Source organism: Myotis daubentonii, chromosome 14 (genome assembly GCF_963259705.1).
Source record: "Myotis daubentonii chromosome 14, mMyoDau2.1, whole genome shotgun sequence".
NCBI lineage: Eukaryota > Metazoa > Chordata > Mammalia > Chiroptera > Vespertilionidae > Myotis > Myotis daubentonii.
Window position 1 is genome coordinate 8,425,882 of NC_081853.1, and position 72,089 is coordinate 8,497,970.

The window sequence follows — 72,089 nt, forward strand, 5'->3', positions numbered from 1 at the left end:
CAAACAAAGACTCTAAAGCAGCCATTTATAAATATGTTCAAAGAAATAAAGAAGAGCATGTCTAGAGAATTAAACAGAGACATGAGGACAATGTCTCTCCCAATAAAGAATATTGATAAAGAAACAGGAATTATAAAAATGAGCAAATAGAAATTCTGGAGTTGAAAATTCTAATAACAGAAATAAAAAATCCACTAGAGGAGTTTAAACGGAGATTTTATCTGGCAGAGCAAAAAGATCAACAAAATTGAAGATAATCAACAAAGATCACTCAATCTGGAAAAAATAACAGCAAAAATAATAAAGAAAAATGAACAAAGCATCTGAGAAATGTAAGCCATCATTTATCACATCAACATGTATAATGGAAGTACTAGAAGAAAAAGAGGCAGCAGAACATTCTTAAAATAGCTAAAATTCTCTCAAATTTAATGAAAAGTTAATCTACCCATTTAATAAGTTCAATAAATAGGATAAACACAAATAGACCATATTCAGATACATAATAGTAAACCATTTGAAAGTTGAATATGAAGAGAACATCTTAAAGGCAACAAAGGACAAATAACTCATCACATACAAGGAAACTCCAACAAATTGTCAGCCAAGAATCAGCAAAACTCTTTTAAAGATGAAAACAAGCAAATATATTCCCAGATAAATAAAAACTGAGAGAATGTGTTGATAGTAGACCTTCCTATCACTTAATAATAAGAAATTCTAAAAGAAGTTCTTTAGGCTGAAAAGAAGGGGTATCAGACAGTAATCTTAATTTATACACACACAAAAACAAGGAGCAACAGTAACGGTAATTGTAAAAAGACAACAGAGTGGTGTCTGTGAAGATAATGGACTAGGAGACTCCAGGAACCAGTGCTACCACTGGGAAAAAACTATTATTGGAAAGGCACTAGTAGTCAGAACCAGCTGTTTGGGAAATCTGGAGTCATCATGATGTAAGAGGCCGATAAAATTTGGTGGATTTTACATTTTACAGAGAAGTTACCATTTTCCATTCCCCAGCCCTGCAGCAGGTAGATGTGGGGATGGCCGCCTACATTCCTGCTGCACCGTGAAGCTGCCAGGTTGAGCAATGAGCACCTTGTCCTCTGAGGATCAGGGATCTATGTCGATCTGCCTGAAAGATTGCTTTGGGAGTTGGCCATCGTTTCAGCCCTCTCAGACGTATGCAGTATACTTACCTGACAGTGTCTGTCAGGGGAACTGAGAAAAACAGAATGTCTTCTTTTTCTTTCTTTATTGGATCCATATATTCAAGAAATTCTCCGTTACACCATTAGTTGACTGTTGAGATAATAAAACAGACACTCCAGTGAGTGACCACACATGACAAGAAATGTAGTTCTCCCAAAAATAGTTTAAAGAAGTCACTAAAACATCAGCAATTCCTGGAGAAGGATAATATGACTCCTAGAGTCACCACATTATGATATTAGAAATGCCCAGGTACAAAGCAAACAACAGCAACAAAATCAGGAATGTATGGCCTGCTCATAGGGGAAAATAGTCAACAGACACTGAACATACCTGACAAGAGTTTAAATTAGCTGTGTTAATGCATGTGAAGAGCTGAAAGAGACCATGCATAAAGCCTTAAATAAAATTGGGAAAATCATGTATGAATAAGTAAGAAATGTCAATAAAAAGATGAAATTTTTAAAAGGAAACAAATAGAAATGCCAAAAATAAAAAAGTTGAAATAAAAAATAACTAAAAGATTTTAATGGTAGTGTTAAGCCACCAAATGAATCTGTAATCTTGAAGATAAGGCAATTGAAAATACCAAGTCTGAAGAGAAAAAAGAAAGAAAGTTAAGAAAAATGAATAGGGCTGAAGGCAGCTATGGGACACCATCAAGATCCTAGAAGGAGAAAAAACGTATTTGAAGAAATAACAAAATAAAACTTCTAAATTTGATGAAATATATAAATATACACATCTAATAAATTCAAAACTCTATGTATAATAAACACAATGAAATCCACACCAAGAAACACTCTAATGAAACTGTCGTAAGCCAAGACAAAGAATCTTGAAAGTAGCAAGAGAGAAGTGACTCATCACATACAAAATCTTTCCAATAATATTAACAGCCAATTTCTCCTCTGAAATCACGGAGGCCAGGGACAGTGATATGATATATTGATAATGTTGAAAGAAAAAAAAAATGTCAACTAAGAGCTCCAAATCTGACAAAACTATCTTTTAAAAATGAAGGAAAAATGAAGGCATTCCAAGATAAATTAAAGCTAAGGAAATTCATCACTCTTAGGTTTGCCCTATAAGAAATACCAAAGGGAATAATATAGGTAACAGTCCTATCACAGTAAAAGTGGTTACATGAAAGCTAGTATTGTGTTTTGGGTTTGTTATTCCTCTTTTGTTTCCTATATGATTTAATAGACAAATGCATAAGACAATTATATAAATCTATGCTAATAGGCACATAATATGCAAAGATGTAATTTATGACAATAACATAAGGTAAAGTAAATAATTGGATAGGACCAGGGTTCATGTATGCTATTAAAGTTTTGTTGGTATCAATAGGAAGTAGAATGATATAAATTTAGGGTATTAACTACAATCCCCATGATAACTACTAAGAAAATGACTAAAAATTATACAGGAAAATAAAGAGGAAATCAAAATGGTACACTAGAAATAATTGATCGGACATAAATGAAGGCAGTTTAAGAGGAGCTGAGGAGCAGTAATATGATATTAGCAGACATTTAGAAAATCAGTAGCTACGTGTCAGAACCAAGTACTTCATTATCAGTACTAATTTTTAGTCTAAATGGATTTAACTCACCAATTAAAAGACAGTTATTGATAGAATTGATAGACTGGGTCTTTAAAAATGTTCCAACTACATGCTGTGTAGAGAGACACTTTAGATTCAAAGATACAAAGGATTTGGAAGCAAAAGGATGGGGAAAGATACACCATGCAAATAACAATGTAAGTAACACGAAGTAGCTATGCTGATATCAGACAAAATAGACTTTAAAACCAAAGCTGGAAAAGGGTGAGGCCACACAAAGAAAAAGAAGGGCTAGAGAAGAATAGAAGATTTTGAATGAAATTCTGGAAATTCTAAAATTTAGAGGTAGGAAATAGGGGAAGGATCTTGAAAGGGAAACCCCCCAACTACAGAAACCTCCCAAACTACAAATTTTCTAGGCTTTTACAGATCATGCTGTGGTATAAGCACACATGCTAGAACCCTTCAGCATCAACCCTAAGAATGCATGCAATTGAATTTATCCACTCACTCTTTACCCACCCCTTTTGACAAGTGACCAAATGAACAGTGACTTATCCAAAGTCAGAGAAATATAAAACACACATACACACCACCACCACCACCCCCACCATCACAACTGACAACAACAGCAATATTATAGATCAGAGGTTCTCAACCTGTGGGTCGCGACCCCTTTGGGGGTCGAATGACCCTTTCACAGGGGTTTCCTAAGACCATCGGAAAACACATATATAATTACATACTGTTTTTGTGATTAATCACTATGCTTTAATTATGTTAAATTTGTAACAATGAAAATACATCATGCATATCAGATATTTACATTATGATTCATAACAGTAGCAAAATTACAGTTATGAAGTAACAACAAAAATAATTTTATGATTGGGGGTCACCACAACATGAGGAACTGTATTAACGGATGCGGCATTAGGAAGGTTGAAAACCACTATTATAGATGCATTGTCTTTCTTCTCCCATACTTCCTGTATTTATTGTGTTTTGAGATCCTCCAAGGTAGACTTGTAGGGGTACAGTCTACTTGGAACCCTGGTAGATTTTGAATCAATGGAATAAATTGGGGTTGACTATATATATATATATATATGAACTAGAGGCCCAGTGCATGAAAATTTGTGCACTTTGAAGGAGTCCCTCAGCTCAGCCTGTGCCCGGGAGCCCTTGGAGGATATCCATCTGCCAGCTTAGGCCTGCTCCCTGGGACCAGGCCTAAGCTGCAGTTTGACATCCTTAGTGCTGCCAAGGATGGTGGTCAGTGCACATCATAGCAACCGGTTGTTCCACCGTTAGGGTCAATTTGCATATTACCCTTTTATTGTATAGCATATGTTGTGTCATTGTAAATGACTGGTTAACATCCCTGATTCTTAGTTTCCTCATCCGTGAAATGGAGAGACCCACATTTGAAGGGAAGTATAATAATAAGAAATCAGTGAGGAGCACAGAATTCCTTAAAGCAGTGATGGCAAACCTATGACATGTGTATCAGAGGTGACATGTGAACTCATTTTTTTTTTGGTTGATTTTTCTTTGTTAAATGGCATTTAAACATATAAAATAAATATCAAAAATAAAAGTCTTTGTTTTACTATGGTTGCAAATATCAAAAAATTTCTATATGTGACACGGCACCAGAGTTAAGTTAGGGTTTTTCAAAATGCTGACACGCTGAGCTCAAAAGGTTCGCTATCACTGTCTTAGAGCTTAGCCTATACAGCCTTAGCTCATCAGATTGATTTGAAAACCACAATCACACTATCTTGCCCCTTGAGGGCACCATGAAACATTCATGATATAATGCCTCTGCAGTGAGAACTTACCTCTACAGATACAAAGAAGTGGCTTTGGAGAGTTCAATGAAGATACCATGCTATTCTGGTATTTCCAGTGTCAAAGAAGAACTACCACAAAATCTCCAAAGTTTCCAGCAGTGATCCTAATCGCACTACAGGTTTCATTAACATTTAGCATTGAACTAAGGTACAACCGCAATCTTGATATGAAAATGCCAGTGATTCTGTACAACCCGGGAAACTAAAGTGCTTGTCAGCACTTAAGCATTTCATGACCTAAATGGCTAAAGACATTTAATATAGTTCCCTGTTTATTTTTTATTTGAGAAAACCATCTACAGTCAGATCCTCTCATCCTCAGGAAGTCAATGAGAGTTTATTTAGAGATTAGCCTCATTATATCCTTTATAACTATTTTCACGCTTCCTCCCTTGGTGTCCACTATGATGAGAATCTGACCCAAGTGCTACCCCATATTCAACCACAGTAGAATCAGGCTGATATTTTTTTTTTTTTTAAAAAAGAACTATCATATACAGTAATCATTTTTATTTTATTTTTATTATATTTTTATTGATTTCAGAGAGGAAGGGAGATAGAAACATTAATGAGAGAGAATCATTGATCAGCTGCCTCCTGCACGCCCCCTACTGGGGATAGAGGCCACAACCCAGGCATGTGTCCTTGACCAGAATCAAACCTGGGACCCTTCAGTCCCCAGGCTGACACTCTATCCACTGAGCCAAACCAGCTAGGGCTACAGTAATCATTTTTAGAAAAACGAATCAATTTTACAATAAACACACATTGAGCCAACTCTGCTCATAACATAAGCTATGATATGAAAGATTAAGTATTTTGAAACCACGGGACCCTAACTGGGGATATACCATAGAGTCCCACACAACTTACAAATGCAAAGTGACTGCAATTTGGGCCATTTTTCAGCTTTACCTAAGAGGTTATTAGCAGGTACTTCTGATTGCTGATTCCATGGGAGATTGAGATAAACATTTTGTTACTGTCAACTAGTTTGCTATGGCATTGCACTGGGCTCCTGAGTTGACCCATAGGGTTCAAATCTGGACAACCAGAAATAGTTACTATGCCCAGTGGAAGCCCAAGATTTGGGTCATGCTAGGTTAATTTTTTTAACTGTTGACAATAGAAGAAAGAAAATTACAGATGGAGTAGAAATTTCTGCTTTTATGCCAAAGAGATGAAATGTTAAGATATGGATAAGTCTAGAATAGTTAGGTGCTACTTAAAGTGATTTTGACTCATTATTTGACAGTATTCTCCAAAGAACTCTGTAAGTGAAGTAAAGTGAAGTTCTTAATTCGTTTCCTTGAAGGAAATTTTCTTTGACTCTAAGTTGCCTAATGAGGAGTAAGGAACTTCATTACAGGTGTATCTTGTTCAATGGCACTTTGCTTTATTGTGCTTCATAGATACTGTGCTTTTTTACAAGTTGAAAGGTTGTGGCCACCCTGCATCAGGAAAGTTTATCACTGTAATTTTTCCAACAGTATTTGCTCACTCCGTGATAATTCTTGCAATGTTGCAAACTTTTTCATTGTTGTTATGTATATACTAGAGGCCCGATGCATGAAATTCATGGGAAAAGGTCAAAATATCTGCATTAACAGGAATTGAGAAGAAATTTATTCCAATCTTTATAAGTGACTTTGAGGAGTTAAAGACTTGAGTGGAGGAAGTGACTGCAGATATGGTGGAAATAGCAAGAAAACTAGAATTGTTTCAATCTCACAATAAAACTTTAATAGATCAGGAGTTGCTTCTTATCGATGAGCAAAGAAAGTGTGTGTTTTTTAGATTGAATCTGCTCCTGGTGAACATGCTGTGAGGATTGTTGAAATGACAACAAAGAATTTAGAATCTATACTAATAAAAGAGAAACATGCAAATTGGTGTCACTCCACTATGCCCACCAGCCAATCAGGATGAGTATGCAAATTAAACCAACAAAGATGGTGGTTAATTTGCATGTGCAGGCACAGAGCAAAGACTGAAGGCTCCAGACCGAGCGAAGATTGAAGACGACTAAAGACGACTGAAGACTGAAGATGACTGAAGACTGAAGAAGACTGAAGATGACTGAAGAGACTTGCCTTCTCTGCTGTGGCTGGAGTGAAGGCCTGGGTCCTGGGTGCTGGAGAAAAACCAGTGCCAGCAGCCAGGAAAGCCATTGCATGAATCTCTTCATGCAATAGGGCCTCTAGTATTACATAAACTTAGTTGATAAAGCAGCTGCAGGGTTTGAGAAAATTGACTCCAACTTCTAAAGAAGTTTTGCTGTGGGTAAACCAGCTATCACACAGAATCACTTGCTACAGAGAAATCGTTCATGAAAAGGAAAGTTCACTGATGAGGCAAAATTCATTGTTGTCTTGTTTTAGCCACCCTAACCATCAGCAACCACCCCCCAATCAGTGAGCGGCCAGTGACATCTGGTCAAGAGCCTCCACCAGCAACAAGAGTATGACTCACTAAGCGCTCAGATGCTGGTTAGCATGTTTTTTGTAATAAACGTTTTTAAATCGAGTTATGTACGTATTTCAGACATAGTGCTATTGCACACTTACTAGTAATAGTACAGTATAAACATAACTTTTATATGCACTGAGAAACCAAACGATTCATATGACTTACTCTATTGCAATATTTGCTTTATTATGGTGGTCTTGAACTGAACTTGCGGTATCTCTGAGGTATGCCTCTACTACTTGGAGAAGTAGAGAAAATGAAAGAAAGGGAGAATAGAAAGAAAAGGTAATCATAATAAAATTCAGTGCCATTATTCATAACATCACCACTTTAGGTTTTTTCTATAATGCTAATCAACTGCTTAAATCTGGCAGGTGCACCTGGCCAGCATGGCTCAGTGGTTGAGCGTTGACCTATGAACCAGGAGGTCATGGTTCAATTCCCGATCAGGGCACATGCTGGGGTTTCAGGCTTGATCCCCAGTGGGGAGCGTTCAGGAGGCAGCCAATTAATAAGTCTTTCTCATCATTGATATTTCTATCTCTCTCTTCCTCTCTAAAATCAATAAAAAATATTTTTTAAACAATCTGACAGGTACTATTCAAAACGATAGCATACATAAATTTACTAACATTTATAGGCAAAATATTTTCTCACAAACAATATCTATTCTTGCCTATTAGTACATCTAGTTTCTTCTTGTAAGTTGGTATTTTCAGTTTATGAATATTATATTAAAGTATAATACCATTCTTTTTTTCAATGATATGAATCAGCTTCCCACAATCCATTGGCATAAACAAAGGGAAACAGAGTTGACTTTTAAAAATCAATCTAAAAGCACAATTTATTTTGATTAGAGCCTAATCTTATCTTGAGTTTTCCTTATTGCACTCTAAGTCCTTTATCCCTCAGATCTCTATTCATTAATACATGGGGCCAAAAACCAGTAATCAAGTCCTGCCTCATTAGAAAGTGCCAGAACTAGCTTTCCATTCTGCAGGTTACACTGACAATAGCTTCTGGGGAACGGTACCATTTTCTTCAACTGCTTGTTTTTTTCTGCTCAGCATCTTATCATTAACAAGTCCCCAAACTGGAGTGACTCCTGAGTGTGCCCATTCCAGAAAATATCTCATTGCATATTGTTTTGAACAATTGCCTTAGAGCAAAAGCATATCATCTTTCCCCCCACCATTAACTATTTATCCTTTCCAATAACCTTATGGCACAGGCCATTGTAAAGAAAGCAGACATAGAAAAAAATTCTGAAGAAAAGGTTTGCAGTGGTAGCACGTCGCCAATGCCATGTTCTAATGGGAACAGATGCTTCCAATGATTCATCTCTTTTGATGGTCTGTTACACCCCAGTGTGGCTGATCAGATCGATAGTGCTCCTTAAATTGCTGGGGAATCTGAGGCTGAGTTGAAAGTTAGGAAAAAAATTCTTTCCTTCTCATATCAGTCAACCCAATCAGCCACAGGCCTCCTACCAGGTGATGAAATTGGCAGGGCGGTGGTGTCAGAGTCCCACTTGTTCTTCCAGGAACGGAAATCATCCTTAGGTCTCGGAATCACACCTCTTATAACTTAAAAGGAACACAGCTCACAGGTTCTTAACCTCGTCTTGGATCACAACTATGTATGGCATCTCTCTCCAAAACAAAGAAACAAAAAACTTCTTCCAATTAGAGCCCATTGATAAAACTTACCCCTGTCTTTTCAGGTGAGGAGACATAGACCCAAGAAGGTGAAGTTAAATGCACAAGTTCACGTAACTCCTAACCTGGTCCTCTTCAAATTATTCATTGTTGACCTTGAGAGATCGAAGTAACTTCAGGCCTCCTTCCCCTGCACTAGGAAATAACAGTACTTTGGTTCTAAACATCCAGCAATATTTGTTGAGTCCTTCCATGTGCCAGACACTGTGTTATTCATGCTTCTTTCCCATAGCACAGGTGTCAAAACTGAAGAAGAATCAAATGGCAGTCTTACCTGTTGCTCTTACCTGTTGAGAATATTGTTTTGCCTTTTCTTTTCATCAGATTAAGGGAACAGACCTCTAAAGCCCTTCTGATTCCACTCAAAAAACGCTCATGTTCCTCTGGTGCTCTGTAGACCCCGTCCAGTTCCCATGTTGAAGGCCCATGCATACATGGGAACTTATGTCCAGACTTACCTTTCCAGACCCCTTTACTCAAAACAAACTATTCTGCCCATTCTGCACCAAATCATTCTAAAAAACACCGAACAGCACCATTGTTCATTCAAGCAATTCTCACCTAGAAATGTACTGTAGTTCTATCCATCCTTTAAAGCCTGGGTTGTATCACCTTTCCTCCCTGAGTCCTATCCCAATTACCTAACTTAAAATGCCCCTTTCTCTTCTAAATTCCTACAGCTCATATGGCTATGCCCAATTGGGGGCTAATAGTTGATGGTCTTCTTTCATCTCTTCATGTGTATATGACTTAGATTGCTAATATACTTAAATTTTTTGAGGACAGCTAGCGTGCCTATAGTTTATTATGTACCCTGCCTCACTTGATAGACTTGTTCAAATGAGGGCTGGTAGAAATGGCCTCCCTTCAAAGAAATCCCAAATTATTTCTATTTTTAGTAGTTGCCTATTAACAGAAAGCCCAGTCTATCCACATATTGAAATCCTTGAATCTGCCTTGATTGGGGATCTTTTCGCCAAGAATACTCTCGTTTTTATTTTCTTCCAGAGTCCAGAAAACCTTGGAAGGCTGCCTTATGGGGTGATGGAATTAAAAACCAGACCAAACCAACCAGACATGGGTTCCTTCTATAAATGAACATTCCACAGCCCACGACGGAGCATCTTTCCATTTCACTGCTCAGCCCCTAAGTGCCTCCTGGTTATAATTAAGTACTTCAAAGTCTTCCAAACACCCTTTTAGAAATGACTGCCCCAAATACAAAATGATGTCCAGTTAGATGTAAATCATCTCATAGCAGGGAGGGAGAGGCACAGAAAGCGGTCATCAGCACTTGAGCTGATCAGAAAGTCTAGTCTCTTGATGAGGATTTTCATTTTCTCATTTGTCATTCTAGACACTGAATTCTCAAGTGGCCAATTTGCTCCCTATTAGTAATCAACTAGTTACTTTTACTCTCATCCCCCTCTCGGGACTGTCAGACTCTTTGGAGCAATCCATCACCCACATGGGCCTAACCCTTCTGTGGTGGGAAGTGGGGGAGAGAAGCTGTTACCCAGGAAAAGATAAGTAGAAAACTATTTCACCATGTATGTTTGATTTTTAAACAATGGTTTCCCTGATGATGTCAGTAAAATAATGACACCGCTGGGTAAGAGTGAAACAATGAAAGCTTGAGGGGGAAGAGAATTAGGCAATGGAAATGGTCTCCTGCTGTGAAGTTTGTTCCTCTGAAATGACTTGTTCTTCCATTGTCTTTACAACTCCCCCAAGGAGCATCATCTTATATTCATTATTTAAGTTTGCAAAGGAAACTGCCTCTATGAACATTATAAACCCAGAAAGGAGAGTTTTAAATGTGTATAACGCATTGGTGGTAATTCTAAGCAATTGCACCCACCGAAGCAAAGGAAGGCGGCCTTTGAAGACTGTTTTGTTTGAGGCAGAAAAGTAGATGGTTCTTCCACTTGTTCCTGCCAGGCCTCCTGCCTTTTGGACTCTCACCCTGGTTTGCCTATTGTTCTGTCCTCCTCCCTCCAAGTTGCCATCTCTGTCTCCAGGGGAATCATTTCCTAACATGGTGGTGGTGGTGGTGGGGGGATTTCCATTTTTCTGAGTTCACCTCAGATGCCATGGGAAGGTTGACCCCATCACTCGGTGCAAATAAAACTGGTGTCACTGCATTTTCTAATTAGTGAGTGTCTAGTTTGAGCTTCTCTCGGGTTTCCCTCAGTCCCTCTGAAGAACCTAATATCAACCTTGAAGGCTGTCTGTGCTCACCACAGCCAGAAGTTTGTTTCCAATGTCCAAGTTCAACCTTAAGAAAGACATCAGTGAGACACACGTTGGCACTTCCTTTGCTCATAGCAAACTCTTTATTCCTTGGAAGGAAGCTGAGAGTTGAATTGCCCTTGTCACTGTGACCTTGGAGACTCTGAATTGGGGCAGCAACATGGTCTGAATCTTGAAATGTTTCTCTTCCTCCAGCGTTTTTCATCCTTTATGCTTCATATAAACATCCACATATGTAACTTCACTATTAGGTGTGTCTATGTCTAAGGAGAATTGAAAGAGACTGAGAAAGCACATTTACACACCCCATATTGAGTTTGCTTGGTTTTCATCTGCTAATTCCCTCCACGCATGGCTGTTTTCACAACGGGTGATATCACCCAGCAGCTGTCTGGAACTAGGAACTAAAATGCTTGTAGAATTGCAGTCTCTTGTCTTACCTACTTAAATCTGTCTCTCTTCCAAAATACCAAAACAATGAAAGAATGGTTGGCTTGCTTCGGGGAGAAATTATTCCTGTAACTTTAAATAAATTGTTTTACAACTTATTCTTCTAATGTTTTGTTGTAATTGTCCCTAATTCTAAATTTGCTTTCAAGAATCATTAACTGTGATTATGTCAACATGAGCTCTTATATTTGGTATTTGGTGAAAAAGGAATATTGAGTTTGTAAAAATCAACTTCCATCTACAATTTGTGAGTGGGAAAGGCGTGGAAGGATTATGCGTTACCTGCCCAGTGTGCCTGGGTTGACCTGAATGAGAACTTAACACAATGAGCAGAGACTTCTATGTCTCCTTCTACATAACTAATCTGGTTACTTACTGATGTTCCTGTTACAGGGATACAGTTTGTGTGCCCCGTGCTTCAAAAGAAAGGCCAATATTCAATAGATCAGAGGTTTGGAGCAAGGAAAGGTTTATTGATCAAGAAGGCCTAATTTGAGAAGCTGGGAGAACTAATTCTCAAGGGGATACCATTGTAATTAGCTAATCCTATATAATAAAAGGGTCATATGCAAATCGACCAAACATTGGAATAACCAGTCACTATAACACACACTGACCACTAGGGGGCAGATTCTCAATGCCCTGGGGGGAGCGGGCCTAAGCCATCAGTCGGACATCCCCCGAGGGCTCCTGGACTGCGAAAGGGCTCAGGCCAGACTGAGGGAACCTTCTCTCCCCCCGGGGCATGAATGTCATGCACTGGGCCTCTAGTTATTAATAATAGGAAAGGAGCAAAGGGAAGACCAGATATTATAGGCATGTTCCCTGCCAAATAGTGGGGGGTGGGGACTGGACAAAGAGAAGATAGACATGCCCAGTAAGGTTGCGATGACTAGGGAAAGTGATTGCTGTCAATCAGGCTTAGGGACAGAGATGGTTGGCCAGAATGGGCATGGCCACTGTAAGTCTCTGAAGATTTGGGATACTTAATTCTCTTGTTAACGTTAAAAACATACAAACCTGTAAAGAATTTTTATGAGTTTATTTGAGCCAAACTGTCAACAATTGCCAGGAAACAGAATCTCAACATATTGAAATAGTGCTCTGGACTGGTGGTCTTTTTTATCTTGTTTTATATATTACAATCAAAGGAGGAGACATAAATGGGTTACATGAAATCTACTGATGATAGATTAGAGAGGTGGGAGAAAGTAAAAAGGAGGAGACCTCTGGGATTGGATAAAAGGTAAAATAATAGACATACTTCTTTTAGGTTGGTACAGGACAGTTAAGAGACAACAATTGACATGATAATAATAACAATAAAAGAATTTGTGGTCTCTGTCCTGGCACCTGGCATTTGGTTGTGCCCTGAGGATTTAGGAAAAAGGGAAGTTCAAGTTACTCTGACATTCAACAGGTATGTTATCCTAGATGCCACAAGACAATAGGCTCAGGAAAGTTCAAAGTTGATCTTTATCAGGGAAGATACTGGCCTAGGACATGATTACCCACTGTAAACTTCTTTTTAATGAAAGGTTTAATTTCAGACTATTCTTTACTTTAGGTCTCTGAGTTTTCGAGGCTGCCACACAAGCCTTCCCTGAGTTAGTCAGATTAGCATGTGGCCCTTTTTCCTCCACACCCTGAACAAAGAAGTTTGCTCTCTTGTGCTCTTAGTTCCTCTTGGCACACTTGGCTCATGGCTAATGCTTGGCTTCCTGGCATTCTTCTGTGTGGCCCACGGCCATGCAGACCTCCTGCCCTCCCCCACCCAACTCCACCCCCCAACATGCACACAATGGACTAATGGACTGCAACTAGCTTGACGCTGTACTGGACTGTCTCCAACATGGAAAGGAAACTCTGGGCACTGGCTCTGCTTCTAGCTCTACTGAAACCCCAGCTATACTTCTTCTATGATTGGACTAAAGAAAATGAGATTTTGGAAACTCAGGGATTTAATTCCATGCAAATAAAAATCACTCATTCTTCTGTGTGAATCTCAGAAAATTCCTTTTCTCGGAATATTTCACAGTAGCACTCAGTGGGGAAGAGGAGGCCCCACTTCTTCTGATATCAAAGGTAGGATGGGTGAGGCAAATAGGTGGGTTGGGATTGTAGATAGCCTGGCAATTGAAAGAGGGGGTCCTAGAAAAAGAGATAAATTTCTAAACCTCTTTGTTCCTGGTCAACCCCCATTAATCTGAGCAGGTTCTGGAATCACTACATGGTGCATATTTTCTCACCTCTTCCCTGATAAAGGGGCTGCTCCAGACTCAAGCAGAATTCCTCCAGTTAATCAGCATATCTATAGCAGGAGCTATTAGCCTGAAGGCCACCAGAAAGAGGAAGTATTTCACGGTTACATCCCTTAATGCTACTTTTAGGAAAACAGCAGGTTCCTCTCATCATCACCAACAATTTCTACATCACTAAAATTTTGATTTCTGAGAGAAATTTACTTTCCTACATGTTCTTCCATCCTTTTCTCTTAAGTCTATATCATCATCACAATATCCTGTTTCTCTGTCTTTTCCCCTATTTTGAGCATTGTGTTAACTATTTATTCCCAAAGAAGAGTACCCTTGGAAGAGCTAGACAGCCTCCAGCCAAAGTGTTCCTAAAATCCACAGACCACCACTGGCTCACAATGGGGATGTAGGTGATGTGTAGACATTCATACTGCTCAACAGGTTTTCAAAAACACATCTAGATCAAGAAGAAGCAGTTATAAACTCTATAGCCTCTGGACAGAATCTATATATATATAAAGCTAATATGCTAAGTGTCCGTCCTAGTGGTAGCTATGACGTGCACTGACCACCAGGGGGCAGATGCTCAATGCAGGAGCTGCTGAACTGCAGTGACTTGGCAGCAGCGATTCTTGGGTGACACACCCTGAAACCAGATAGAAGGGAGCCTGATTCCTTGCAGGTCTGTATGATTCCACCTTCGGCTGTGGGTTATGTTGTTGCTGGGCACATTCAACCCCAAACTGCACACTTGTGTTTACGTTCCACACCCTGTACAACAGCAACTTTGCAGAGTGCCCTCTCGCACTCCAGGACCCCTCAGGGGATGTCAGAGAGCCAGTTTCAGCCCGATCCCCGCAGGCCAGGCCAAGGGACTCCACCTGCTGGAGGGACCCTGCTCACTCCACAGACACCCTTCGAGCCACGTCACCATACCAGGTGTGGTTGGCTGGGGAGGGACTGCAGGAGGTTGGCTCTAGGTTGTGTCCGGGCCATCTCACTTAGTCCCACCCCACTGGCCACCTTCTAATTAATTTCCTTTCAATGTGCATGAATCTGTGCACTGGGTCACTAGTAATGTAATAAAAAACTGGGGCTTGTATTTTGCCTGTCTCTTTATTCCATTTTTAGTCCATTTGTTTTTATTATATTTTTAAAACTATATTGACAGGTGAATAATTAGAATTAAAGCAATAAAACTGGTCCTTCACTTCTGATCATTTGAGAAGTACCAATCTAGATGACCTAAGACCCTTATCAGGCTTTGTGCCTGACTATTTGTAGCTGCTGACTTGGCATTCCTGTGAGAACTGATCCTCCATGTGAGGCCCAGGTCTCCCTAAACAGGTAGGAAAACACCCCTACCTGAGCTCGCTCACCAGAGGTTGTCTCCCACTCCCAAAGCACCTTTCCTTAGGGTTAGAGCTAACACAGTGTATCTCTTTGGGGTCCCTGTCTTGCAAATGTCCGCGAGGCGTGATGTAATAGGAAAAGCTTCCCTGTTGGAGCCCAACATCTCGTGTGAAGAATACAGCAGGCTCTACATACACCATAGAAATTATTTCCTGCTTCTAATATAGAAGCTGACATGCAGAACTGGACTTTTCCTCCTCTCATGCCAAGATCATCTGCGGATGTCAAACTTTCCTGTTGTGAATGGGTACAAGCTGTGATGTTGCCTTTCAAGGACTTCCAGTGGCCAGAAGAGGAAAATCCTGAACCAAGTCCCCTCAGAGAGGAAGTGCCTATTCACACAGCGGTAGGTCTTGAGCATGGTAGCTGCCTCCTTCCTCCCAGGAACAGCCTGGTCTCTTGCTTACTATGTGAGTTAGGATGTATGAATTAGCATGACAGGAAGGGGCTTGGCAGAAGCAGCATTTGGCATATTCACACTTATCCCATGAGCACTTGCGGAAAGAATTAGCTATGTGCATTTTCCTGGAAGACAGCATTTCCCTGGTTCATTGGTTGTAGCTTTAATTTACAACAAATGCCTTGAAAATGGGATATGTGTGACATTGTAAGCCTTCTATAAATTCTAATAACAAATGACCCAAGGCTCATTCTCAATTTTTTTCCATTGCTTCAGAAATTGGAATGGAAGACGTAATACACAGAACCATACAGCTGGAAGGGCCCTTACCGATCAGCCAGCAAACCCCGCTCCCGTTTTATAAATGCTAAAACTGAAGTCCAGAGGAGGCATGTGATTGCCAAAGATGAGATTCAAAAAACACAGATTGGATTTGGGGGTTTTATGTTTTAATTTTTTTTAAACTATCGAAGGAAAGTAGAATATACGTACAAAGAAGTTAAAAATCATAACTGTAAAACTCAACAAATTTTTATAAACTAACCATTCGCCATAACTGAGCAAGCTGAACATGTCTAGCACTCCTCAAAGTCTCCACAATGCACCCTGTGTATTCCTCCCGGCCAGGAGTAGTGGGTATCCTGCCTTCTAGTGTTGTATGTTCTCTGTGCCTGTCATTGAATGTCATAGAAATGGAATTATGCAGGAGGTGATTCTTGTACCAGGCTTCCTTCATTCAACACTATATTGGAGAGCTTCATCAACATTGTTGCATATGGTTTTAATACATTGATTTTCATTGGCATACAGTATTCTTTTGTGTGAGTATAGTACATTTAGGTGGTTTCCATTTGGGGGCTGCTCTTGATCGTGATGCTAAGACCATTCCCGTATATGTTTTTTGGTGAATATGCATATAATTGATGGGGATTTACTCATATTTTGTGCCTAATGATGCTCCCAAGGAATATTAATGGAAGGAATGAACAACCTCTGTGCAAGTCTGTGCTGTGCGAGGTTGTCACTGCACCCCTGTCTGTGCCAACCATCCAAAGGGAACCCTTTAGGGATTACAGTAGCCATAGCAGTGATTTATGGCTGGGACTGTTCGCAAGGACTGCCAGAAGCCAAAGTAAATAGTCACTTGCTGCTTTATTAATATAAAAATGTGTATTTAATTTGCTTTTATTTTTACTTATTTTTACTTACACAAATTACATATGAGTACATTCTTATTCTATAAACATACATAACAAAACAATCATGGTTGCAAGGACATATGTCTGCTTTCTTGATTACAAAGCAGCATCAGTGCCTGGCACAGAATGTTCTAGACAGTACTTGCTGAGTGAATGAATGTTGGGTGGTACACATGACCACTGTGTCATCCCTGGAGCTTCCCCAGAGCTAATCTCACCTCTGAGTTTGTGTTTTTCCATTTATTTCTATACATGTGTGTATGCATGGGGGTGTGTTAATAGCATTGGATGACACCATGTTGTGTGGGTTTTTAACTGAAGAATTTTTATTATCAGGACATAGAGACCTACCTTTTTATGAGCTGCCGGTGTAACATTGCGTGGTATCTCTAGTTTTTTTGACAGCACAAATGATGGTGCAATGCACATTCTTATGAATATGTATAAACATTTCTTAATGGTAGATACCAAAAAAGAATTGCTGGCTCACAGGGGGTGAACATTTTTAATACTTCCAAAATGACTGTTTCAATACATATTTTCATCAGCAGAAAGTACCCGTTTCTCCTTATTGTTGCTATGATTGATATTATCCAAGTTAGAAATTTTCGACAAATTAATATGTGAAAAATGTCATTTAATTTGCATTTCCATCCCTATTCCTGGAGTTGGGCATCTTTTCATATATCTGTTGATTAGGTTTGGGTTTGAGTCAAGCCTGCTGCGAAGAGCATGTGTATAGTCATAAATCACTTAGTGGGTGGCTGAGGCCTGCCAACCCCCATCAGAGCTTCTTCTTACTGCTGTGTTGCTTTTTATGCTAATCTTCAAAGCTGTCCGAATCCTAGACGATCCCTGGTGTATCTTCACCCAAATGCTAAGAGTGCAAAAAAAGTGATTTAAATAAGTCTTCAGCATCCCATGGGATGAGGAGGAATGTTGGCCAGTCCAGTGTACTGGTATGAGGTACAAAGACTTGGAGACTTGATTTTCCAGTTAATTATCTTAGTGCTTTCTCTTTATATGAGAGCTAGGAGGGGAAAAAATCAAGTTTTTCTATGAGGCTTATATATCTTTGACACCAAAATGGAGTCTGAGTTCTGAAAAGTGCTGTACAGGGTGCGATATTTCAACTACCCCTGCAGTGAGCTTCTTTATATTCCTGCATGTGGGCTCATTACCCAGTCAGTTCCCGACAAGCATTAAGAGCAGATGTTCTGGAGGCAAATTGTCCAAATGCTGGTCTTTGCTGGCCAAAAGCTGGTGCAGCCCTGGCTGAGTGCCTCATTTGGTTGGAGCATTGTCCCATTCACCAAAAGGTTGTGGGTTCAATTCCTCGTCAGGGTGCCCATGGGAGGCAACCAATCGATGGTTCTCTGTCACATAAATGTTTCTCTCTTTCTCTCTCCCTCCCTCTCTCTCTAAAATCAATAAAACATATCCTCAGGTGAGGATTATTACTTTTTAAGCTGGTGCATGTTTCTGAAGCTCCGTTTCTCTGTTTTATTTTCAACTATGAAATAGAGAAAATAATAAAATCCATTTTGTGTAATTATCAAGAGGATTCATTGATCAGTAAATGTAAGGTACCTAGCACAGAGCCTGGCATATAGTAAGTATTCATTAAAGGCTCTTGCTGTTATTATCATCAATAGGGTTAGTTTTGACTGGTTCATATATAGAGCAAGGTCTAAGTTAGAACTTAGAACATGTCCCAGTTCTTTTCTGCTCTTATGCTGGGGAAGATCACTCTAGTGTGCCCCGCAACCCATTTACTGCTAACCCTCACATAGGGTAGAAGTCACATGGGCCTCTGATGTTGACTTTATACCCAGCTCCTTGCAAGATTTAGTCCAGCACTTGCAAATGAGGAGCATTTCACAAATGGGCGCACCAGACCACTAAATTCCAAGTGAATTCTTACCCAAAGCATAAATTGATTCAAGTTTGCTCAGACCTTGGCCTCACGAGCCCTTGGCTGACATTTCTGTTTGAAACCTGACACCTTGCCAGAAAGTTTCTTCAGTTTGAATAAAATGAAAAGAAGGACTTAATTCCAATAACAGATGGACCCAGCAGGGCCAGCAGTTGATTGGGATTATTTTTGTCCTACAAGAACTCGGCCTTTCAGGCTGTGACTCAAGACCACTTTTCGTAGGCCTTGCATTCAGGAGAGAATAACCAGAGGCTCACAGGAGATTTGGATGAAGTGAAATCACATCCCAGACACTTTTTTTCTCAGCTTCCTCAAAGTTCCCATTATTTGAGGTCCAGCCACTCTTGGTTTTGGTGATGAGACTGATTGAATGTCAAGGCATATGATGGAGTACTATTTGAGAAACGCTGGAAAGATGCACTTTTCACACTTACTCCAGACCGGGCCTTCCATGTGGAACTCCTTCCATGTGAATTCTAATGAGGTAAGAATCTTCTTTGATTAGAATCTTCTTTCAAAACGCAGTGTTCCTAGGGAAAAAGACATTAGGCTATTGTTACTCCATCAATCCTTCATTTCCACATATTTGCCAGTGCTTACCAGGTGCCTGGGACTGTGCTGTGAACCAAGGGGATAGTGGTTAGCAAGGCAAGCATTGTCCTCCTGGTCCTTAGGCTGTACATAGCTCAGTCAAGGGGAGACGGATATTGGACAGACAAATACATCACAGTGTGACGAATGCAAAGGACTCACCAGGAAGAGCCTTGGGGGATGAGGGCTTGGCCTTGACTCTACATGACCTGGATTATCTCTCCCTCGGTGTGGGCCCACAGGGTCATGGGAGGCCTTCCTAGATGCTGCTCTGAGTGAGAATTTTACCTCCTGTGAGGTACCAGGGCATGTAGCCAGCTCAGAGCCCCAGAGTACCTCACTAAGGTCTCATTACAGTGTCTCTCTTGGAGTCTCTGACACAGGATCACACTGTAGATGAGACTGAGATCATGTATGGTGAAACAGCTGCGATCGATAGTATGGGAACTGTCAACAAGGAAGTAAGACCATCCCCATCCCCCACCAGATTTATGGCTTAAAACCCACAGAGATCAGCTCCATCCAACATGGTAAATAATTTCACTGTATGGTAACCCCAGGCTCATTATGTGCTCACTGTAATACATAAGTATGCTAAACAGCTCACCCCACACCCCACAAACAGAAAGCCCACATAAGGACACAAAATGGCCAGTCGAGCTCTTCCCAGAAATCTCTACCGTTTACCAGAAAAATCCTGAACACACCCCCCCCCCCTTATCAAATGCCTACCCCTGATTAAATTAACCTTAATAAAGGAAGGAAATGTTACTAAAGAGGGACTGCTTGATCTGTGGTGTAACTCACTCTCTGTCCCACTTCTTCACCAATAACTCACTCTCATTTTAGACTCTGTGTTGTCTTGTCTTTGAATTCCTTCCCGTGTGAAGCCAAGAACCCACATTAGTTCCCCAGATATCCAGAATGCCTGCATCAAGCCACCTTACAATGAAGCTTTTCTGCACATTTCACCCTGAAATAATCTAAGTTGAGACAAAGAGAGAGAAAGAGGGAGGAAGGAAGGGAGAGAGACAGAAAGGACCCTGAGTAAACAGAGACAGGTAGATTGTGATCATACTGTTGGTGTTCTGAATGCATCTGGTGCTAAACATCCATCCCTTGTCAGGACGGAAATATAACAGTTCAGCTCAGGGCACCTGGGCTTGAGTTACACTCTTGTCATTCATCATCTCTGACCTTGGGAAGCCATTGAACTTCTACTGCCTCAGTTTTCTCATTTGGAAAAAAGGATTTAAATCACCACAGTCCATTAACTGGATTGTTTTGTCACTTGAATGAGATTAAACAAGTCAGTGCTTTCAGAACATAAAAATGTTAATGAATACTAGTTGCCATTGTTATATATAAATATTCAATATATGTATGTACCGTGGGTCCAAAGCACAGAATCTATGCTTTGGGGTTGGCTTGGGATCAAAGGGTAGACTGAGGCTGTGAAACTCTGGGCTGACCAGAAAAAAAGATCCTTCCTCCTCTTCCTTATTATCTCCAAAGTGCATTTCCATGATGCTCCTAACTTTTCAAATACTCACACATCAGTCATTTTACATTCACACCTCAGTCTCAAGAGACCCACTTCTTTCGCTCACAGACGTCCAAGTGGATGTCATTTGACAAGACTGCATTGTTACCCTTGTGAGACAAATACATTACAGGCTGGAGAGATTTGTATTGTGCAAGTAACGTCCTCTTAGACCATTGAGATCCTAATCTCCATTGGAAAGAGAAACTGCAGTGTGAGTGAGATTAGGTAAGACTTGGGGGAGATCATTCATGAAAGCCACGCTTGCCAAGTCAAGAACAAGACTGTCAAGTCTATGACTGGTTCCTTCAAAAGCACCCTAGAAGGATGCTTAGCCTCTTACCTCTAGTGGCTGGGGTGCCACTGTTCCTATGTGAAAAAGCAGCCCCCTGGGAAGCTTCCAGAAACCATGTGTGTTCTGACATTTGCCAGTGGTCTATCTCTTCAGGAATTGCTTCTCCACATCTGTTTGCTCTAACTTAAAGAAGTAGATTTCAAAACCATGTGGGGAAACAGGAGGACATACAAGGCAGATGCTACATGGAGGGAACAACATAGGTCAATTGTGGCACCTCCAGTTGCGAACACCCAGCCCCAGCAGGAGAGCAGCCTTGCCCCTGAGGGAGTGACGGGGCGGGGGGGGGGGGGCCTCAATGCCATGCCTCCCTGTCCAAGCCCCCAAGTTCCCCACTTCTGGTCAGCATGGTGGTGGTCAAAGAGCAGGGGATTTGGAGTTGAAGGAGTCAAGCTGAAATCCCAGCCCCATCATTTATTAACTGAATAATTATGAGCAATATTCTTATCCTTTCTGAACCTCAGTTTCCTCATCTGAAAAACAAAGTTGCTCTTGTGATAGAATCATGAAGAAAATTCAGTGGGAGATTGTGGATATAGTGCTTAGCGCAGCACCTGACCCATAGCAGGTACTTACTTCGTAGTGGTTGTACTCACTTATTCATCCATTCCTGTTAGGGAAGCAGAATGAACATACTATAATTTAGACCTTCTTAAAGTCTTTCCTTCTTTCCCCATGTGACTTAATCAGTGAGGCCTTTCTGAGCACCTACGTAAAACTGCAAACCTGCATCACAGACTCTTCCCCTTGCCCTTATATAGTTCCAGCCCATCCCCCATCCTTTTGGCATTGCCCTGTTTTTCTCACTATCACTTCCTAGCAGATCACATGATTTACTTAGTGTTTAGATTTGTTGTTTGTTACGGTTTGTCTCCTCCTGACAGAACCTAAGTTTACAAAGCATGGACTTTTATAATATATTCTTTGCCACTAGAAAACAAACGTGGCACATAATAGTGCTCAATACATATTTTTTGAATGAATTAAGACCCTGGAATCATCTGGTTGGGCTGCTGCCAGTGCTGGTCTTTTCTTGTACTGGTGTTTGTGACCTTTAGCAAATTAATCCCAGCCTCAGTTTTCTCCTCTGTAAGATACTGACAATGCTGATTACGAACCCTCAGAGTAAAAGGAATTAAATGAAATTATGTCTGTAAAGCACATGGTGTGGCATCCGAGGCACAGTAACTTCTAACTAAACGAAAGCTATTAGAGTGAAAATTTGAGAAGCTCTTGATTTCTATGCTAATGTAGAGAGAGAGACAAGGCATCACCCAGAATCATTTCCAGAAACATCTACCCCTAGACTCATTCTCAATTCCCTTCCTCAAGAATGTGAATTTCACCTCCACTCTGAGTCCCACCAGTTGCCAACTTCCCCCAGATCACAGCATGGTGGCCAATGGGGACATCCGGATATCATCACCAGTATTTGGCCCCATCACGTGTATGTTAGACTGGTGCTGGGATCAAGACAGTGTTGCCTCCACAAACCTGTCATTTGCTACTGTGAGAGCCAAAGCTACAGTTACTACCCTCAAAGAGTTTATGATCTAAAACATTCTCAAGAGAGAACCAAGGAACACCATGTGAATAGCCATTATAGTCTGCAAATGTGTGTGTATGTGTGTGTGCACATGGATTGCATCAGTGGAGGCTGGGAGTATGCAAGAACCAGTTGGGTCTCTAGCACATTTTAGTGGGCAAAGGCAGCCTGCCACTTTTTCCTAGCTTCCCTCCACCCAATATGAAACCTTACAAACTGAAAGTAACTATATAGGATGGTCTGAACATAATTCCTAATTAAAAGCAGGTCATAACAAGTAGTTAAGTAAGTCCTAGGCCTGTAGCTTCCTTGACAACGGTCACTCTTTACCTTAAGTGAGCCTGTCTGTTGTCTTTCTGCATCTAAGGCAACAGACCTTCTGAATGTCAGGATAATTTCTATTTTCCGAACTCCTCAGGGCACAACCACAGCACCAGAGCAGAGACCACAGAGCCCTCATTATTACCTTGTTTCCCGAACACCATCTCTGTGTGCTGAAATGTGAATTATTAACTCTTGTACCCACCAGTGTAAAAGAATTGGTGTCTTTCCATTTTACTTTTATCCAGTTCCAGAGACTTCCCTGCTCTGCCTTATCTTGCCCCCTTAATTTACCACCAATGGAGTCTATGTAACCCTCCTTATGGCTCCTCCTTTGATCCTAATCCTATATAATAAAAGCCTAATATGCTAAGTGTCTGGTCATCCAGTCCTCCATTCAACCAATCAAAGCGTAATATGCTAATAATATGCTAAGGCAACTCAATCACTCGCTATGATGTGCACTGACTACAAGGGGGCAGACGCCCCAACTGGTAGGTTAGCTTGTTGCTGGGGTCTGGCCAATCGGGACTGAGTGAGATGGGCTGGACATGTCCTGGAGCCCTCCTATGGTCCCTCCCTGGCTGGCCAACCTCCTGCGTCCCTCCCAGGCCCTGATAGTGCACTGGTGAGGTCCCTCAGCTTGGCCTCCGCCGTCTCACAATCCAGGACCCCTTGGGGGATGTTGGAGAGCAGGTATCAGCCCGATCCCACAGGCCAGGCCGAGGGACCCCACTGGTGCACGAATATGTGCACTGGGACTCTAGTGTATAAAATAGGCTGCCAAACTGTCATTGTCAGGAACATTTTCTCAATCCATTGAGATTTTTGCTTCCTGACAACTGTCAGTTTGGCTCAAATAAGCTCATAAAAACTTCTTTACAGGTTTGCATGTGTCTTATGTCAACATTTATAACAGCCAGAGTTTGATGCATGTTTACTACATGCCAGGTGCTTCATAACTATCAGTCATTGGTCGCACAGCCGCTTGTTTGTTCTGCAAAGTCTATTGAGTGCAAGGCGCACGCGGGCACTGTGGCTGCAGCAACAAACAGGGTAGATCAGTCCTTTTTCATCGAACTTAAATGCTAGTGGCAGACACCAGAGTGAGGAATCATTCCACATATCATTAATCATTATCAATTATGTATTTGTTCACTCAAAACCCACCTATTAAACCTACTGTGGGATGGTCGGTGTTATAAAGGAGAAGTTTGTGGTGCTCTGGGGTCAGTGTGTCTGAGGGGCAGGTGGGGAAGCTCAGCCTGGACTCCCACGGAGAAGTGGCCTGAACGGCGGCACACCTGAAGGAGGGAGAGCTCGAAGCTGGGTCCCTTTTTGTGGAGGAAGTATCTGAGGCTCAGCGAGGTCACAGTACTTGACCAAGCAGCCACAGTGCATACCTGATGGACCCCAGATTTGAACCCCAGCTTTCCTAGCTCCCATGTGGGCGGCCTTTCCACCAGGCTAGTGGTGTTCTTAGACTGGGATGCATGTCAAACTGCCCAGGCTTTTTCAACATCTGTGTGCAGGGCTCCACCAAAGATCCCCTCCGTGGTCCCGGCGGAGCCAGGGGGTTGGGGGGTGAGAGCTAGTGCAGCAAGCGCCCCGGGCAGGCGGGGTGCACAGCTCCGCTATGGCCTCTGCCTCCGGGCTCTGGCTCTGCCGCAGGGAAACCTGCCTCGGAGCCCCAGGTAGCACTGGCGCCCTGCGGAGCCAGGGGTCTCCTCCCCATCCTGCCTGGCCTGGGGCTGGGGCTGTCAGCACTCCAGCCTCGCTGACATCACCGGGAGAGCTTCACAGTCTTCCCGGGCCGCCTCCACACAACAGCACCGGAATCGCCGCGGAAAGGCCCCAGACAGGCTTTTACTAGAAGCTTCCATGTGATTTAGCATAGATAATCTCCAAGGTCCCTTCTGACTTAGAATCGTCCACCTCCGTGAAGTCCTTCATCCCCTCTTTCCGAGAATTGAGGGTGCGGAAGGCGGCCTGGGGGCTGGGGGGTTTGGGGTTGGGGTGGGGGGGTTGGCGTGGAGCAGGGATGATGCATTGCCAAGACCTGCTGCTCCGCTCCGGCGGCGTCTCTGTGAACATAGTAACCTCTCTTCTGACTGATTTATGTGGCGTTTGGAAAGCAGCCCCCAGAACTGGCTGTTCTCCCCTCAGCGCTATTAACATAAATATGCGCACGGCCTTGGGCTCCTGCTTCTCTGTGTAAATGAGGCTTAAGGGGCCCTGAGCGCCCAGCTGAGGAGAAGCCGGAGGAGAGGAAGTGTCCTCAGAGGCACAGAATGAAAGGGGAAAGGACATGTTGCTAAGCGACAGTGTCAAGCTGGGCCAGGGATTAGCCGCCGGTATCAAAGCCAGAGCGTCCACTGCCTGTCCCTCCAGCAGGGCCTTTCCCGGCAGAGAGAGATCATTAAAGCAGCTCCTCCCAACCGGGAGCACCAGGCCCCTTCCTTCTGGGCAGGACGGGAATATTGGGCGGGAATTAAGTGATTTAAACAAACATGTCTTCTGGGGGGGTGGGGGGGGGGGCGGGGGGTGTCAGTGAGACTAGATTCCCTGCTGTGGGGCCTCTCAGAGTCCAAGAGCGGGTAAACTTGGAGACTCCGGAGAGGTAGGCTGGTGGCAGTGCCTCCGAAATCCTTTACAACGCTTCCTTTTGAGGGAGGAGTGCTTTCCAAGAGGGCCTGAGAAACTGGTACGGAACAGCTTACCTGGTGTTCTGTGCCAGGACTTTTACACGGATTCTTTCTTTTCATCTAAGTGACCCTGCTCAGTTGGGTACTTTTTTGTTCCCTTCTTTGTGCAGGTAGAGAAATGAAGAGGGGAAGTACTTGCCCAAGATGACACGGGCGGTGGGAACTGGAAGGAACCTGGGCTCTGGAGTTAAAATCATCTGGATTCTCAACAAATGGTTCTGCTCTTTGTTGGGTGGACATGTTTGGACAAGTTAATTAAGGTCGCTGAGCCTTAGTTTCCACATATGCAAACTGGGAGGTATAAACCGCAGCTTTGAAGAGATTACAGATAATCTTTGTAGAGTGCGTAGTAGGTGTCCCATTGATGGCGGTAGATATCATCATCATCATCTTATATTTAATGTTAGAAAAAGGAGTTTATAAGTGGTGTCCGGAAAAGAATATGTGTTTTGGTCAAATCAAACAAAACAAGGAGTACCGCCTGCCATGGGAGAGGGCAGGTAAATGGTAAAACTCTCCAAGAAAACGGGAAGTCTTCCTCTTGTCTTCAGGTTAAACCTGCTTATTCCTAATCACCAGCAGGCAGCGGAGACCCTCCTATGGAGTTCATAAAGAGGGAGGTGGCAAGTTTGGGGGCCTTGAGGGTGAGTGCTTCTGGGGGACAGGGGCTAGAGGAAAGTAGGGACTGCCATCTATCTGGCCGTCAGAATTCCTGAGGTGCTTCTGGAATCAGGTTCCTAAATCCGGGCCTATAGATTCTGTGAGGCCCCTGCAATTATGTGTCGTAGGGACCTTCCAGCTGATTCTGATGATCTCAGTTTGCCATGAAAGCTGGAGGGGGCACCACCATCCCGCACCCCCACTGATCAGTTACCCAGCAAGGACTAAGAGGAGAGCCACGTGTAATTACTTCTGAAAACCAGAGTTTGTGGCTTTTCCCCGTGCAAGCACCCAAAAGCTTTCAAACATCTTGGTTTTCGAGGGACACATTTTTCCCATGTTTTGTGGTTGGTACAGTGGCCTGGGCATTTGGTTCATGTTGTTATAACAGTAAAAGCGGGGGAGCCAAGCAGGCCTGGCTTCAAGTCCTAGTGCTGGGGATAGGGAGACATAACACTAGAAAGCCAGGAGCTGCTGAATAGTTAATGTTCGTGCTATCACCTTCAGGGTGCAAGTGAGAAGCCAGGTTGGAGAAATAAAATCCTGAATTACATTTTAGTAATTGTTTTCAGGGAAGCAGGAAGTAAAAACCTTTTAGTATCCTTGTTTATTAATATACTAGTGACCTGGTGCACGGATTTGTGCACATTGAAAGGAAATTAATTAGAAAGTGGCTGGCAGGGTGAACTGGGCTAGATGGGCAGGACACGCCCTGGAGCCAGCCTCCCATGGTCCCTCCCTGGCCGGCCACACCTCGGGTGGCACCGTGGCTCAAAAGGCATCTGAGGAGTGAGCAGGGTCCCTCTGGTAGGTAGGGTCCCTCACCTGGCCTGTGGGGATTGAGCTGAAACCAGCTCTCCGACATCCCCCAAGGGGTCCTGAGTGTGAGAGGGCACTCTGCAAAGTTGCTGTTATACAGGGTGTGGAACACAAACACAAGTGTGCAGTAAACTAGATTCTGGCCGACAGTGCCCCAGCAATAATATAACCCACGGCCAAAGGTGGAATCGCACAGCCCTGCAAGGAATTGGGCTTTCTCTCTGGTTTTGGGGTGCATCACCTGAGAACTGCCGCTGCCAAGTCACTGCAGTTCAGCCGCTCCTGCGTTGAGTGTCTGCCCCCTGGTGGTCAGTGTGCATCATAGCTACCAGTCGGACGGTCACTTAGCATACTAGCCTTTTATATATATAGACTTTTCTTTGCTTGAATACATTCAGATGAATAGCATGTTAATATCGGACTATAAATTAATCTTGATTTCTCAATCAAGTAGACCTAAAACTCACTGTAAGATATATTTCGTATTTTTCTTAAAGTAATGATGTCAGATCTCTTGAATATTTACACCAGTCTTTTTTCTTAAGGGAAGAAAAAAGCTAACCTTGGCTACTGTTATCAGCTTATAGTTTTAATATACTCACTGACATATTTCATATTTGGAAAGAAAATTCTTTGTTAAAATATCACTCTAATTAGGTATGCACTGAAAAAGCCAATCCCAGTGCTGCCTTGTTCTAGCTGTGTAACCAGGAAGAGAATTCTTATATTTTCTGCAACTTAGTTTCTTCATCTTTAATTTAGGGCTAATGATAGTGCCCATTATAAGGGCATGCTAGAAGCAGTAAGTGAGAGAACTCACATCGAGTATGGGTAAACGGTTGCCTATAGTAAAGGCTTAGTTACCAGTAGCTGTCATTACAATTAATTTGTCCCAAAACAACTTACTTATTATCAATACAACTGTGGACAAGTAACTGTGCCTCCATGAACCTCATTTTCTTCATCCATGAAACAGGAATAACTACATCTACTCACAGTGTTGTTGTAAACGTTAAATGAGAGACGGCCACATGTGAACCACCTAGCACTGTGCTTGATGTAAGTATTTAATGAATGCTGGCTAATGTCATTTGCAAGATTGATGAGTATATTTGGATCTCTTAAGTCATCATTCACTCAAAAACACGTGTCAGGAACCCTCATAAAAAAAACCACTTGATCTAAATGCTTCTTTATGCATTTTGTTGCCCTACAAACACAGTGCCCTGAAGCTACGGTGTCACCACTTTTTGAGGGCATCGGGGATGAGGCAGAGTCCATGAGGCAGATGTTGTAAAGCAAATCCTATACCCAGCAAGTCCCACAGCTCCTCTGCCTATGGGGTGATGTCAGGGCAAACCCCTCTGTCACTATCTTCCATAGGTACAGTCTTCCCTGTGGCAATTATCGTGCTATCACCTTCATGCGCTATCATGCTATCATGCTATCATGCGCTGTGCTGAGCACCAAAGATGGGGTGATAAACTACTAGGTGTGATCTCTGCCCTCATGATTGCTATAGATAAGAAAAGAGACTCCCCCTTTCCTTAAGGTGCAAGGGCTTGAAGTAAGGGAGTAGATTTGGTAAATGCCTAGAAAGGGGAGAGAGAAAATGGCATGCTTACAGAACTAAAAGGCAGAAAATATGGCTAAAACATAGAAGGAGAGAAATGAGATTGGAGGGGTAAATCTGGGTCTAACATGCAGGGCCTCCCAAGCCAAGACAAGAACATGTTAAGGATGTTGGGGATCCACTGAAAGGTTTTGGGCTGGAAGTGACAAGATCAGATTTGGGTTTTAGAAAGAATATTCTGACTTCCCAGTGACAGAAAAAGTGTGTGTGTGTGTGTGTGTGTGTGTGGTGTGTGTGTGTGTGTGTGTGTGTGTGTGTGATGTGTGTGTGACGGATATTTAACTTTTCTTATGTCTGATGCCACAATAATGGTCCCATCCTGTTGAAGTGAACCCAAGGGCAGTGGGACAGGTAAGAGAGCAGGAGAATGTAATGTCAAACATGGCCATCACTTAGCAGACGTTGGACTTACCAGGAATGGTACTAAATAGAGACCTTGCACGTGATTTTTGTGATGGTAGATTTCTACGATGACTGCCAATGCCCCCACCTCCTGGTAGTCATACCCCTATGCAATCCTCTCCCCTTGAGTGTGGGTTAGATCTGGTGACTTCCTTCTAACAAATGGAATATAGAAAAAAGCACTGTGATGTCATTTCTATGACTTGGTTACAGGAGGCTGTGACCTCTGTCCTGCTGTCGCTGTCTTGCTTGCTCTCATGAAGCTCCCTATGGAGGGCTCACGTAGCAAGGAACTGAGAGCTGCCTCCAGTGATCAGCCAATGGGACTGAAGGCCTCCATCCAACAATCTCTGAGAAAACTGCAGCCTGCCACCAACCCCTGAGCTGGGATGCAGATCCAGCCCTGGCTTCCCCAGGCGCCTTGAGTGCAGCCTCTGGAAGACCCTGAAACAGAAGACTCCATGAAGCCAAACCCTAAAAAAATTGTGAGATAAATGTTTTAAGCCACTTAATTTGGGGCTCATTTGTTACACAACAGCATAGAACAAAGACACTGTTATATGATGTCACAGAAAGACACCATATTGAGCAGAAGGAGTGACAAGCATTGACAAATGTGACAGGGAGATTATAAGAGCCAAGGATGATAAGGAAAAAGAAAGCATGGAAGCTGATAAGGAAGCAGGCTGCGTAATCTGGGGTGGGTGGGGTAGAAAGGGTAGGGATCAAGGCTTCCATGGCTGTAGGCATGCATATGATGCAACCAATTTAAACTCCAGTTACTGCTGCAGGTGGGAAGTGTGACCTTTTGAGGAAGAATAATGCAATCTGTTTTTATTTTCTATTTCTTGTTTGGTTTTTGCTCGCAATCTTATGACCCTGTGCTTCTAAAAACTCCTAAAGGCATGTATTAATGAATTCAGCATCTGGCTTTGCACTGCTGATCCAAATTCTTCCTTCCCTTTCTCTGGATTTTGTTCCCATGATGCACTCTCTATGCCCTTAAGGTGCGTCTTTTCCATGCATTATCTGTTGACTTTGGAACAATGCACCGTGACTGAGGCGTGTGAAGTCAATGTCTGGGTAGAATCAAGTTCAAGTTCTTCCCTTGCTTGAGTTTCCTACCTGTGAAAGACACACTCCGTGTCCTAATATCAGTTTGGAGTCACCATTTTTTGCTGTGTGGCTTTGAGGAGGTGACTTAACCTTTCTGAGCCTCAGTTTCCTCTACTGCCAAGTGTGAGTAGTAGTACCTTTCTCTTGGAGTTGGTGATGCATTTAAGGCACCGAGCAAAGGCTTGGCATGAACCCTTTTGGAACCTTGTTGATGATGTGAGAAGCTGCTCACCTTCTAGCTTTCTTACCTACTTGGCAAGTCCAAAATCACTCTGGAGGCTGCCAGGCCAGCTGCCTGAGACATGTCATAATAGCCCGGGGAGACAATTTGCTTTCAAAGAGAAACAGGCAGAGAGAATCAAAACAAGACAGCCAGCAGCGGCCCAGCCCTGAGCCAGGACCATTTGGCACTTGGCAGCAGCAATCTGAGGTGCTCCGCCCAGAGAGTGTCTCTGCAGGACTTCACAAGCTCGGGACCATCCTGAAGCCTGCGTCCTAGGGAAGATGTCGTGGCCCCAGGGCACCCGTACCGACCTCTTCCAAGTCCACAGTTGCCTGACATCACCTCGCTCTGAGTTTTTCATGCCACCAAGGCCCACGTCTCCTTCTGTCAAAAGCGACTGTCTTTTCTCTCTAGTGGGGTGAACAGGTGCAGGGCGGCCTGAGAAGAGCATGCAGGACTCTGACCAGCTGTCCCCAGAACCTCATCACACTGACACTTAGAGAGGACCTGGTGCTGGGGCGGGCTTACGGGTTACAGCACATGAGTCTTCACCATGATGCTATCTCTGTTTCTCTGGCAGAAAATGTTGGGGTTCACTGGGACAGAGCTCCTGCCCTCCCACCTTCCATGGTGATGTGATTGGCTCTGTCTCACTGTTGAGCTCACAGGTAATGGATCACCTTCTTAGGGAGGCCCACCTTGCTAACCTTCTCTTAGCAGCTCCTTTCTCTCCACCCCCTGCATCTCAATAACCCATTAAATTTAGCACTTTCTGCCATTATTCTGTTTCTCTACATTCATAACAGTAAGCTGTCTATGCTCCCTACTGGAATCCAGCTCAGTGTGGTCAGGAACTTCAACCAATCCACTTATTTATATTTTTTTTTTTTGGTTAATCCTCAGCGCGGATATTTTCCCCATTGATTTTTTATAGGGAATGGAAAAGATGGGGAGAGACACAGAGAGAGAAACATCCAATGTGAGAGATTGGTTGCCTCCTGCACCTGCCCTGACCCAGCTTGCAACTGAGGTATGTGCCCTTGATCAAACTGAACCCATGACCCTTCAGTCTGAGGGTTGATGCTCTCACCACTGAGGAAAACTGACTAGGACATACTTATCTATACTTTATCCACTCTGTGATGAAGGGCTTGTTATTATCATCCCCATATTACAGATGAGGAAACTGAGGCTAAAATAAATCAGATAGGGTTCCCAAGGTGATAGGACTAGTTAGTGATGGGATGAGAATTCTAATCAGGAAATATGACTGTGCTGTCTAATACAGCAGCCATTGCCACATGTGGCTACTGAGCACCGGAATGGTGGCTAGTCCAAACTAAAATGTACTAGAAATGTAAGATGCAAACTGCCTTGGAAGACAGTACAAAAAATAAAAGAATGTTAAAATATTCCATGAATGATTTTATATTAAGTATATGATAAAATTTTATGTTTTTAATATATTGGATTAAATAAAGCAGAATATTAAGACTAAATTCACTTGTTTCATTTTAGCTTTTAAAATGTGGCTACTAGAAAATTTAAAATTATCTATGTGGCTCATGTTGTATTTCCATTGGATCTCATTGGTCTATATTTGCAGTCACTTCAACTGATTAAATCCCTTTAACTGATTCAACTGTCAGGTCCACTGATATTTCAGCACAACCTAAAAAACATGACATAATGTTGCCATTAGTGCCAATTCTAACATCAAAATGCAGACAGCCGTCAGTTTAAAATGCCCTCTTCTGCTTTCTAAAGTTCATTTGTTAAAAAAACAACAACACTGCCTTTTAATTTACTCACTTCCAGGAGGTGCTCCTTCGTGCAGGCCACTGTGGGCGGTGCTTCCGCACACAGCTAGCACCTGCCTCCATGGGGAAGTGGCAGAAACCCGACCTGATCTACCAAAGGACTCAAAGAAGCTCATCCTCTGGGAGAATCTTGAGCAGCTCAGGTCTGAAGGAAGAACTGAATGCCCAATGTCAGAGATGGGACTGAAAATCTGCACCCTTCTTTTCTTGATTCGACCTCTTTTCTGGGCTCCATTTCCTCAGTCAGCTTCCTCCATGGACAAAGGCAGGTTTCATGGCAGCTTTCAGGCTCATTCTCCCTGGTTTCCTCACCAGACGACTCACCTGGGGTGCCTCTGTGTCAGCTCCAAGGAGGATCCTCACATGGGGGGATCTCTGGGACCAGCCACAGGTGGGGATCATTGGCTAAGCTGGGTTACATGCTCATCATGTAAACACATAGGTGGGTTAAACTGCTTGGTAACCTCCATTAGAACCAAAAGCTGAGGAAGGAATGTTTCCCAGATTACAGGGGATCCATGCTTGATGAAGGGAGGCGTGCTGAGCAGAGACACTGTCAGTGTTCTTGTGGCTGTCATCGCCTTCTCTATGGGGATGAATTTGAGAAATGATAAAAATATCTGTAAAAGTAATAATAAACAAGCTGGTAATAAAGTTCCAAGATTTTAGAGAAATTTAACAGGAAAGTATAAAGAGAATAGAAGTCGTTTTGCAGGTGGTATAAAGGAAATACATAAGCAGACTCAAAGACAGATGTCACTGTTAAAGGGCCTGCCTTTGGCCATTAGGACTGTCCATGTTCAAAACAGCAACCCTCAATGCAGAAGTACTAGAGTGATGAAGGTACTCGACTTGTCACTGCTGGAATGCTCATTTGTTGAGCACTAATAGTGAAGAACATAGAAGTAAAAACAGTTCTGGTCTACTAGACAAACAATCTCAAGTAGGTAATATTTTCTGTTGAACATGCCCCTGAAGAATCCCTTTATAGAAATGGAAAACTCTCCCACTTACAGTCAAAATGTCTCCCTTATTCTTAGAAAATAGACTCACTGGTTTCTAAAAAAAAAAAAAAAAAAAAAAAAGTGTTTCCCCTTCATTTGGGGTTTACCACCCACCACCACCTTCTCAGCTTTATGATAGCTCTCAGTTTATTGTCATCTTACAACCATCTCCAATGCCCTTACTCATGGGAGTTGCATTTGGGCACATTTCATTAAAATTGAGAAATGTGGGCTTCATGCCCTGGCCAGTATCACTCAATGGTTAGAGTATCAGATCTTCCCAACACAGGGTTACTGGTTTTGTTCCCCATCAAGGGCACGAACCTGGATTGCAAGCTCCATCCCTGGCCCCTGTCGGGGCACATGCAGGAGGCAACCAATAGATGTGTCTCTCTCACATCAATGTGTTTTTTTTTCTCTCTCTCTCTCCCTCCCCTGTCCTCCTCCATCTCCTCCCTCATCAATGGAAAAATATCCTTGGATGAGGATTAACAAAAAAGGAAAGAAAAGAAAAATGGGCTTCAAGACTTCAAATATAATTAGAGTTGAATATGCAGACACTAAAGAGATGTTAGAATAAGGCAGTCCATCCATGCCCAGAGAACTCTAGGATATCTTGGAATATATATCTGTATTTGCTTCATACAGACATATTTTTCAAAGTATGTGCTCACATTCATTATTCACTCTTTGCTTTATTTTTGGAAAGAGATAGCATGAGTTGCCCTCTTGTTTTCTTTCTGACTGCTTAGTTTCACAAAGACAAAGAGGTGAAATTCTAACTTTTCAGCTCAGATGGAAGGGTCTTGTCTAAACTATAGGAGCCAAAGAGCTGCTCTTTGCTATGCATGCCTGAAGCATTATGAAAATGAGAATCAGGTTTCTTGGCTGGGAAGACCTGGTTTGGGAGAAAAGGGCTGGGGAGAGGGGTTGTCTTAGGTGGTAATTCAGGCCTGGAGTACATTGTATATAATCATCATACTCTTAGGAAACCTCTGAGCTTGTGTTTCCACTACCTCACCTTCCCTGTGCCTCTTGGAGGCCCACGACAGGTGGGCACAAGAGCCTGCCTTTATGTAAGTAAGTTTAAATACGTTTCCTTCAGAGGGTGGGACTCCGGGGCTTTGTCTGTACCAGTCCTCATTACATAGTCTTTCTGATTTGGGGCACACTGATGCTTTACACAGATCACTAAAAACTACTCCTCTTGTGTGTGTAGCCTCTTTGGAATGATGATCGGTACAGACATTTTAAAAAGTGGGGAGTGGAGGTTGGGGTACATGTTTTCCTCCTGGGAAGCTTTCATGTTTAATTAAATCTGTAAATTAAACATTTTTATCCATCTCATTTTAAATCCCAGCCAACTAGAGGTGAACCTACATGTCTAGCTTTGCAGGGAATGGTGACTCATTGTTGTAACCAAATGGGAGGGAAGAAAACACACACACAAAAGCTCTCCTTGCTGCACAACACAGAATGTCATTTCTGGGACAGTAATTTCTAGTTAAATATTGCCAGCTTCCTCTTAAAGGGACCATGACATGGTTTTGCTTTTGTTCATTTATGATTTTTATGTCTCAGGTTATTTCAGAGGGTGAAGTAGATCATCCATGCAAATAGCTGAGTACCCTGGCACTGATTTGCCTGTGTGACATGACGTCTATCATGCAATGGTCATGTGATTTAAGTGCCCACTTTACAATAGTTCTTCAATTGCTCAGTTTAATTTCAGACATTGAAAGCAAACACAGCTTTTAGCAAAAACTCTGTTATATTTTCTGTTTTATTTCAGATATTTTTTTCCTTTTCTATGAGATGTAAGAGAAGTTTTCTTATCCCAAGACATGCTACACAACTTAGCCTTGGTGCTTTCTTGGGTATCTGGGAAATAACATGCATGTCTTTGTCTGGAACTGAAAGAAGAAATAATTTGGTATTAAATGATGAAGACTTTTCTCTCAACAATCAAGCACTGGGTGAATTGAATTACAATTATCGATAACTCCCTAAGTATAGGCCAGACAGTTCAGGATTCAGAATACACTATTATGTTTGCACTGAACATGCTGCTTCCTCTACCAACTACTCCCTCCTACTCATCATTTCTCAGTTTAATATCACTTCCCTGGCACGGCCTGGCTAATTTTAGTTCTAGTGGCATCCTATGATTTTTCTTGTGAAAAAAATCATAATTAATTAATCAGGTTGCGTATTTGTAGTCTTCAGTGGGACAGGCACTGTTAGGCAGGGGTATCCACAAGGCCTAGCACGGTGTCTGACACACAGTAGGAACTCTATAAATGTTTTGTTGAAGGAGTCAATCATGCACTGATGTTCCATTTAATCCTAGGCAGAGGGTCTCAAGCTTAGAAATAACTAGGAAATGGGTTCAAACTAGAGCCCAGATATGCTTTAGAGATCAGATTGTCCACCCACTGCGGACAATCGAAACCTGGCCTTGTGATTATTCAAAACTTCCAATCCTTTCCAGGCTTTGAGAGCCTCTGCCAAGAGTCCATCTTTCCCCAACATTGCTGCCAATGGGCTCTAACCATCAGGATTTGTTGGTGCCTATGGTCGCCAGACTTCAAGATGGTCCCTAATAATCCTCACTGCCTCTTATTTAGTCCATTGTGTATTTGCCTCCACATTGAATCAGGGTTGGCTTATAGTCAGTTCCAAGGCTAGTGTGTGATTTGAGGCTGTCATAAAAGGCAGCCTCCAAGTCACCTGGACAACTTAGTCCCTTGGACAACTTGCTTTGGCCAAATGCAGCCACCATGCTGGAGAACGCGGAGTAGTATGTGGCGAGGCCTCGTGGGAAGGGACTGAGGCCACTGCCAGCACCATCTTGCAGTCACGTGGATGAGCCACTGGGGAGTGGGTGCTCCAGCCCAGTCACTTAAAAGCACAACACTCCTGGCTGCATTGACCCAGGCAGAAGCTGAAATACAATGCAGAAGCTTTCAGATGCTTCATACCTTGTCAACATCCTCTTCAAAAGTTAGAAAAGCAAGACAGTTATTTTTACTCATCTAATGTTGGCTGAAAAATACTTTGAATACTCATTCCAACTAGAGTAACACAAAAATTCCTTATTTCCTCTCTATTTAATTAAAATAAGCTCTTGGATTGATTTCTAGCGTCAAAAACGTCAATCCAATCAGCAGGCCCGTTTTCTTTATACTTTTCACAATATTTTCTAATGTTCAGAATAATCCATTCAAAGATAACCATTTAAACTAACATTTCCCTTCAAGGTACACTTCTTTTTTTCCAAACTTCAAGCATGTGATCTGGAGTCCAGACACAGCCAGGGACAAAGGAATCCACTACCTTCTTGGAAGACAACACGAAGCACAGATGAAGCAAAAATGGTGGAAAGGGGGGACATCTCCCCTTGGCATGAAAAGTACTGTGTGTGCAGGCACCACACACCTTGCACATTTGTCCCACTTTTATCGCTGAGCACTTCCATCCTCCTTTTCATTCTTGTTGCCAAGTAGTCTTTCTTCCTTGTCATTAAGGCTTGCCTTGGCAGGGAACACGTGCCACCCTGGTCCTTTCAGACACTGCATTATACCCCAGTCTGCAGGGTCAGAAGTCTTATGCTTTGTCTTTCTTATAAGTTTATCTTTATTTTCTTAGAAAATAACATATGGAGAAACCAAGATGGCGGCATAGGTTAACTCCGGAGATTCCTGCCTCGAACAACCACTTCAAAAAACAACTAAAGACAGAACGGACATCATCCAGAACCACAGGAAGGCTGGCTGAGTGGAAATTCTACAACTAGGAGGAAAGAGAATATCATACCCAGACTCAGAGGAGGCACAGTGCTGAAGTGAAATACTCAGGTGCGGAGTGCGTGCGAGCGGGCTGGCGGCGGAGGGCGCGGTTGTTGTTTTCAATCGGGAGGGAGTTTCAGACTCTGAGCTCCAGATCCAGGCGAGTCTCTAGGGACCCAGACTCAAATGGGAGAAGCGGGACTGTCTGGCTTCGGTCGGAACTCGAAGGCAGCTTTCTCTCCGAGGTTTGCAGCAGTTGCTGGGACTCTGTGAGGCAGAGCCCCTAGGGACGGAACTGAGATCAGCCATAACTGCTCGCTCCGGCCTGCCCTGTAGATCCCCAGGGACCTGCCCTGCCCAAGCCCTGCGCAGAGCCATTTGCTGGATAGCCTCAGGCAAACAAACGCTAGATTAGCACCGCCCTAGAGATCCAGCACAGAAGCTCTCCCACTGCAGACACAGTGGACTCTCATAGCCAGTTAGCCTGGAGGTCAAATCACCCCCGGTATTGCCGACAACAATCAAGGCTTAACTACAACAAGACTGCGCACAAAGACCACTAGGGGGTGTACCAAGAAAGCATAAAAAATGCAGAGACAAAGAAACAGGACAAAACTGTCAGTGGAGGATATTGAGTTCAGAACCACACTTTTAAGGTCTCTTAAGAACTGTCTAGAAGCCGCCGATAAATGTAGTGAGATCCTCAAGAAATCTAATGAGACCCTCGATGTTATGATAAAGAACCAACTAGAAATTAAGCATACACGGACTGAAATAACGAATACTATACAGACTCCCAACAGCAGACCAGAAGAGCGCAAGAATCAAGGCAAAGATTTGAAATGCGAAGAAGCAAAAAACACCCAACCAGAAAAGCAAAATGAAAAAAGAATCTGAAAATACGAAGATAGTGTAAGGAGCCTCTGGGACAGCTTCAAGCATACCAACATCCAAATTATAGGGGTGCCAGAAGATGAGAGAGAGCAAGATATTGAAAACCTATTTGAAGAAATAATGACAGAAAACTTCCCCAACCTAGTGAAAGAAATAGACTTACAGGTCCAGGAAGCGTAGAGATCCCCAAACAAAAGGAATCCAAAGAGAACCACACCAAGACACATCATAATTAAAATGCCAAGAGCAAAAGACAAAGAGAGAATCTTAAAAGCAGCAAGAGAAAGAAACTCAGTTACCTACAAGGGAATACCCATATGACTGTCAGCTGATTTCTCAACAGAAACTTTGCAGGCCAGAAGGGAATGGCAAGAAATATTCAAAGTGATGAATACCAAGAACCTACAACCAAGATTACTTTATCCAGCTAAGCTATCATTCAGAACTGAAGGTCAGATAAAGAGCTTCACAGATAAGGAAAAGCTAAAGGAGTTCATCAGCACCAAACCAGCATTATATGAAATGCTGAAAGGTATCCTTTAAGAAGAGGAAGAAGAAGAAAAAGGTAAAGATACAAATTATGAACAACAAACATGCATCTATCAACAAGTGAATCTAAGAATCAAGTGAATAAGTAATCTGGTGATGATAATAGAATCAGGGACATAGAAAGGGAATGGACTGACTATTCTTGGGGGGGAAAGGGGTGTGGGAGATGAGGGAAGAGACTGGACAAAAATCGTGCAGCTATGGATGAGGTTAGTGGGTGGGGAGTGAGGGCGGAGGGTGGGGCGGGAACTGGGAGGAGGGGAGTTATGGGGGGAAAAAAGAGGAACAAATGTAATAATCTGAACAATAAAGATTTAATAAAAAAAAAAGAAAAAAAAAGAAAATAACATATGACCATTATAAAGTTACCTACCAAATGATACAGAAATATTTAAAGCAGAGAAGAAAATTATTCTGTCCACTATGGTTAACAGTTTTGGCCTTTATCTTTCAAGGCTTTTATGCTTATTTTTTTCCTTTGTGAGCAAATATCCTATATAATGAAAGGGTAATATGCAAATTGACTGAGCGACAGAACAATTGGAATGCCTGAAGCCCCTTCCCCCGGCGGGCCCCACCCCCAGGCGCCCACGGACCAGATGGGGGCGGGGCCAGCTGGCAAACTGCCTGCAGTCCCTCACCCGAGCCAGCTCGCCCCCAATAGCCCCCATCACAGGCAGGCTGGCTGTACCCCACCAGTGTACGAATTCATGCACCAGGCCTCTATAGGTTTTCTATAAATATGTTTTCTATAAATGGGACATTTTAATAAATAGTATTATGTAACTTTATAAAAATCTCAGTAACATATTATGGATATATTTAGAGAATAGGGGTGACTCACATATACTGGATTACTTAGGTGCCAGACTCTGTGCTAAGCATTTCACATGAATTATCTATAGAATTCTATGGGACAGGTGCTGTTAATGTCCCCACTTATAGATGGGGAACTTGAGACGGAGAGACTGCAAGCGACTTGTCTAAGACCACACAGCTAGCAAAAGGTGAGCTCAGATGCAGTCTTTGGAGTTTGGCTTTAGAATCTAAGTCTTAGCTACTACTCATGTCAGTGTTTACAAACCCAGCTCTCAGTATTCATAAGGGCACATGATACTAATCCCCTTCAAACTTGCCTCCCTCCTACACTGGCTGTCTGCTCTAGACCTTGACCTATTTCCCTTTCCTTTCATGTGGAACCCCTCCAATCCCCATACCCAAGCTAGTCACATCCCTGCTGTATTTGTGTAGTCTGAATAGCATTTCCCTTTTCTCAAGGTATACTTAACCTTGATAATATGATTCTATGCTGGGTTTGACAATGATGGGGGAGGTTGGGGCTTAACATATTTTGGGGAACCTTTTGTGATTCTACAAGTTCTATTCTTTTAGAAATAGGCGTATTTGAAGGATAATGTCCCCTTTTTCCCTTTCTTACCCTAATTTTGATTCTGCTCATTCCTAACAGGGTTCGTGGTCTCTTCCGGAGCTTTTACTGACAATGCCTTAGGTGTGTCCCTGCAGCTCTTCAATCCTTCTCCTAAGAAAGAAAAAGAAGAAAAACATCATTATATATGCGTTAGAGGGGAAATGGTGGGAGAGAAACTATCTGGGCTTGGTGTACGGACTGGGAAGCCAGGATGGTGGCCTGTTGCTCTCCTAAATACACCAGGAGCCAGGGCCCTCCCAGGCTCACCCGGTCATCCCACTGGGAGCGCGCCCTGTCTGAGGGTAAAACCCAACCCTGGGAAGGAGGCGGGGTTCCTGGCCTCACTGCGGGTGTGGAGTGGAGAGCAGCTCTCCTCTGTGGGAAACAACAGACCATCACACAGCGTCAAGACTTTGCAGATGGTGGCTTCTTAACTGGGGTGGTGGCAGAGAGCCCCGGGCCCTTCTGGGGCACCCCCCGCCCTCTCTCTCTAAGTAGCGGTTGGGCTGTGGCCTCTGAACCATCACATGGCAGATGCATCCCGTTTCTGGGAGTTACCACCCCGTCTTTGGGAAGTAGCGTTCATCCCACAGCAGGCAGAGTTGACTTCTTTTTTACTTCAGGCTCTAAGGTGAAGTGGTCATCCGGAGGAGGTGAGGCGGGAGTAGCTAATAAGCCTGACATTGAGTGTCAGCTGCTACTGACCAGTAGAGGCTGCCCAGAGAACCGTGTGCAGAAAGATCCTCCGGTCATTTCCAGGCTCAAAGGGAAGAGCACAGGAGCATGTGTCTCAGGTACGTGTGGACAGAACAGCCTGTGGACTCATAAAACTGGGGTGCTGGCTCAGCGGCACACTTCCTAGCTGGAAGCTAAACCTTGTGGGGGTTTTGGAGTGGCACCTATAGCAGAGCAAGTGGTCCAGAAGTGACAGCTACTACGGTGTGATTGGCACTGCCGTTCTGATGTACCCATCTGTTGGACTGAAGTGATACTTGAGTACCATTGCTTTAGTAGCGAAGTATGCATATCTGCTACCTACCAGCAAGCTTTCAGGCAGCGAGGCAGGCGTTGCCTTGTCCCCATTGCACAGAGGATTAGGCAATGCCAGAGAGATCGCTGACTTGCCCAAGGTCGCACAGCCAGAGCTGAGACTCGATTCCATCTGACTCTGAAAGGAAGGCTGCTTCTGCACGTGGGGCAGCTGAGATTTGCGATGTACAGAGTGGGAGGATGGCCAGGAATTCAGCAGTCGCACCATTTGTTAGCTGTTGAGCGCTCTATAAGCTCTAACAAGTAGTATCTGAATAACCGAAATCGTTTCAAGCATGTTATCTCCTTTGTTTTCATGGCCTCTGAGGTGGGCAGAGCAGGTGTGGCGGCCACCAGCAGGCAGAGGAGAGAGGTCAGAATCCTGGGAGGTGACATGCCTGGCTCAGACGCGCCCGGCAGAATGAGGCACTACAGTGGGTATGGCCTTCGTCCTTGGTTTCAAAGCCCATATTTGTTTCTGACCCGTGGCATTTCCCTTGTAAACACATTCCTCCATTACAGCTTCCAACAGGGGCTGCTTTGGTTTTTATTAGATTAAGTGCGGTGTCCTCATCCAAAGACAACTCGACTGCTCTATCTTATACTAGTAAAAGTTCCCCCTGCATTGGATTTTTCTTGCCAGTATATCTTAAAGATAATAAAAACAAATAATTCACAAATCCAGGGGAGAAATTAGCAAAACAAACGTTGCTGCTATTTTTGAGCCATAAGCAGAGCAAGCTAGCGCCGTAATTGCTAGCAAATGTTCCGCAGCCTATATTATCTCATCATGCTGATCATATAGCAGAGGCCACCTCGCCCCAGAGTTTCTTTAGGAATCACAGGTATAATCCCCACCATGTTATTATAGTGTTTTCGGTTTTCAATTACACGTCCAGTGGTTGCTTGGCAGCCGAATGTCTTCTCTGAATCTCTTCGTGGATTGCTGAAGCCGCTGTGGGTGCTGCCTGTGCCTGGACCATCGTTAATATACACTGTGCTCATCCTTGGATTTCTTTCCTCTTTAAAAAAGGGGCAGGAAGATGTTTATGGAAAATGCTGGGTTTGAAGACTTTAAAAGGAAAGTGCTTTGAAAGCCCAGGCAGGAGTCCAAGCTGACCCAAGGCCAACGTCTCTATCAAGGCTGCTGGTCTGAAGCCCAGCGATACAGAGCTGAGCTTGGAAAAAACTGCCAGGTTGTGGGTGTCATGGGGAGCCCCTGGCCCTCAAAATCCCTTCCCAGAAGCAGGCAGGCAATGGGTGGGGTCAGGGCAGCAGAAGTTATTCTACCTGCTTCTTAAAAACACCTAGATGCTAATCACAGGCAGGAAGATTCGTAACAGGATCAGGACAAAAACAGTGCTAACATTTGTAAGTCCCACTTTCATTTTTTTTTTAAAAAATTATTGTTATTGATTTCAGAGAGAAAGGGAGAAAGAGAGAGAGATAGAAACATCAATGATAAGAAAGAATCATTGATAGGCTGCCTCAACCCCCTCCTCCTGCCCCCAGGATTGAGCCCCAACCCAAGCAAGTGCCCTCTCTCAGAATCAAACCTAGGACCCTTCAGTCCTCAGGCCAACACTCTATCCACTGAGCCAAACCAACCAGGGCCCCACTTTCATTTTTTTGGAAAACTATTTAAGAGGGAAAAAAGACTGAAAGGATATACACAACTGGAAATGAGGTTTTTTTCTGAATGGTTGGTCAAAATTATTTCACTTACAAGTAACAGGATCTCAGCTGAACGTAGTTTAAGTGAAAAAAATATAGAAATATAAGAAGGAACATATTGGCTCTTTAACTTCTTGGCCCATCTCTAGAGGTTATAGTTGCAGGTGCCACTAGACCCAGGGAAACTGTCCCCCCCACCCCCCGCCCCGTCTTTCCATCCAGAAAGCTGGAATCTGCTTTCTTCTCTGTTCTTCACCATCAAAAGCTTCAACCATGTTAATCAAGCATCTCAGGAAAGAGCATCTTTCCGCAGCGCCAGCAGAAGTGCCAGCCTGTTGTGGGTCAGCTCCATGCAAACGGCACAGATTGAACAAAATGACTGTGCAATCCGAGAGCGGCTCTCCAAAGGGAGGGAGGCAGGCAGGTGAAAAGTGTACATCCTCTACTCTGTGATTTCCACCTGCTTCTGTCAGACTGTTTTTCTAAGTGATTTTAAATGAACCTACATTGTTTTATAAGATTTAAAAGTTTAAAAAGCTGTTTTGAAACACTGTGATGTAGAGGAAAGGAATCTGGCAATTCTAAGCACCCAGGAGACCTTACTTCTAATATCACTCACGGTCTTCCAAGTAAATGGACGCTGGGAAACAGCCAGTGTCCACAGAGCCTACTACCCTGGCCATACTTAGTGGACCAGAGAGATTCACCCCAGCCTAACCATAGAAACAGCACCATCCTGTTTATGTGTAGTCACTCATTGAATCCCCACAAATTCCATAAAAGGCAGGTACTGTTAATATCCACCTGTTACAGGTGAGGAAACAGGCACCCAGAAGTGAGGCAATCTGCCCAAGGCACGTGTCAAGTTCATCCTCACACCCAAACAGAGCATCTGTTGAGGGCCATGGAAGCAAGGTCCTGACAGGAGGACCCAGAGGTAAAGGGCACAGCAGAAGTGGAAGGTGAAGGCAGCGAGATGGGGGAGAGAAACTTCTTCTGCGGAAGGTCCACAGACCCAGCCCTCAGAGCTGCTATGATGCTGAGGAATAAGGGGCCATTGTTCTAGCTCTTCATGAGCTGTTTTCCTGTCTTGCTCACTTCCAAGTCTCTTGACAATTGTGCTCCATCTTCCTACCTAGTGTTGTCTCTTCCTGAGCCTGAAATAGCCCGACTCACAGGTGAGTGTCCGTTTTGGCACTGTCTGCACTCTGCCTGGAATTACCAGGAGGGGCCATGCATCTTCCCCCACAAGAGAGCGCCGAGGGGAAAGGGCCCAGGCTTCACTCACTGCCTGGAAGCACCCTTCTCGGCCCCTGGCAGGTGCCCAATAACCACCTTGTGAAATCGAATGGAGGCTCCCGGATGATGCTCATCTGGATGCATGTTTCTGTCCGCAAAGGCTCTGTCTTTCTCTTCTCCTGACCCTGGTCCTGCCAGAGAGTGAAGACTCAGCCTTTGACCATGCTAGGCTCAGTGCACTCCTGAGACATGGTCCTCGGGGCCAGGCTTGGCAGAGCCTGTGTCTGTACCACTGGGGACTGTTGCCTAGGGTCACTGAATGGCAGTCCACAAGAGGACCCGGGAGACCTGGGAGGGTTGGGTTGAGGGAACCAGTGAGATCAGATGGTGTAGACTCTGCAGATTTCCTTCCAACAAGAAGTGGGCTCAGTGACACTGGTTCCTGTTTCTTTATATTCCTGCTTTTTGGGACAATAGGTCGACATTTAGCTTTTAGGAACTGGTTTTAATTTTTGAGGCCACTTGAGATTTTGGTGGGAGAGGCTGAAGAATGGATGAGACCATTCGGATGTCTGCCGGGAGACAGAACTCGGTGAGTTTCTTTCAAAGTTTTCTCAGAAATCTAGACACCTGGGGTCATCACTGGGTACTCCGCTAATGTTCCCTGATGCTTTTTGAGGTTGTTTCCTTAAGAACAAGGGAATGGGTGGAAAAATATACCACATTTCCACCCAACAAGTTCCAGCTGTAGCCTGCCTGCTCAACCTTTTCTAGCCACACTCCAATCCTCATGATACTCCAAGCCCTCTTTCAAGTCCTCACATGCTCCCATGGTGTCCCCATCTGAGGGCTTTGCACTTGCTGCTCCTCCTGGAACGCCCTTCTTTCTGTACCAATGAATCCAGGAGGTGTCAGTTCACATTTTACTTCCTCAACAACCTAAAGTAATTCTCCCCACTCTTCTCTCTCCCATTATGCTCTTTAATGTCCTCATAACCCTGACCGCCATCTATTATTATTTTCTCTATTGGTTTGTTGATATTATATTGTCTAACTTGGCTGGAATGTAAGTTCCATGAGTGGGGATGTTGAATGTCTATGTGTTTGCCTGTGTTTATATCTATATCTCGATGTGACCACTCTAGCCTATGGTGGACATAGCCTGTCATTACACCCACAGGACACAGTTAATGTGCCATCCTCTGTCCCCTTGGCTGTGGGAAAGACCACTTTTCTTTTTCACAGACAAACCAAGTTAGAACCTGATTCTAAGTTCGGATCCTTAGAAGGCTCTTCGATGAAGCATCCCATACTTATAATTTTCCACGGCTATCTCTGCTGAGCCTTGACATTTATGTGTTTGGTATCTGGTGACATTTACCGAAATTCCCTTTGGCATTTTACCAGCTATAGCATAGCATCGATTCTGTGCATCCAGCTCAGTGATAGCTTCTTGGAACTCATAGAAATTCTTGAATGTCATGAGGGTTCTGTTTTCCAAATTTTGTTTCTCAAGTGCTATTTCTACCAGGTGTTAATGGGTGCCCTGCATGGCAAATAAATGGTAGAGGGGAACACCTGTGTAGCAGACATAGCAATTCCCATCTACCTTTCCAGCATTCACCCGGAGCATGACCACAGGAGTACTGTCTCACAAGCTCCTGCTATTCTTTGTCTGAGCTCACTCTCTGGATGCCATGCAGGGCATATTGAAAGTGCCAGGGAGCTACTAACCCAGAAGCAGCCGTCAATTTAAAAATATGTTTTTATTGATTTCAAAGAGAGGAAGGGAGAGACACAGAGGGATAGAAACATCAATGATGATAGAGAATCATTGATCAGCTGCCTTCTGCACACCCTCTACTGAGGATCGAGCCCACAACCCAGGCATGTGTCCTGACCGGGAATCAAACTATGACTTCTTGGTTCATAGATCACTGCTCAATCATTGAGCCACACCAGCTGGGCAATAATTGTGAATTTAAGTCAAGTTTTGCTTAGAAATAACTTACCCCACTCTTTTACCCTGTTTCCCTGTGGTAGGAGAAGCTAAGCTCTGTGGCTACAACCTGGCAATTTTGTTTGGTGACATTTCTGTGGACTGAAAACTACATGTTGCTGAAGAACTATGAATGCAATAGCCCTTCCTCCACAGCAATCCACATACTCTCTTGGCAAAATTGTTCAAGCTTCTGTTCTAAAAGTAAATAGACTGGACAAGGCTTTCAAAACCCCTTTCTTTCCAAGGTTACTCACCCAAAGTCTTACAATTTAGCTGAGCAGTTTCATTCATTTCTTGTCCTTCCTCTTTGTCATGCTGAAAGCCTCACATTAGAAATGAGCTGATGGGAACTGACCATATTGATGGTTAAAGAATTGAGAATGATGTGTCACTATTGAGTCAATTATTCACACTGTGAGGTGCAATACATTTTGAAGCCTTAGTCTAGCAGAAGAGATGGATATTGAATTCAGAGTTACTAAAAGAATTGATCCCCATAGGTGCTCTAAATGAGAATGTTAAGTTGCCAAGAGAATATATAATGAGGTACAAGTAAGATTTCCTGGAGCAACTGGTATTGAGAAGGAGATGTGAAGAGTGAAGAGGAGGGAGGAATATTGGAGATGGTACTAATACTGGGAGTGGGAACTAGCTAGGCATTAGGGAAACGGACAGGGGAACCAGCTCTCTGATAGCTGGAGGAGACAGGTGTGAACTCAATCTGACCAAGTGGATACAGGCCAGATCAAGTTCATGTAATCACTATGTGAGCTTAAGTAGTAAACATTCCTTAGCCTCTGTACCCTCATTTGCAAACTGGGAATAATAATAGTACCAGCTGATGTGTTTCTAGGACTAATTAAAATTAATACAGGTAAGGTCCTTAGCAAAGTGCCTGCTACATAACAGGTACTCAATGGATGCAATAGCATTGATTTTTTTATGTATTGTTCATGCTAATTCAGTTGGTTAGTAGGAGAAGCAGGATTCAAAGCTAAGTCTTCCTTACTGAAGCCATCTCTACTTACTCCCATAATATATTTTCTGGTTTAATTTTATATGTTTCTCAAAGAGTATTTTGTAGATTAATAGGTGACATTTGAAGACCAAATTTTTAAAAATATGTACAAATGAAATATATAGGCAAAAGGTCACTAGATTTTTAGTAAGAAAATGTATTCTGAAAAATTCTATACACCATTATCCCACTTTTATTTTGTTAAATATTTATTTAGGAGAAGATTCAATTTTTAAAAATAAAAAATGGTAAAAACATTATTGTTAGTTATAGAATTATGGGTGAATTTCTGAATACATTTATATAAAAGCTTTTACAATTATTTCCCCAAAAGGTTAAAAACCTGGTACAGTTCCAGATTTTCTTCCTGGCCAAAATCTAAGGAATTACTCATTTCCCTATTTTAAAAAAATGACATATTTAGGCCCACCTCCTACCAGGAATTGACTTAAAATATTTTTAATCACGCTTGAAAAAGAGTTAAAGCTAGTTGTCTCTATATCCGGGTCCACTTTAGAGAGGAAGGGTTGCTTTCCTGTTCTCAGAGGAACATCAATGCAAAAGTACAGGAGTGGTCCATTTCCAGTCCTGGCAAGTGAACCTGTGCTCAGACCATCTGTGGGTGATACAGGAAACTGTAGCTGGAGAATCCAAGATGGCAGTGGAGTAGGTGGAAGCTCCACCCAGCTTCTCCCAGGACTAAACTAGAATTACAACAATCATCCTGAATAACAAACTGAAGACTAGCTGACAACGAGTCTTATAACCAAGGATTTACAGAAGAAACCACATTGAGACTGGTAGGAAGTACAGAGACATGAAAAGGGTTAGCCTCACTTTCACAGGCAGTGACTGAGGTTCCAAAGGGATATCTCAGCTGCAAAGGTTCCCATTGAAAAATGTGGGGTCTCAACCCCTAGCCAGACACCCCAGCCCAGAGCACCAGAGCTGGGAAGAAGCACCCGCATAACATCTGGCTGTGAAAATCAGCTGGCCGTATGTCCTGCAGAGACACAGGCACCCTCTTAAGGGGCCAATGCACAAAATTTTGTTCATAGCAACTCAGCCTGGGCTCTGATAGAGGGAGGGCTGATGGGACTTCAGTCAGGTGAGGAGAGTCTGGGGTTTGTGGTTAGGTTGAGAGAGCTGAAAAGACAGCCACCAGGATCCCTCTGGCACCACAGACACCATCTTTCTTGGGTGGAACATTCCCCTTCAGACAACAGCAGCCTGGGGGAAAGTACTAGCCCCAGCCTCTAGACTCCCTCTCTATCCCCACCCTGTGGAGCTTAAACCCTGCTGAGGAGTCAGCTGCCTTGGCTAGGGAGTAGATGTCTGGGAAAATTCAGGGGGTGTCAGTGAGTTGTGTGGCTTTGGGGGAGAGGGCTTTCCCCTGACTTTTCCATAAACCCGGATGGCACTTCCCTTTCACAGGAGATCAGCTAGCTGCACCATTCCAGCTCCTGGCAGACCCATTCTGCTGAGGGCTGGGCAAAATCCAGGCTGACTGAAATGTATGGCTCTTGGGCAGGGGCCACACTTCCCACCTTCTCTGAAGCCTGACTGGCATCTCTCCATTGTGAGAGATCCACTAACCCCATCCTCCCAACTTCTGGTGGCCCCACCCTATTGAACTCCATTCTCCTCCTGGCAGAATTTTAGACAGACTGAGTTTTGTGGCTCCAGGACAGGGGCCATTTTCCCCTTGCACACCTGATCAGAGTAGAGCCCTCCCTTCGCACAGCCAAATCTTGGTCTGTTTGGGCCTGTTAAACTCTGCTGGCCTCACCCTGATGACTCCCTGAGACCCTGTCCCAACACAAAGGTTTGCAAGCACCCAGTGTGTGGCAGCTAGACTGGGTAAACCTGGGAACATTTGTTGGGTAGCCTCAGACCCAGCACCGGTACCACGTTTGAACTTGTATCAATCTGGTGAACACCACCAGTCCCCACCTGGTGACTCTGAGAACCTGTCTCATGCAATTTGAGTACCACCAGAGGCTCTTTCAATAACTGAGCCTAACGGGTAGCCAGTAGTGAAGGCAGGTGGGGGTGGATCTTGGGGTGCCTTGGGACTTTTGCTGACCTTCGCCAGGGCCTGGTATTGGTGAAAGCTGGCATTGGTGTGCAGCCTGGTCCTTGCCGCACACACCCAGGCCCAGCAGATGCAGTCACAAACTGTGGATGATTATGTAGCTCCAATCAGGTGGCCCAGGGCCAAAGGCAGCATCTGATATTAGCCTGCACCAGAGTCCCTCCCCAGAGACCCATAAACAACACAGCCAGGGGCCATCTTCAGACATCAGAGCAGCACCCAATAAGCTTCACAAGTGACATATCCAAAGGGAGTTCTTAGCAGGCACCAGACCTTGCTGAAGCAAATTCGACTTCGTGTGGTCAGCACCTACACAGTAGCTCACATGCCATGGTCAGAGTGGAGCCTCACAGTCAGCCTGCATGAAAGTTGATCCCACAACCAAATGGGCTAATAGCAATCAAGACTCAGTTACTAGGGAGGGCCTACATAACACATATTAGGGACTTTCCTGGAGAACCCAGCTGAGATGATCAAGGAAACTGCACCACTAAGTCTTACAAGAGAATTGCTACTTAGTAGTCACTCCACTAAGACTGGGAGTCATAGCAGATATATTTAATACATAGAAAAAGCACAAAGAGCCAGAAAAAATGGAGAAACAAAGAAATATGCCCAAAATGAAAGAGCAGGAGAAATCTCCAGAAAAACTGCTATATGAAATAGAGGCAAATAATTTATCAGTTATAGCTGTCAAAACAATGGTTATAAGGATGCTCAACAACATGAAAAAGGAGATAGACACCATAAAGAAGGACCATCAGAAATAAAGAATACAATATCTGAAATGAAGAATACACTGGAAGAAATAAACATCAGGTTGCATGAAGCAGAAGATCAAATCAGCAATTTGGAAGACAAGGTAGGAAAAAAAAATCTAATCAGAGCAGCAAAAAGAAAAAATAATTTTTTAAAATTAGGATTGTTTAAGGGACCTTGGAACAACATGAGGCATAATAATTAATGCATAATATGGGTGCAAGAAGGAGAAGAGAGAGAGAGGAAGGGATTGAGAACCCATTTGAAGAAATAATGACTAAAAACACCCCTAATCTGGTGAAGGAAAAGGACAAACAAACCCAGAAAAGCACTGAGAGTCTCAAACAAGGTGAATGCAGAGAGGCCCACACTAACACTTGTCATAATTAAAAGGGCAAAAGGTAAAGACAAAGAGAAAATATTAAAAGCAGCAAGAAAAAGATTCTCTCTTACAAGCGAGTTACCTACAAGGGAGTTCCCATAATAAGGCTGTCAGCTGACTTCTCAGTAGAAACATTTCAGGCCAGAAGGAATTGGCACAAAATAGTCAAAGTGATGAAAAGCAAGGACCTACAACCAACACTACTTTACCCAGCAAGGCTATCATTTGATATTGAAGGAGAAATAAAGAACTTACCGATACAAGAAAAAGCTAAGGGAGTTTATAACCACCAAATGAGTATTATAAGAAATGTTAAAATACCTTCTTTGAGAAGAAGAAGAAAAATGAGGAGAAAGGAGGAGGAGGAGAAGGAGGAGGAGGAGGAGAAGACTAAAAGAATACAATGGCAATAAATACATACCTATCAATAATCACTTTAAGTGTAAATGGCTCAAATGCTCCAAAAGACATAGGGTAGCTAAATGCATAAGAAAACAAGATATATATATATATATATATATATATATATATATATATATATATATATATATATATATATATATACTTTCTATAAAAGACCCACCTCAGAACAAAAGATACACACAGACTAAATATAAAGGGGTGGAAAAAATATTTCATGCAAATGGAAAGGAAAAAAAAAGCTGGGATAACAATATTTATATCTGACAAAATAGACTTTAAAACCAACAACTATTATATATTAAGAGACAAAGAAGGACAGCAAATAATGATAAAGGGAGCAATCCAACAAGAGGATATAACCCTTGTAAAGATTTATGCACCCAACATAGGAGCACCTAAATATGTAAAGCAAATCTTAGTGGACATAAGGGAGAGATTGGCAAAAATACAGTCATAGTAGGGGATTTTAACACCCCATTGACATCAATGGATAGATCTTTCAGACAGAAAATCAACAAGGAAATGGTGGCCATAAATAACACACTAGGTTAGATAGATTTAATTGATATTTTCCGAGCATTTCACCACAAAACAGCAGAATATATATGCTTTTAAAGCACACATGAAATGTTTTCTAGGATAGACTACATGTTAGGACACAAAACAAGTTTCAAAAATTTGAAGGAGATTGAAATCATATCAAGCATCTTCTCTGACCATAATGGTATGAAACCAGAAATTATAAGGAAAAAACCCTGACAAACAAGCAAATATATGGAGGCTAAATAACATGTTACTAAACAATGAATGGGTTAACAATGACTTCAAGGAAGAAATCAAGAGATTCCTTGAAACAACTAAAAATGAGAACACAAAACCCAAATCAAGAGACATAATGAAAGCAGCCCTAAGAGAATAATTCAAAGCATTATAAGCCTACTTAAGAAACAAGAAAGTCCGGCAGGTGTGGCTCAGTGGTTGAGCATCTACCTATGAGCCAGGAGGTCACAGTTTGATTCCTGGTCAGGGCACATGCCCAGTTTATGGGCTTGATCCCCAGTGTGGGGTGTGCAGGAGGCAGCCAATCAATGATTCTCTCTCATCATTGATGTTTCTATCTCTCTCTCCCTCTCCCTTCCTCTCAGAAATTAATATATATATATATATATATATATATATATATATATATATACACACATACAAGAAAAACCTCAAATAAACAATATAACTTCACACTTAAAGGAACTAGAAAAATAACATCTAACAAAGCTCAAAATTAGTAGGAGAAAGAAAATAATAAATATCAGAGTATAAATAAATGAAATAAAGTCTAAAAAATAATACAAAAGATCAATGAAACCAAGAGCTGGTTCTTTGAAAAGATAAACAAGATTGACACATCTTTAACCAGATTCATCAAGAGAAAAAGAGAAAGGACCCAAATGAATAAAACCAGAAATGAAAAAGGAGAAGTAATGATGAACACCAAAGAAATACAAGGATTATAAGGAAATATTATGAACCACTATATGCCAACAAACTGGACAATCTGTATGAAATGGGTAAATTCCTAGAAACATACAATTATCCAAAAATGAATCAGGAAGAATCAGAAAATCTGGACAGGCAGATTACAACTAGTGAAATTGAAGCAGTAATAAAAAACAACAACAACAGTCCCAACAAACATAAGTCCTGGACCAAATGACTTCACAGGTTAATTTTACCAAATATTCAAAGAAGAACTAACAACTATCCTTCTCAAACTATTCCAAAATTTCTTAAGAGGAGGGAAGACTTGCAAGCTCATTTTATGAGGCCAGCATTATCCTAATTCCAAAACCAGATAAAAACATTACAAAGAAAGAAAATTATAGGCCAATATCCCTGGTAACCATAGATGCTAAAATCCTCAACAAAATATTAGCAAACTGGAACCTGCATTACATTAGAAAGATCATACACCACGATGAATTGGGATTTATTCCAGGGGTGAAATGTTGGTCCAATATCCACAATTCAATAAACATACACTATATAAACAAAATGAGGGATAAAAACTACATGATCCTATCAATAGGTGCAGAAAAAGCTTTTGATCAAATCCAGACTCATTTATGATAAAAACTCTCAGGAAAATGGGAATGGAGAGAACATACCTCAACATAATAAATGCCATATATGACAAACTCACAGCCAACATCATACTCAATGGGCAAAAGCTACAAATGTTTTCCTTAAGTTAGGGAACAAGACAGGATGTCTGCTTTCACCACTCTTTAATGAATTTGGTAAAATAGAAGGATACAAATTAAATATCCAGAAATCAGCTGCATTTTTATACACTAGCTAGAGGCTGATGCACAAAATTCAAGCAAGGGGCTCGGCCCTCGCAGCCCCGTGGCCCCACCCACTGGTCGTTCCAAAAGGTCATCCCTCCATCCAGTCTAATTAGCATATTAGCTCTTTATTACTAGTGTGTAGGATAATGAACTATAAGAAAGGGAAACTAAGAAAACAATCCCATTTATAATTGCATCAAAACCAAACAACACACCTAGTAATAAATTTAACCAAGGATGTAAAATACCTATACTCTGAAAATTATAAGACACTGGAGTAAGAAACTGAAGATACAAATAAGTGGAAGCATTTACCATGTTCATGGTTAGGAAGAATTAACATCGGTAAAATGTTAATTTGTACTACCTAAAGCAATGTATAGATTTAACATAATTCCTATCAAGATACCAATGGCATATTTCACAGAACTGGACCAAATATTCCAAAAATTTATATGGAACCTCAAAAGACCCCAAATAGCTACAGCAAACTTGAGAAAGAAGAATAAATTAGGAGGAATCACCCTACCTGCTATCAAGCTGTACTACAAGGCCATAGTAATCAAAATAGCATGGTACTGACATATAGATCAATGGAACAGAATAGAGAGCCCAGAAATAAACCCACACACTTATAGTTAATTAATATTTGACAAAGGAGGCAAAAAACATATAATGGGGTAAAGATAGTCTATTCAATAAATGGTGTTGAAAAATTGGACAGATACATGCCAATAAATGAAACCAGACCACCTTCTTACACCATTCACAAGAATAAACTCAAAATGGATTAAAGACTTAAATGTTAGACTTGAAATCATAGCTAGTAAAGTCTTGGAAATTTCTCATAGCAATATTTTTCTTGATATATCACATCTGGCAAGGGAAAGAAAAGGAAAAATAAACAAATGGGATTATATCAAACAAAAAAGTTTTTGCACAGCAAAAGAAACCATCATCAAAATGAATATGTTCTCCCACATATTCACCAATGATACATCTGATAAGGGATTAATATCCAAAATGTATAAAGAACTAATGCAATTCAACACCAAAAAAATAATTCAATTAAAAAATGGACAAAAGACCTGAATAGACACTTCTCCAAAGAGGACATACAGATGATTAATAGACATAGGAAAAGATGCTCAATGTTACTAATCATCAGAGAAATGCAATTAAAACCACAGTGAGATATTCCTTCACATCTGTCAGAATGGCTCTCCTCAATAAATCAACAAAGAGCAAGTGCTGGCGAGGATGTGGAGAAAAGGGAGTTCTGGCGCACTGTTGGTGGCAATGCAGACTGGTGCAGCCATGGTGGAAAGCAGCGTAGAGTTCCCTCAAAAATCAAAAATGGAGCTGCCTCATGATCCAGAGATCCTACTTCAGGGAATTCATCCAAAGAAACCCAAAACACTAATTTGAAAGAATATGTACTCTCTATGCTCATTGCAAGTTCATTTACAATAGCAAACATTTGGAAGCAACCCAGGTGCCTATCAGTAGACGAGTGAATAAAAAAGCTCTGGTACATTCACACAATGGAATACTACTGGGCAGTGAAAAAGAATGAAATCTTACCCTTTGAGACAGCATGGATGGAGCTGGAGAGCATTATGCTAAGTGAAATAAACCAGCCAGAGAAAGACAAATACCATATGACTTCACTCATATGAACAAAACAAAATAAACTAAAAAACAAAACAGAAACAGACTCATAGATACAGAGAACAGACTGACAGCTATCTTTGGGGTGTGGGGTTTGGAGGCTTGGTGGTAAAGGTGACGGGATTAAGCAAAAACAACAACTCATAGACACAGACAACAGTATGATGATTACCAGAGCAAGACTGGGATGGGAGGAATGAGACGAGGATATAGGGGCTATAAATGATAATGGAAGGAGACTTGACTTGGGTTAGTGGACACACAATACAGGTTATGTATTAGGGAATTGTACACCTGGAACATATATAATTTTATTAACCAACTTCACCCCAATAAACTCAATAAAAAGTTGTGTTTTTTGTTTTGTTTTTTAGGTAGCTGGATTAGCTTCCTTGGCTTTCTCAGGGATTTATCCCAAATGGTTAAGGCACTTTCCAGAGTGCATTGGACTCAGGACTGGGCTTGGATAACACCTGGGAAGTATTGATGAAACCCTATATGCACCTTGGTTTTGTCCCAGAGACAAAGCATTAGCACCAAGGCCCGTTGCCCCTTTGCACTGTGTTAGCCACAAACATGCCACAGGCACGCTATGGGGCAGACCCAACAAAAGCATTCCTCAGGCTTTTCAAAGAACACGCCGCACATGATCCCTTCAGGACCTGAAGTCCGTCTTTAAGCATCCATCCATTCTTCTGTGCGCATACATCATCGGATCAAAATGTGCCCCAGACTTAACAATTCTGAGGGCTGAAAAGATGTTTGGCAAAGCACCTTCAGCAGTACTGAGTCAGAATGTTGATGCAGCACATGCGGCTTTAATGCAGGCTAGGACGGTCCAGCTAAAAGAGAATTATGTATTCTTGCCAAATTGTCCTCCACGCACCCCTCCCCCCCCCGCAAAAGATTTAGCTGCAGTTTCTCATCCTTTGTTCCCAACAGTTACCTTTCATAGAATCCTAAAGAGTATCCCAATAGACACTCATTTATTAAGTGCCTACCAGGTGTCACAGATTGCAAAGGCGTGCCTCAAAGAGGAGAAACTGGTAATTTTTCTAGCAAGCAGATTCTTGGCAAATATTTCGGAGGTAAATCAGGATTTATTTGAAACTTAAGATAGAGGATGTGGGCTCCAGATGGTACTTGTGAGTGAAAACTCTTAAGGAAAACAGAGCTGACCTCAGAGTGTAAGGAGCACGTTTGTGCAGATTATTAGACCATCTGTCACTTGAGGACACTTGAATCATGTCTCCCATAGGAAATTGGGGGAGCTGTGCACCTCTTTTTGAAGGTTTCAGTTCTGAAAGGATACGCTCGTGAGGCATTCATTGATTTCAGAAATTGGGCCCCTCAGGGTATGTAAAAGGTACACTAAAATCCTCAAGAAATCATGGTCCCCTTCAACAACCATGATCAATCACTGCATTACAATAGTAACTAATAGAATATTTCCATGTGTTGGTGTAGGAAGTATATATGTACAATGGTAGGCTCAACACCTGGAACTCTGGAGTTCCAGGGCAGACCTCCTTGGAAGGTCCTAAGTCATTTGGGGGCAGGGGAGGAAGGGGGAGTAAAAGGAATATACCAAGGACTTGGAAGTCAACTGTCGTGTGCTTGGAATGCCTGGATTTAAACTCAAGAGCACAGTGTGGCATATACTTTCCTGTGGTGGGTCCTTCCATCCCTTCCATCCCTTCCCTCCTGGATGACCTTTGGCCACCATTTGAGATTCTCTTAGGCATCACCTGCTTCTCTGGATGACAGCCTCATTGTCATTATGCACCTGCCTCCCTGCTAGACTCTGAGTACTCTGATGTCAGGGAAGGCTTATTCCATTGCACCTGTCACAGTGGCCAGCAGTATAGACCCTAAAATGGTTCTGGTGGCAAGGAATTGGAAAAAGAGAGACTCCTTCAGGACCTTTATTCATTTCTCATCTGTTAATTCACAAGCCTTTAAATATATATATATACTAGAGGCCCAGTGCACAAAAATTTATGCACTCAGGGGGGAGGGGGGTCCCTCAGCCCGGCCTGTGCCCTCTCACAGTCTGGGACCCCTCAGGAGATAATGACCTGCTGGCTTAGGCCTGCTCACGGGTGGCAGAGGGCAGGCCCAATCCCTAGGGGCGCCCCTGGTCGGGCTCAGAGCAGGGCCGATTGGGGAGTTGGGGCGCCGCCCCGTCATGCACAGAGCAGGGCAGATTGGGAGGTTGAAATGCCACCCTCAGTCACGCTCAGGGTAGGGCCAATTGGGGGGTTGGGGCACCATCCCCTGTCACACTCAAGGCAGGGTCGATGGGGAGGTTGCGGCGCCACGCCCTGTCACGCACAGAGCAGGGCCAATCAGGGGGTTGGGGCACTGCCCCCATCACACACAGAGCTGCAGGGCGATCAGGGGGTTTGGGCGCTGCCCCCTGTCACGCTGATCCCGGTGCCGGGAGGCATATTACCCTTTTACTATATAGGGTAGAGACCTGGTGCATGGGTGGGGCCAGCTGGTTTGCCCTGAAGGGTGTCCTGGATCAGGGTGGGGGTCCCCACTGGGGTGCCTGGCCAGTCTGGATGAGGGGCTGAGGACTGTTTTCAGGCTGGGAGTGACTGAAATTCCCAACCGCTCCTTTTTTTCTTTTTTCTTTTTTTATTCTGGGCCAGCTTTACCTTGAGGCTTGGCTCCAGCTCTTAGGCCTCCATGGCTGAAAGTAGGTTTCTGGCCTTTGCTTACAATGTTGCGAATCTGCTGGCTGAAGTCTGGCGGTATTTGTTACAATGTTTCTTAAACTGCCCACTCAGAGGCCTGCAGCCGCAGGCGGGGAACGTTGGTTTCCTCCAACGATCCTCCGTCACTGAGGCAAGCAAGCCTCATGTTAGTTTCAAGCTGCCTGGCTGCCGGCCGCCATCTTGGCTGACAGTTAATTTGCATATCTCGCTGATTAGCCAATGAAAAGGGTAGCGGTCGTACGCCAATTACCATGTTTCTCTTTTATTAGTGTAGATGTTTTTTTATTTATTTTAGAGAGAGAGGAAGGGTGAAGGAGAGAGAGATAGAAATATCAATGAGAGAGAATCATCGATTGGCTGCCTCCTACACACTGCCTACTGGGGATCAGTCCTCAATCCTGGCATATGCTCTGATGGGGAATGTAACCAGAGACCTCTTGGTGCCTTGAACTAACTGAGCCACACCGACCAGGGCACAAGTTCCTCTTTTTTTGGATTTGGGGTTCAGAATTTCTGGGTTGGGTCCTGTGATCTTGTATAAGTCATTTAATCTCACTGAATTTCATTATAATTATTTATAAAATTGGGATACTATATTTATTTCATGGGATCATTGTTTTAGTTAAGCAAATTAATATATGTGAACTGCTTAATATAATAAATGCTTAATAAATATTAGCCATTGTAATTATTAACCAATAACTTATTTAGCACTTGATAGTCAAGTACATTTAAACTAAACATATTTTCCTAAATTCAATCCAACAAGACTTTGACTGGGTGCCCACTGTGTTGTGTGGTAGACTGTGTACAAGGGGGCGACTTTAGGAAGTTGAATGGTCCTGTCACTGAAGTCTCACAACTAAAACTAAGAGGGAAGCCAGCAGTTGAAACTGTATAGTATATGCTACTAGAGCAGCGGTTGTCAATCTGTGGGTCGCAACCCCTTTGGGGGTCGAATGACCCTTTCACAGGGGTTGCCTAAGACCATCGGAAAACACATATATAATTACATATTGTTTTTGTGATTAATCACTATACTTTAATTATGTACAATTTGTAACAATGAAAATACATCCTGCATATCAGATATTTACATTACGATTCATAACAGTAGCAAAATTACAGTTATGAAGTAGCAATAAAAATAATTTTATGGTTGGGGGTCACCACAACATGAGGAACTGTATTAAAGGGTTGCGGCATTAGGAAGGTTGAGAACCACTGTACTAGAGCATCATTAACAAGGTGCTGTGGGAGAGACATGAACATGAATAGATTTTTAGTGTTCATTGTGGTCACTTGGTTGAGACTGGTGCTTTGGAAAGCTGTGTGGAGAAGGATTCTGAGGCTAAGTCCAGATTCTGCAAGGAGCACTGTCATCCACTAGCACTGCCGTCCAGAAATTCACGGGAGGGGACCGTGGTTCAGTGCCACACGCTAATCATCACAACTTTACCTATTGAAGGAAGGATCACTGGGAAGATGGTAAGAGAAGACATTCACATTCTATGGCATTACAGATTCTTGAGTTGAGCTAAGGAATCATATCAAAAAAGCAGACACTCTGGGTTTAAATCTGGGCTTTGCTTTCTTTGCTTTGGGCAAATTACTAAGCAATTTTAAGTTTCATTAACCACTGAGGTGAAATGGAGACAATAATACATTCTTATTGTGTAGATTAAAGGTGAAAACACCTAGCAAAGCCCAGCCCTCAGTAGGTTCTTCACAAATGATATTAACAAAATCATTGATAATGATTGTGGACTTTCTAGACCAGTGGTTCTCAACCTTCTGGCCCTTTAAATACAGTACCTCATGTTGTGACCCCCAACCATAAAATTATTTTCATTGCTACTTCATAACTGTAATGTTGCTACTGTTATGAACCATAATGTAAATATCTGATATGCAGGATGGTCTTAGGCGACCCCTGTGAAAGGGCCGTTCGACCGCCAAAGGGGTCGCAACCCACAGGTTGAGAACTTCTGTTCTAGACTATCTCAGTGTGATGACATGTCAGCTTTGCTCTCTGCTCACTCAAATGAAAGACAACCCCAGTTGCATGTGCAAGAAAATGGTTATTTTTACCTCATTGAAACTACTGCCCAGTGAGCGAGACATGAAGAGATGAGGGAATGAACTTGCATTCTTTCTGGTACAAAGTTCAGCAACACAAATAATCTTAATTCCAAAAGATTATCTGTTCAAGTACATCTTTATAAAAATTATTATTTTTATTTTGACAGTCAATATTATTTTATATTAGCTTCAAGGGTACAGCATAATGGTCAGACAATTACATAATTTTAAGATAGTACCCACCTGGTGCCATTCATAGTTATTACAATGTTATTGACTATATTCCCTGTGCAGGTGAACTCTGAAAGGAGGGACTGTGTCTCCCATGGATTCTGTAGATCCCCAAACACATTATGGGCACTTAGTAAGTGATAAAGATAAAAATAGCTCAGAAAAGAAGATGAGTATTAAAATGACTTCATTTAAGGGATAGGAGTTGTGAAAACATGAATATTCAAATATTTGACTTCAGCATATTACCTATCAAACTTATTCCTAAATGCGATCATTATGCTTATACATCATAGGTAATAGAACAAACATATATTTGAAATATACATCTATATTTCAATTATTGAGAAATAATTCATTTTATATGACATGAAAATAAACCTTGTTACGTAGTTGTTATGACACAGAGATACTGAGAGCTTACCATGTGTTTGATTGAGCTACAAATTTGAGCTGCATTATATCATGTATACTTGTCCACAATCCATATATATATATATATATATATATATATATATATATATATATATATATATATATATAATTGATTTCAGAGAGGAAGGCAGAGGGAGAGAGAGATAGAAACATCAACAATGAGAGAGAATCATTGATCAGCTGCCTCCTGCATACCCCCTACTGGGGATTGAGCACACAACCCAGACATGTATCCTGACTGGGATCAAACCATGACCTGGTTCATAGGTGGATGGTCAACCGCTGAACCATGCTGGCTGGGCTTGGCCACAATCCTTTGACACAGATACTGTTATCTTCCTAAAGTCACAGATGACAAAGGATGGTTTAAATGAATTTCAAAGATTTGAAGCTAGGTGTTTCTCACTCCAAAGCCCATGCTTTTTGCTCCTTATACTTAGGGTCTACAGTGCCCCCAAATGTGTACAGTTTTACTTGTAAATGGAAACATTTTAAGGTTTGTTGTTTAAGAACTCAACAGTTTAACTTTGCATACATCTCACTATGTCTATTCTTTCAATTCAGATTTTGTGGCTAAGGTTTGGTTAAAGCAGAGCCCTGGGGTTACCCACAGATGATGACACATCACAGACACAATAAATGATGACCATGAGAATGAATAATCAATGGAATAGAAACATTTTGTCCAGTACAGATTAGTATGCAAATATCCACATTATCATTTCCAATAACTCTTTGTTTTCTAATGTTGGTAACCACCAGATTATTTCACAACGTTTTTTGGGAACTTAGCCCATCTTTATCAGTGCATTATCAGCTCTATGTGAATATTTGAGTACATAATGTGTCCAAAGTAATGACTGCCCGCCCTCTAATGATTTTTAGAGGTGTGGGTCACTTCCTTTTTGGTTAAGTGGACAATACTTTTGGAAATTAGTTGACCCATATAAATGGATGTATTTCTCAGCAATACACTCCTACCTACCTGATTTTTAAATCTATTGTCTACCATAAAAGGAAACGTCTGAATACCAGGAGTGAAGATCAGAGATTCCAAGTAAATTAAACCCACAGCTGCCTTATCAAGTCAGATGTTTACAAAAATGCAGTCTGAAAACATGGAGGCCACATACATTACCTAATGAAACACATGTGTGACAGAGTCAGCCATGCGTGATAATAGATGTTTAAGCTTTTCACAAAGAAAAAAGTCAACCCCAGTCTTAGTTTCCTTCTAACTCGAGGACAAGTGTTGAAATCCCTTGTGACTGTTCTCAGCATAAAAAGCAGTCTGGCCCTGGCCAGTGTGGCTCAGGGGAATCAGGTTTGATTCCCCGTCAAGGACAAGTACCTGGGTTGCAGGTTTGCTCCCCACCCTCCCACCGCCGTCAGAGCATGTGTGGGAGGCAACCAGTCCATGTGTCTCTCTCACATTGATGCCATTCTCTCTCCCTCCCTCTCTCCCTCCTTTTCTCCTTCCCTCCTACTCTCTCTGGAAAGCAATGGAAAAAATATCCTCAGGTGAGGGGAAAAAAAGTAGTTCTGTTCCTTTCTAAGTATGTCCTATCCTGGATACTTGGCATGGTCTGGGGATATGGTGCCCTAATTAATCGACTCTAAAGTTTCTATAGATACCATCTGTAGATGAGCAACTGTCTACAGGCTGACTGCAATACAACACGCTGAAAAAATACCTCGGGAAGATTCTGGTTCTGGTTAAGATGGAGTAAGTGCAATTCCCTTTTTTCTCTCACTGAATACAGCCCAGAACATTGGACAAAATGCATCGAACTTCTATATGAGGATTCTGAAGAGTAAGCGGATCTCCAAGTAAACAGCAAGACACTGAGTTTCTAGGCATTTTACTCCCAGGTCTCCAGTCTGGGATCAAAGACGACATGAATCCTGAAACAGCACAAGGGTGCAGAGAGAAAGAGCCCGAAGAGAGGCCCCTGCTTCTGGCCCTGAGGGATGGAGAGAGTGGGGGTCCTCCCTGTGTTTCCTTCCTCTCCTTCTCCAGCCCACAGAGGGCAGCACCCTGACAGGTGGCAGCAGTGTAGGCGGCCACTGAGGCCTGAGCCAGGGGAACCTCTCTGAGCAAGAAGCTATGGTGTGAAGGTTTGGGGGGACAACGACTCCTTTTTTCTCTCTCTGCCAGCCCAGAGCAGACCCATGGAGAAGTGCATGGGGTGGGGTGGGGGTGGGGTTAAAACACTGCTTTCTAGTAAAAGAACCAGGACGGTGATGCCTAAGAGCCAGAGAGAGTACAATAGAGACAATGTCTTTTATCTACCTCAATCTATGCTAAAAGTTATCATTTCAACATGTAACCAACATGAAAAATATTAATAAAATTAGGGGCCTGGTGCACGAAATTTGTGCACTGGGGGCAGGGGTCCCTCAGCCCAGCCTGCCCCCTCTCACATACTGGGAGCCCTCAGGGGATGTCCTAGTGATGATGTAGGCCCGCTCCCTGCTCCCCTTGGGGAGCGGGCCTAAGCCGCAGTCTGGCCTCCCTTTGTGGGAGGTGACGGGGCTGATCAGGAGAAGGCACCAGCCCCATCACCCCGCTGCTGCAGCCACTGCCAGTCACTGCAGCCACCAAGGTTTTTTCATCAACACAGACTCCAGTCCCTTCACCATGAAAAAATGACAACTTTCTTTGGGCATTTTCAAGATGTGTCTTTCATAGGATATGACATTTCTTTATTATTTTTTCTTATCCTCACCTGAGGATATGTTTCCATTGATTTTTAGAGAAAATCAATGTGGAAGAGAAAGAGAAAGGGAAAGACAGAGAGAAACATCAAAGTGCGAGGAACACTTTGTTTGCCTCCTGCATGAGCCCTGACCCAGGCCCCAGCCAGGGAGGAGCCTTCAACCTAGGTACATGCCCTTAATCAGAATTGAACCCAGACCCTATGGTCAGCAGGCTGAGGCATTATCCATTGAGCCAAACCAGCTAGGGCAGGATATGATATTTCTTAGCCCTCCAGCAGCAGACCTTCATTTTTTTTCACCAGGAGTGTGGTGAAAAACCCTAGATCACTTTTTTGGATTCTTATTACCCAAGTTACTAAGAATATTACCAGTGGCATACAGGGAGCTTAGCCAATGAGCAGTCAGAAAAGGTGTTTCCTCTGTAGTTGACACCGATCGCCGGCTCCGCCCCCCGCTCAGACCTGACACCTCTGGCCCAGGTGTCAGGCCTGGACAAGGTACCCCCATCTCCCCCTGATGGCCGGCTCCATCCCCACCCAGGCCTAATGCCTCTGACCGAGGCTTTAGGCTTGGGCAGGGGCCCACCGCAGCTCCGATGGCGGGCTCTGCCCCTGCCCAGGAGCCCCCTGGCTCAGGCCCTTCCTACACTGCTCAGGGCCCACACGGGGCCTACCTCAGAGTGACCTGGGTGCCAATGATGTTCCAGGGACCCAGGAAGCTGGGCGCCTATGTATGCAAATTAACCACCATCTTTGTTGGGTTAATTTGCATACTTTCCTGATTGGCTGGTGACTGTAGTGGAGGGATGGTCAATTTACATGTTTATCTATTATTAGGTAAGATAGTTTACTTGTTGCCCTAACCGGTTTGGCTCAGTGGATAGAGGGTCGGCCTTAGGACTAAAAGTTCCCAGGTTCGATTCCGGTCAAGGTCATGTACCTTGGTTGCTGGTACATCCCCAGGAGGGGGTGCACAGGAGGCAGCTGATCAATGTTTCTCTCTTATCAATGTTTCTAACTCTATTCCCTCTCCCTTCCTCTCTGTAAAAAAAATCAATAAAATATATATTTTAAAAAAATAGTTTACTTGTTTTTTTATTGCCACTAGGTCTTCAATATCCACTGGCTACATGTGGCTACTGAGCAGGGAAGATGTGGCTAGTCCAAACGGAAATGTGTTATTAGTGCTAAACACACTCCAGGCTTCAGAATATATTCTTAAAGTCCATTTCACCTGTTTCTCTTAAGTAACTACTAGAAAAAGTGAACTTAGGTATCTGACTCACATATTTTTGTTGGAAGCACAGCTTTAGATGCTGAGTTTCCCCTGTAAGACCTGGAAGGAAAGACTGACCCAGGCCGCGGCCCTCAGGGGCTGCTTCATGGAGGTCGAAGGCCTTGGGAGTTGGTTAGAGGTGGAACAGGTGGTGGCCCAGAGGTTCGACTTCCTGTGGAGCAGGCAGGGCTTGTGGCCTGTGTGGGAAAGCCAGGGGAGTAGAGGGAGGGCAGACACCTGAGCCCCCCAATAGTATCCTTCCAGAACTTGCTCCCTAAAGGATCAGAGGCTGGCTGGAGACTTCTGAGCCAGGGAGGTCCCCCAAAGGGGAGGTAGCCAGAGGCAGCCTTCTCAAAGCTGCAGGCCCAGAGCCAGAAGACAGTCTGTGCAGTGCTAATAGGTGATTCTCAACTAAGTAAGTTTGCACATTAGACGAACACAAAGGCTCCTGAGATAAAATCTCTTCCCAGGCCAGGCGAAATCAGGCCTGACACCCCCATTTTCTCACTAGGAAACTATGTCTTTTTGGCTTGGTGAAGGGAAAGCTGTTTTAGGTGACTGCCTTTTCCCCTCAATCATGCTGCACTGAGTGTTGAAAAATAGTAACTCTGGCTCACATTCACGAAAGGCTGATGTGCCTGGGACTGTGCGGGGCTTCACGTGCACCATCCCATTTCATGCTCCTGACAAGCCTGTTCCACAGGCGTCATTATTGTCCCCTTCACCGTGAGCAAAGAGGAGCTCAGAAACACACTGAGGCAAATCGCTGGTGAACAGGTGGGGGTGATGGGGACCCAGTGCTGGCTGCCTCCTACCAAACCGCCTCCCACCGCGTGAGCAGGGCTGGTTTCCCAGCTGCTCCGTCCGAAATGTCCATTCCCAGCTCATAGCCAGCAGAAGCGACTCCTTTTCCAGCTGCTGGAATTAAGCACCTGCACAGAGTTGCTGCCTGACTGTGCGCCTCTCATGTGAGGGCGAAGTTGCAGTACAAACGCTTGTTTCACAAACCCGAGCCTGGCAAGGACATCTGTGCCGCCCTGTCCTGGGAAGGGTCTTGTTCTCTTGCCAAGGAGGCTTCTCGTCACAGGTCAAAGGACTGATCCGCACGCCCCGTTCTGACCTCAGAGGCTTCGCACTGACGCTGTGCGCTCTGCTCCCGCCCTGCGAGCGCGTGCCAGCTCCCGGGGCCATGAGATCTGGAACTGCACCATCATCTCCCTCAGCTTCGCGTGGGGCCAGGCACAGAGCCAAGCTCTGTCAGCGCAGGTTACTCTGACTGGATGCCGGTTTCCTGGCCACCTGTCCCTCCCTCCGCCACCGTAAATGTGTATTAAGCTTCCCAGTTTCTTAAGTCAGGTGCAAAGGAAGAACATGCTACCAGTGGCTGCTTCTAGGAAGGCAGGGGCAGTTATAAATACACGGCCAGGCACAGCCTGAGATGAAGCAGCCAAGGGCTCTCCAGTGTGGGAACCGCGGCCGAGGGAGGCTTTCCAGGAAGCCTTCCTGAGCTGCCTGCCATGTGAACTGCCTAACCCAATGCTGCTCACACTGGGGATCATGACCCAGGTCAGGAAATCACGTTGGTGAGTCATGACCAGAACTTTTTTTAAAAAATGAAGGGGAATAAAATCAAATGAAAAACAGCAGAGTATAGTCCTGGCAGAGTATAGTTCTTTTGGAGGGTTGCGATCCATCAGGTTTGAAGCGCATTGCCCTCACCTTTTGCTCCCAAAAGGATGCTCGCTCCTATGCATCTAAATCCACCAGCTCCTGTGGGAGGAGGTCTTCTGTTCTGCTAGGGATGGGCGCATAGTACACCTTCCCCATCTTCAAAGAAATCCTACCCTTCATCTTTCTGTTGTGTTTGTTCCTACTGGCAGTGTTTCATTATGAAGATTACAGCTAACATACATGTAGACCAGACCCAGTACTCGGCAAATTGTATCAACATTTTTAAAATTCTCCTCTCCCCTCCTTCCAGCCTCATAATAACCCTGCAAGGCAGCGTTCGTCATTTCCCTTGCACTGACGAGAAAACTGAGGGTCAGGGCAAGGTATGACTAGTCACTTGCCAGGAAGTGACTGAGCTGGGATTTGAACCCACACTCTTCTGACTCTGATGCTGTGCAAACCCTCTATGCTGCAGCAATTAGTTTCTTCTTTAAGTTGGATCTTTTCCTGTGGAATTATATATTCTAATCACCCAGAGTATAGGCAGTAAAGCTCCATTTTGTGCCCTTCCCAGTGAATCCTTAAGTTTATGCTAAAATTTTTCTAGATTTTTTTAATGTTGGTAAAATACACATAACATAAAATTTATGATTTTGACCATTAAGTGAAAAGTTCTGTGATATTGAGTATACTTATAATGTTGTGCTACCATCACCACCACCCATCTTATCAAACTGAACCTCTATACCCATTAAACAATACCCCATTTCCCTTCTTACCTAGCTTCTGGCAACCACCATTCTACTTTCTTATTTCTCTGATTTTGACTACTCTCAGTACCTAATAAAAATAGAAGCATACAGTATTTGTATTTTTGTCATTAGCTTATTTCACTTAATGTCTTCAAGGATCAATCATGTTGTAGCATATGCAAAAATTTATTTCCTTCCTTAAGGTTGAATAATATTTCATTGTATGTCTATACCATAGTTTGCTTATCCATTCATTTGTCAGTGGACACTTGGGTTACTTCCATGTTTTAGCTATTACAAGTAATACTGCTATGAACATGGGTGTACAAATGTCTCTTTGAGATACTGCTTTTAGTTCTTCTGGGTATATACTCAGACATGGAAATGCTAGATCATATGGAAATTTATTTTTGAGAAACCACAGCAGCCATACCATTTTACATTCCCATCAACACTATACAAGGTTCCAACTTCTCCACATCCTCTTCAATATGTTACTTTGATTTTTTTATAGTAGCATCCTAATGCATATAAAGTGATATCTCATAAATTTGATTTGCATTTTTCTCATAATTGGGGATGTTGAGCATCTATTTATGTGCTTATTAACTATTTGTATGTCTTATTTGGAGAAATATCTATTCAAGTCCTTTGTCCATATTTTAATCAGGTTATTTGTGAGGTTTTCTTGTTATTGTTGTTGAGGTTTAGTTCTTTATATATTTGGCATATTAATCCCTTATCAGATTTATGATTTACAAATATTTCCTCCCATATTGTGTGTTGCCTTTTTACTCTGTTGATAGTGTCTTTTGATGCATAAAATTTTCTAATTTTTATGAAGCCTGGTTTGTCTCCTTTTTCGTTTGTTGTCTGCGCCTTTGGTGTCGTATCTAAGAAATTATTGCCAAACGAGATGTTGTGAAACTTTTGCCCTGTGTTTTCTTCTAAGAGTTTTATAGTCTTGGGTCATACATTTAAGTCTTTAATCCACTTTGAGTTAATTTTTCCTTAAGTGTTAGGCAAGGGTTCAACTCATTCTCTTGTATCAGAATATAAAGTTTTCCAGCACCTTTTGTTAAAAAGATTCTCCTTTCCCCCATTGAATGGTCTTGGCATCCTTATCAAAAATTATGCACATAGTTTTTAAAGCTAAATTTGCAATGTGGCAGTATGGGTTTAAATGCCCAATAAGATGGAATAACAACTTGCTGTTCTCCATCTTTAGAGGCTTGTAAATTCCCATGTCACTTATTTTAGAAGGATAGAGCTATGTATTTCCTGGTTTTAGATCTAAAGTGCTGTTTTCTCACTTCAGTTCCATTTATTGAGTCCACCATCCACCTCTCTTCACCTTCATTGCCCATCACAGTTGTCCATGCCACTACCATCTCTGGCCAGGCTGCCTATAATAGCCTCCTACCTGGGCTCTTCAACTGAGTCTCCTATGATCTTTTTGAAATGCTCATGGAATTTCAATGGTTTCTCTTCACTCCTATGTTATCTGACCTCCCTCTCTTGTCCAGACTCATTGTGGATGCTGCTCATTGCTCTTATAATCAAGCAGCTTCCTTTCTGTTCCTCTGACTTGCCTTCTTTCCTCCTGCCACAGGCCTCTGCACATGCTGTTCATCCCACCAACTCTACTCTCCAAACCCTGTTCCATTTTTCTAAGTAACTCCTGCCCATTCTTGAGATTTCCACTGATTTTATTAGCTCCCAATGGAAGATTTCCCTGTCTTCCTTGTAGACAAAAAAATATTTCATGATCTCTAAAAGACCTGAATCTTTACTTCATAACACTATCCATTGTAAGTTTTCATTTATGGGTGTGATTTTTTTTTATGTCCATCTCACCCACTGGACAATGAGCTCCATAATAGTAAAAATTGTGTGTCTGTCTTTTGCCCCAGTGTCCAGCTCATTCATAGAGGAGAGAGTGGGACTTTCAACTTACTTGACCTGCTCAGAGGCAGGTGTGCGGAAAGCTCCGGGGGCTCAGGTTTGGCCATTCGCCTCAACTCCGAGGGAGGTAATCAAGGGTAAATCTCTAAGGATTAAAGAGTCAGGTTTCACAGTACGAAGAGCCTTCTGAGTATAAATGTTGATGTCTCAAAGCCCTGGTATTTACGGTTTCTCCTTTATTTGGTTTGGACACAAGAAATTCCTCCATCTCCTTTGGGTACTGTCATTTCCTTGTTTAGGAGTTTAATGAAATCTGCACCTAACATGCTACAAACAGTTGGTGGGAAAGGGGTGTCTGGTTATTGGCACTGAGGGAAACATTAACCGTGCACAGCTTAGCGTAGCCACAGGATTTACTGTGTGTATAGTTCTAGAATGGACTTGGATGGGCCTCCGGTAGCCTGGTCCTGAATTTCAAGCCATGCATTTCCTAAGGGACCTAAGGATAGGAAGTAGAAAAGAAAAAGACATGAGAATTCTCCGTAAGCAAAGGCATCTTTTTGCAGACAAGCCACTGGGATATGCTGAGGGCTACTATTAATAATAATGGTAGTAGTAATAATAATTATAATTACGGCCCTTATTGAGTTTTGGTGATGTGCTAAGTGCTTTGCCTACATTACCTTATTTAATATTCACAGAGGACTCCAGGGGTACACTAAACTTGGAGGTCAAGCTCATTTTTCCAGACCACACATGGAGGCACAGGTGGTCAAGGATCTGAAACTAGGTGATATCTTCCAGACCCGTTGCTGGTGGCCACTGATTCATGTGCCCTCTTTCAGTATTTAACCATTCTTTAGCAAATCTTTTCTTTTAGGCTTTTATTGTGTGATTTGTGTGATGGGCACTGGGGATTCAAAGGAAGATGAGCCAAAGCTGGTCCCTGGCCTGGAGACGTCCACACCCTGTAAGGGACACGTCTATCTCTTCCCCTCCTTGCTGGGATGTACACTCCATTGGCAGTGCTTGCTATGAACTGGCTGGAAGCCAGCCCTGCACCTGTGAACTATCCCTAGGCAGGTGCTATTTATTATACCCTTTCTACAGATAAGAAAAGGGAGGCCAGGGGAAGGTAGGCTGCCCAGATGCCACAAGCAGGGACAGTGCCCCAGGTTTATTGGCGGTGCCAGATGTCTGTGCCTTTCACTAAAACACTACAGCACAGACATGTGGAGAATGCCCGGAGGAGCCGCCATCCCTTCCAGAGTGCAGGGCAGGAGGTGCTTGATTCCGCCTGGAGCAGCAGCGACTGCTTCCGGAGGAGCACTGCTAGACCCGGGGAAGGAGGAACAGTGGGATTTGTAGGGACCTGTGCCGCAACACGCCCCCCCCCCCCAGCTAAATACACTCCACAGCTGGCAACAGTGGGTGTGGGAAATCAAAGACAATGAGTTCCTAGAGGACATATTCGTGTTCAACATATAGAACTCTCTTATACTTATTCCAGACTATGGCCTGCTTGCGAAGTAATGTGTCCTCACCGTTGCAGATACGAAGGAAGCCAGGGACACCTGCGGAGAATCAGTCACTGGATTGAAGCCATGAGATCAGGGTGTTGGGTTCAGCTGTGCATAGAACTGGTGGGTGACTTGGTTAGACACCAAATCCGGGTCCTCCCACTAGACGTCCTGGTTTGGGGCTCAGCGTAGGAACGTAGGAATCTGCATTTTTCCCAGGCTCCCCGGGTGATTCTGAAGGGGCTGGTCATTCTGAAGTCATACTGCCACCAGTGGGCCAGGCCACCTTTACAACGCGCCTCAACACTGAGCTTCTCCAAGCCAGTGTACATCCCACAGACCGTTCAGCTCCTAAATAGGGTTGGCAAACCTTTTCTATGAAAAGCCTGATAGTAAAGAATTTAGGCTTTGCAGGCTATAGCGTCTCTGTCACAGCTCAAATAAATGACCACTGTAATATGAAAGCAGCCATAAGCAATATGTAAATGAACTGGCATAGCTGTGTTCCAATAGCATTTTATTTACAAAAACAGGTGCTAGACCAGTTTGGGACAAAGGCTGTAGTACACTGATTCCTGGCCTCTGAAAATTGGTGCCATGTAAAAATGCGTTTGTGAAAAGCTGCAAACCGTGTCTCTTCATGAACAAGCGTGGTGCAGAGCAGCATCTTAAAGCCTCCGTGGAGGCCTGGGAAGCCAAGAGATCTGTTTAATTTAAATGGTTGAATCATAGAACCCTCTCATTATGTAACGCCTCTTTCCATCCACTTACAACTGGTGTTCCAGAGAACACACTTTGGGAATCATTAATATACATCTCACAAGTGACTGGCATATATAATAACCACTTGCATAGACTGTCTCTGAGAAGTAAGAAAGAAAACTTTGCTGAAATACTTGCATCATTCAGGTGACTAAATTTAATGCATTAGGATGCGGTCTGTGCTTCGGGTGCTGAGCCCAGATTAAAATGCAAACACTCCCAACATAAAGGCATTTGTCAAGTTCCTTTTCCAGAGGCAGCTTTCAATGCCAGTGATGGAGAGAAGACATGAAGATGTTTGGAAGGGATCAAAGAAAAGACATCTTCTAAAGGAAGAAGAGCAGAATAATAAGGTGTATTAAGTACTTCAGTAAAGGCCTATACTGAGGCCTTTATCTAGATCCACAGTTCTTGTTGGGGGACCATTTTGCCTCTTGAGGGACATGTGGGAGTGTCTGGAGATATCCTGTGTCGCGACGTGGGTAAGGGTATAGTAGTGCAGTTATTGGGAGGCCATGGATGCTAAACATCTTTCACCGCACAAGACAGCCTCGCTCCCACCCGCAACAGAGAATTACCCAGCCCAAATGCCAAAACGCCACCACTGAGAAGTCTGCCCTAGATGATCTGTTTCCATACAACAACCTTGAGAGGTAGGTGGTGTTGGGACCTTTAGGAAATGAAAAAAACTGAGGCCAAGAGAAATGTCGGTGTCTTTCCCCTGTGCTCCCCATCATTAGTGACAGTGGGAGCCCACACTCTTAAAAGCTCACATTCCACCACCTATGGCAAAAGCAACAACTGTCACTTGCTTGGCATGAATAGCCCATGACTCCAAGAAGTCCTCCCAGCGCCTTCCTATCACCATCCCTTTTGGCTACCCTCCTTCCATTTGCTGCCCCGGATCCATTAGGTATGTACATTTCACCAACGTTATCCACACCCCCCCCCAAAAAAAGAAAAGATGTCTGATGACCACTAAAGCACTCCTTAGTGAAGCCTTGCATTTCATCTGGTGCCAGTCTGGCCATTTATGTTCAATTAGGTTTGTAACACCAGGCAAATGATTTTCACCTATTGTCTTAGTTTCACCCTCTGTAAATGAGGATGATAACAACTCTATAAGCTATAGGTGAAGATTATGCTTGGAGAGTTGGGGGATCCAAAGAATGCAAAACCTACCAGAGAGAGTAGCTGGGGTGATGGGCTGTAAGGAGAAGGCAGATTCTTGGTGGGTTAC

General features: G+C 43.1%; 1 long non-coding RNA gene across 1 annotated transcript; it reads right to left on the minus strand.

Moving 5' to 3' along the window:
• Nucleotides 1–16,047: 16,047 nt before the first annotated feature.
• LOC132215222 (uncharacterized) lies at nt 16,048–26,269 on the minus strand. The gene is made up of 3 exons (XR_009448477.1): nt 25,817–26,269; nt 21,218–21,352; nt 16,048–19,270 (listed from the first exon to the last, which is right to left on the minus strand). It is a non-coding gene; the product is annotated as an uncharacterized LOC132215222 (long non-coding RNA).
• Nucleotides 26,270–72,089: the final 45,820 nt, after the last annotated feature.